Genomic DNA, 72,089 nt, shown 5'->3' on the forward strand with positions numbered 1-72,089 from the left:
GAGAGAAGCGATGAGAAGACGCTGCCTTACACTATGTCACATTTAACAGCGTGAGGTTCACTCTGTACTTCTATTATGCGCACTTTAATTCTGCGCTCAGACAGAAAATCACGGACAAAGTGTGACAGATGACCTGAAATTCAACCAAGAAAGACAAACAAGAGACAGCACCCTTGCTGCAGGCTGAGTGTTCTTATTGTGCTTCGTATTCTCTACTTGATAGCCTAGTCTATCGCGCGCTCCTGCGCCGCAGAGGCACTATTATTCTCACACTCGGCCACGATTGCGACGTAGTATGACCACCAGCTGGAATCGTCTCTGGCGGGTGGCCTTGAGTTTGCCGCGGTGGTGTGTCTTTTTTACGCCACGACATGTCTTGACGAGGTGCCGAAGACTCAGGCAGCCGACTTTGGCTGCCTCGTGGAGGTCGGCATCAGCCGCGCTGCGACTGGCTGTGGGAATTTGCCCCACACTCCAGTGGGCGCGACTGGCTATGTAGATGTGGTCGTTGCAGGTTTTGACACTCGGGCGCTGGCATTGGGCGCATTGGTGCAGGTACTGAATGTGGATGGCATTGTTTGTTGCGGGAAGGTTGTAACCATCGGTGTCTCTTTCGTCGCACTGTGCACGCAATCGGAGATTCAGGACAGACGTCTCTTTGGGAATAGCGAACATACGAGCAGGCGTTTACTGACTGCGCTGCCCAGAACAATGGCTGAAACTGGTCAGCGCTGGTCTCGTTATGGCTAGACATTACTACTTTCTGTAGAGGAATACTGTAAGCCGTGGTGTTACAGGCATTCATACACTCTCAGGCAAAATGACACGAAAAGGAAGTAACGGACCCCAATAGGCGTGCGCGATGAACGTATAGACCATTGAAGAGCAACCACAGAGGGAAGTGTGCCGTGCGAAACCACTTAGTCTCCAACCACGCTCCAAAGGAATGAACCGCCCGGGGATTGCAGGAAGCGCGAAAAGCGTTGCCAAGGTGACTAGCCGTCCCTCTTCTCCTCTGCTGCCTTAGTCTTTCCCCGTATTTCGCTGGCGATGGTCCGCGTTGCGTCGTGCTCGGAGTGCTCGACCACGACCTCCTGGATTCGACGATCTAGGAATTACGACGTGGTGCTTGTGCGTACAATTATATGAGCTTGGGCTGCTGTTTTTCCGTTTCGCTGCACCCATGAAGTCTGGAGCAAGTCTCCACACGTCACCACGTCGCGCTCTATATCTCTCGCTTCAAGGTAGTCACGACCAACACACGACAGCAACAGTTGGGAAGGCCAATATGGCGGCCGAGAAGACAGCAGGCCTATCGGATATATACTTCAGTCTGACTCAGGGAGGGCAGAAATCAGCGCTGGATTCTTAAAAGTAGGTTATCATTCTTTATTCTACTGTACTTGTCGCGTGTACGATACGGATTGCGCTTGCCGGCAACGGGCTCGGTCTTGTTATATATCGAAAGCACGAAATACATCGCGAAGGTCAGCTTCGCCGTCTGCAGTTCGCCTGTGCTTTGCGACCACCTGGAAATTGGCCGCCATTGCCGTCGGCCTCCCGTACACTCGTTTATCGAGTGCTCACCTGTCTTCGCCGCCGTGACGAGCTCCGGGATGCTCATATTGGGCTGAGACCTTGTCGCTTTGCTGGGAGTCGTCAAAAACACGTTTCGGGTTCTCCTAAAGAGCTTGGTTGTAGTATGTCGCGCGCTGTGTGTGCACCGGCACGGGCTGTCGGGGCTTCCGCTAGCGTCGGAACTCACTGAAAATTGGTCGCCATTACAGTTGGCTTTCCCTTCAGTCGGTCGCAAGCAGCTGGGCGCCATCCATTGGCCGCGGCGGCAGACTCGCGTTTGCGCGCTGCACTCGCTTGAGTTTGTGGAAAAGGGCCGCATTACCGTCTAATTCTTCAGCGATAGCTCCAAACCAGCTCGGCGCTGTTCGTGGCGGCGGCCAAACTTACGCTCGCTCTCCTGTGCGAAGTTCGCTGGCGGCCGACACTCCGCGTGCAGCACCGTGTGTGGTCTTACGTTCGCTTGCTCAAGCTGAACGACGTCGCTCGCTTAGGACTCACCAAATTGTTAGTGGCACTGTGGGTCGAGGAGTTCTGGCTGCAGCCGCCGCTTCTAAGCTGGTGTGCTACGGGGATCGAATTGAGTCTTGGACGATGTGTGACATCACGGTGAAATTATTAGCACGTCATATGTCATGTATTTTTTCTTTATACCTCGCAGGTATTTTTCATATGCATTTGTATTCATCCTCTGTCACGTGTGACTCACTATTTCACATACCTATTGTGCAAGCGTGGGCACACGCCGTGCTGAACACTGTGTGCACTGGCGTCTGCGATGACTGTAATCCATCTCTTTCTTCAGAGCAGCTTCAGAATGACTGTGCGAGATGCGAAAGTAAAGTTATTTGTGCGTCATATTTTAACGCTTTTTGTTATATCAACGTGCACGTACTTGTAAAATGCGTACATCTTCATCTTCTGTCACGTGTGTCAAATTACTTTTACTATAATATTGTACGTGCAGCCGTGGGAACACTACAGGCAGAAGGCTGCGTGCGCTGGCGTCTGCAATGCCTGTCATCTATCGCTTCCGTCTGAGGAGCTCCACAAGGAGTGAACAAGATTTGAGAACGAGACTTGACTTGAACACTTCACCATGAATTCACTTAAAATAATGAAGAATGTTCACGTGCATGGAGAAAAATAAAAGGTTTCGATGTCTCACTTTTGTATTTCGTTGCTTCTATGACTGGGAAAGAAGTTACACATAGGTGGCTAACTACTTTTTCGCGTGTTATTTTCTGCGCAATTTGTTGCTCACGGCACAGAAAAAAAGGGCGAAAAAAGTATTAGGCCTGGCGGAAAATTAACAAAAAACAACGTTCGAACTGTGGACAAAAAGTTCATCTGATTGGAGTATTTGAGTGAATCAACCGTATCGTCCGGCAAGGTGCAACTGTGAGGACTAGCGCTTGCCCGGTAAGGCGTAAATGTGGGGATTAACAGTTGCCCGATAAGGTGCAGATGTGAAGACGAAATGTTTGTCCTCTGAGATGAATTGTGGGACAAACGGTTACTCACTTAGGTGTAATTGTGAGGATTTAATGTTAGTCTCTTGAGCTCGTCTGCGGGGACTAAGTGTTAGACCCGGTGCCGTTAGTCCTGAGAAGAAATAATGGTTGTGGCAGCCCCATTAGTCCCCAGAAAGACGAACTACACACCCTTTTAACACCATTTTGCCTTAGAATGTAGAGAGGGAGGATGCATTGTGTCGTGGCTCATCCGGCAGGACAGAGGCCACGTATCCAGATGGGGCCGAGCTTGGAGGTGGCGTCACCAACTGATAAGGCTCGAGTGCGATCTTCTTATTTGTTTTCGGGCTGCAAGACTGCAATGAGGCATTGAGCTGGCGCCTCACGTGGGCTTATAGTGTGTGATTAGCACGTTGGCAAATGACTCAGTTACGCCGTGCCCTTCCTGTCTCATTCGGCGAGAGCTGTCGTGGTGGTAGGTGGCTGAGGTGCACTCAGGAGGTGGTGAGCCTCACATCTCCCATTCGCGGTGGGAAGTTGGTCGGCCGGAAGGAGATCGCAAGTGTCGGAAAGTCGACGGAAAGCCGCCGTAAGCCCTTCACACCAATGTGTCCAGGATAGCTGTTGCACACCTTCGTAACTGCACCATGCTTTGGTGGCACCACGAAGGCGATCGATGGCAATTATCTATTTCCAGGCTTGCAGCAAGGCATGGACGGTGCCCAGCGAGTTGACGTCCTCAATCCATCTCAAGACGTCGTCTTTGATGCCGCGGAACTCCGGTACCACCCATGAAGGTGTCGACGGTGAAGCGCGTGGCGAGAACCCTGAGTGTGCCTACTCCAAGCAGCCCAGTTGCTCCGAGAGCTCCGTGAAGGAACACAGGAAGCTTGCGATTGTTTTCGGGTAGACTAGCTTCAAGTTTTTGCGACGCGGCTGCAGCCAGCATGGACTTAAGCATGCACAAAGTTGTGGCTGGTGGCAGCAAGGAATTGGACGCCAGCAAGGCGTCAGTCGTGACGCGGAGTTAGGCAATGGCGCTCTGCAGCTTCGTGGTGCTGTCGGCTGATTCGGTTGGAGAGACAGAGCTGGAATCCGCGGAGGATGCAGTGACTCCAGTCATCATGATGGTAGAATGATGGAACTAGGACGAATGAATGGTGTCTCTTGGAGATCCAACATTGGACAGAATCAGGCCCATTGGAAGTACCAACGGTGTTCCCAGCAAGCGTACCCCGTGTAATCTCGTGTCGTGAGCTAGTACTGTGGCGTTAATAAAGTGATGCTGAGCTACCGAGCAGGCCTGGACGCCGTCCGAGGACGGTGCTTGAAGCGCCAAAAGGTTACCAGCTTTAGAGGAGGCATGTTGGCGTCCCTAGGTGAGAGGAGCCCGTGCGTCAGAATGGCACGAAGTATCGCGTCGGCGGACAAGTTTTCCAGAACTACAATGGAGGCCTGGACGCCGTGCGCTCGTGGTGAAATACAGTTGCAACGACGGTCACCTTGCGGGATCCTTAAGCGAGGAAACTTGATGGTGTTCTTCGGTCGGACGCGTGACCTCAAGCTTACAGTCGCGTCACCAATGCTTTTCGACGACTGCGCCATTGTCATGAAGAAAGACAAACATGATACAGCACCCCTGCTGCAGACAGGCTGTTCTCGAACTTCGTCTTTCTCCCCTTCTCGCCTACCCTCTAAGGCAATATTACCCGAAAAAGGAGTAATGGAGCCCGATAGGCGCACGCTATGAACGAATAGACATTTGAGGGGTAACCACAGAGAGTTGTGTGCCGCGTGCAAATCACTTAGTCTCCAAAGAAATGAACCGCCCGGGAGATGCGAGCCATGCGCAGATTTGTCAAGGGAATTAGCCTTCCTCCTCTCTCCCGGCTCAGTCTTCCCCCGAATTTCACTGTTGATGGTCGACGTTGCGTAGTACTCGAAGAGCTCGAAAATCTATGAATTACGCCGTCTGGTTTTTGTGTGTACGCTTGGGTGAGCGTGTGCTGCTGCTTTTACGTTTCCCCGCACCCACGAAGTCTGGAGCAGGCCTCGACACGTCACCACGCCAGGCTCTGTCAAGATGGTCATAATCAACTCACTACGCCACTGGTTAAAAATGAAGGCCAACATGGCGGCCACGAAAAGAACAGACCTATCGGATATATTATTTTAGTGTGACTCAGGGCAGGAATCAGCGCTGGATTCTTTCTTAAGTTGGCGATCATTCTCTATTCAGCCGCCCCGCCATGGTGGACTAGTGGCTAAGATACTGGGCTGCTGACCAGCAGGTTGCGGGATCGAATCCCGGCTGCGGCGGCTGCATTTCCGATGGAGACGGAAATGTTGTAGGCCCGTGTGCTCAGATTTGGGTGCACGTTAAGAACACCAGGTGGTAGTAATTCTCGGAGCCCTCCACTACGGCGTCTGTCATATTATTATGGTTGTTTTGGGACGTTAAACTCACAAATCAATCATCAATCAGGACATCCAAGAACCATACATAAACATACTGAAAAATATCAACAATGAACCCACAGCCACTATAGTTCTCCATAAAGAAAGTGACGGATTCCCAATAAGCATGAGTGTAAGGCAGTGAGAGAAGATCTTTCCAATGCTATCCACCACGTGTTTACAGGAGGTTTTCAGGGTTCCGGACTGGGAACAGTTAGAAATATGAGTTAATGGATAGAGTCTTAGTAACTTGCAATTTTCTGATGACATTACTTTGATGAGTAACTCAGGGGGCAAATTACGACTCATGATTACTGAATGAGACATGGAAAGCATAAAAGTAGGTCTAAATGTAATATGCACAAAACTAAAATAATGTGCAATAGCCTCTGCAGAAAACAGCACGTTGCGATAGGTGAAGAGGCACTGGAAGTTGTAAAGGAATAAGTCTACTTAGAAGAAGTAGTAACCGCAGAGCCGCACCACGAGAGTGAAATAACCACAAGATAAAGGATGGGGTGGATCACATTCAGCGAGCATTCTCAAATCATAAATGGTCTTTGCCACTCACCCTCAAAAAGAAGGTATATATTGGCTGCATCTTGCCAGTATTTATCTATGGAGCAGAAACCTGGAGGCTTACAAATATGGTTCAGCTCAAATTGAGGGCCACGCTGCGAGCGATGGAAAGAAAATGATAGTTGTAACCTTAACAAACAAGAAGAGAGCAGAGAGGATCAGAAAACAAACCGGACTTATAGATATCATAGTTGAAATCAAGAAGAAATGGACATGGGCCGGGCACATAGCACAGGCAGGATAACCACTGCATATGAGGTGTTCCCAGAAAAGGCAAGCGCACGAAGGGAAGACAGAAAGTAGGTGGGGCGATAAGATTAAAACTTTGCAGGACGTGGTGACGAAGAGCCTAACACCGGGATGATTGTTGGATTATGGGATTGGCCTTTGCCCAGGAGTGGTCGTTGTCAAGCTGATAATGGTAATGATGATTTTATTTGCGTATTTTTCAATTTTTTGGTCACGCACAAGATAACATTTTTTCACTCACCACCAACAACGTCAACACCGGCAACAAAGCCGGAATTTCCTGGAAATGAGCTTTATAACGCTCTCGCGCTAAAAAGGGGGAAGAACAGCAGGTTATGAGACGCAGCGAGCTGACTTAGGGCTCCTCTTTCTGCGCGGCGGGAGATCTGTGGGCGCTGCTTTTGCTCTTTGTAGCTTCTGAAGCCTCTCACGTGAGTAACGCGGACTGGCATATTAAGGAAGCCGAACACCTGTGCCGTAAAAACCAAGAGACATCTTCAGCGGGGTTAGCGCGCGTCACTTGTCATAACATGCCTGCATGGCTTCCGCATACGCAATATGTACGAAACTACGAAAGCTGTTCCCAAACTTAAACTTTTTCTTCGCTAGTGAGCCTGGCGGCAACGAAGTCCACGAAAGGGCAAGAAACGAGACGAACGAGCAGTCGCTATCCGACCACGAGACCAACCTTCGTGCATTATAAACAGATCACTTTATCTGATTGGTCGTAAACTCCTGATGCCTGGAATATTCAAGTCTACATACTGCGTAGTTAAACTGAAGACCATTCGGTGCTGGCACGGTTTTGCTTATATATCTATGAAGAAAGCAAGCTCGATGTAAACGAGTATTCCTAATAAGTGAAAACAGGTTTCCACGAAAGTCGGAAAGACCACATAAGTTATTTCACGAGAGTCAAGAAAATTGTCGTCCACTTCGTTGCCAAGGTACAGCCGAGAAACAATCTCACGCAAGTTTTTCTTTTAAGCGAATACATACCAATAATACCGCAAAGCACTTAGAATGTTAAACAGCACATTACTTTGTCTACAATTTATGTCTTTTTATTAACGCTATTATGTATAACAGTTTATTTCTGGTTATCAGCCTCTTCAAGTGCAGTAGGAAACGAGCAGCACATTACATCAGCACAAATTTTGACCTAAAAGATGAATTAATTTTGTACATAGTTGGCACACATACATAAAGGAATATGCTCCCCAAGATACCATTGTGACGTCTTTTACTAATTTAGTTGTTCATGACCTGCTTTCGAATATAAGTCCTACAAGTTTATTATATAAGTCCGCGTGTTTATAAGTTCCACGTGTTTTTTGTTTGTTTGTTTGTTTGTTTAGATCATGTGTGTAGACTTGTTAATCCACTTGTCCTGCGTGGCCTTTCGGGTGGCTGTTGGGTGCATAGAGTTCACAATTGTCGATTACTGGGCACACTGGCACAGTGATCATTCAGCGATCATGGGAATGCTGGGTGATACACGGATTTGTCCAGTCTTCGTTCTGATGGCTTCAAATACGCTCGTCAATTTTTTTATTGTAGTGTCGAACCACGATTGTTTCAGAAAAAAGAAAAAAATCTTTGTTAGGTTCGAGACGCCATTTTACGTGGTGAGCCTGAAAATGTAGAGGTGATGTTCTAGAAAGGCTGATCATTTTCTGAACTTGATCTCGCGATATAGCGAATGCAGGTCACACGGGGCTGAAAGAACGAAGTTTAGACAAATTCATGTATTACCCATCATTCCTACGCTGACTGAAGCACCGTGTGTTGCAGATCCTACAGACACTAGCGTCAGACTTCCCTCTAGTGCATCTATTGGAAACCCTGTGGTGGGGTGTTCTACTAGCAGTGAGCACTTTGCAACTGTACTTGCAGTTGTTGCTCTAAGAGCGTTTACACATGTCTTCAGATGCGCCACTGCTCTACCGCATGCTTTCACTTTTCTTCATGTTCCGTGCAGGCCTGGCGTTTCTTTATTAGCCCTCAGTCCATATTCCAGGTAAATGCAAAATACCATGTATTTTAATCTGGTTGATCTTCCTGTTTTTTCATTGGCTGTGTTTCGCTTTCTCTTGTAAGCACGATGATAGAACCCACAGTTGATAGAATTAGAATACGCGTCTTCACACTGTTTGATTTTTCACCATATTGCTCTCTTTTATTCAGATAATACCTTTCAAACTACCGATTAATTTCACTGAGACGCATTCCTTCTAAACTATGAAAATTTTTTTTTGTTTTCATTTTTTTGCATGGTTCTGATTTCAAATTATTGCTTTGCGCCACCACTACAAGCTATTCGCGAATCATAATTATGTTAAGCCAAACTGGTTGTTTGCTCCCAAACTTGATGTCATTTCTAATCCCTGTTTATAACAAATTGCGTTTTTAGAGCTTCTCAGAAGCACTCGACTATTGGGCATCCCATTAGCTGCTTCTCTGGAAAGTGCGCCTGTTGACCTTTGACCATGAAGTGCTCTCTTCGCCAGATGTATTCCTTATTAATCTCTCCTTATTTGTATCGCTCAATAACGCTAGTTTAAAGAAAACTGCCATCACATTTGGCGTCGCCCAACGGATGGTACTCGGCTCTTTACGCATTCGTTTTTGCATAAACAGAACACCATTGGGTGCTCCCTTCTTTGACGATGCTTACCTTGGAATAGCCTGCACTCACTTTACCTCTTGGTGCAATTGATGAATTGTGTACCGCACAGGTCATATAACTGAACATAACGAAGTGCCAAGGAATGCGCACGTTTGGACGATGATGTATGTCCTGTATGTACTAATTCGCAGTACTTGTCTAAAAAGTATAACTTCCTATTGGGCGAGCTTGTTACACAATTATTCCGGCAATCACGTTACGTAAAACTGCTCTTGGGGAATCTCGCATTTCATACGCATTAGAAAAGCAAACTAAATGTTCTCAATCGTTCGTCATAATTTCGCAAAAGCAACTTATTATTAAGATTTGTCATGGAAAAAACATTGATTTTCTCAAAGCTGGCATATGATGCGTTTTTCTAGGATCCATACCAAGAAAACAAAATTCATTCGCTAGAAGTAGCAGGATATTCATCAGTGGTTTCCCTTTTCCTGGTTATACAAGACAGCGTGAGCATCTTTCAAGAAATCAAGCGTTACCATATGATCACTTGCATGTCATCATTAGTTATTTCATTTGAGTATCTCTCACGGCATATTTCATCATCCTGAGATGGACAGCAAGGTTATTTTGCCACGCGTTAGATTGTTTCAAGCATCTTAGCTTACGTACAGAAAGTATGTATAAACACCTCCAGCAAAGCTGCTGCTTTTTTAGTATTGCTTTCCATGCACACCAGTGGGCTCGAATCACCTTTTTACTTCTTGTATCTTTTGTGTAAAGCCACTAGCAGTTCAAGAATGTGTTAGGTAAAATTTTATACTCAGTACATTTTTTGTATGTATATTCTATGTTTCATAAATTCTTTTTCTCATGTAATCACTTCTCTTGCTGATGGCTTGGGTCCTGATGGCACTTTATGTAATAAAAAATACGTGATCAAATGGGTTACTGGTAAACTGAGAATGCCCACCCCATTTGCTTAACCTATTTTCAGCACATTTTATTCTCATTCGCACGATCCGCCTTTCATGTGACTGTATAATATTGCAACGTTCCACCCTGCCCCGCCGCAGTGGTCTAGTGGCTGAGGTACTCGGCTGTTGACCCGCCGGTCGCGGGATCGAGTCCCGGCTGCGGCGGCTGCATTTCCGAAAAAAGCGAAAATGTTGTAGGTCCATGTGCTCAGATTTGGGTGCACGTTAAAGAACCCTAGGTGGTCGAAATTTCCGGAGCCCTCCATCACGGCGTCTGTCATAATCATATGGTTGGTTTGGGAAGTTAAACCCCACATATCAACGTTTCTTCCTCAAGTTTTCTTATCAACCCGTTACGCTGTACATAATTCTGAGCGTAAAACGCGCCTGCATTGTTCGAGAAGCGTCGGGACTGTAGTAGATCTTTTGAATAAGATTATGCCCACTTCGCAAAAGTTACAGAATATTCTGTAATATATGTGGCCGCTAGCAATAACGCTAAAATGTTCGACGGAATTTGTATAATTGTCTACAGAGATCACCAATTATCAGTTTTTGATCAACGGTCGATGCTCTGCTCACCGCTATCAATGTCTTGCTGTAATTTCACCTTCTTACGAGGCCTCAAGTTCGCCAAATTACTAGTATAATCTGAACTTCCAGTGTGCTCCATTCATCCGCGTCACGACCCCGAGACAATATTACAGAAAACTCCCACACAATGGCGCTAAGGACATTTGTATAGATGGTGATGTTAGAGAAAGAAAAGTGGACGGAGAGATAACTTTGAATTGGCAGGTATTTGGAGCTTCCAATAACGCGTGTGATGCTTATTTACCGACTGAGCTACCACAGCGACTCTTTCTCCGTCCTTTTTATAAGGTACATATGTGCATTATACGTGGAAGCATGAGCGGACGCGTCTAAGTTATCTTGTTGTGCACTTTTCTTTATTCACATTTGCATTACATTTACATCTCACTCCGTCAACTGCACCTCCCTTGTTTGTTTTATCTGTTAGTTCTGATTCACATTTTGTCCAAAAAAGAGAAGCGAGCACTTAAATCTTCTATTTCTTTCATTTATGTGTTATTTAAGACGCTTGCGGATGTAGTTTGAAACAGGTCGGTAATGTATCGTTTGCCGTGTAAATACAACGTGAAAAATAGGCAAATCCTGCGCACTGTGGAAATCAATGATATGCGAAGTACGACTGAAGAAGGTTAATATGTAACTTTACAATTAGCACGATGTTACGAGGCAGACGTAAATTATGCTGTACATGACTTCCAGTGCATGATTATGATTTGTGGACGTGTCATTCAACTTCGCTGTCTAATCACATCACATGATACTGAATTTGGTATATGTGGATGTAGCGAAATGACCATCAGCACACTATGAGCGTGTCATATAGTCATGTTTTACGTGACATGCTTCTCATGATTATTATTATTGGACATGTCATTTACCTTCGTCGTCTATTCGCGTCATGTGATACCAGATATCAATCGTCTAGAGAAACGGCCATGAGCACACTATGAGCTTAGCATGTAGTCATATTTTACGTGGCATTCATGTCATGAGGATCATGTTTGGACGTGTCATTTATCTTCATTGTCCATTGACGTCATGTAATACCAAAGTTGGTATATTTAAAGCTAGCGAAATGACCACGAACGCATCATGAGCGTGGTATGTTGTCATGTTTTATATGACACACATGTCAAGAGTATCATGTTTGCACCATATATATACCTTAGTCATCCATTGAAGTCAAGTAACACCAAATTCGGTACATTTGAAATGACGAATTCGGCTAGTGAAACGACCTTGAGCGCGGTATGAGCGTAGCATGTAGTCATGTTTTACATGACACGCTTGCCATGATTATCATGTTGTGACGGGTCATTTACCTTCGTCGTCCGTGCATGTCACGTAATACCAAGTTCGGTTTATTTGAAGATAGCGAAACGGCCATGAGCGCATCACTAGCATGACATGTAGTCATGTTCTGTCATGACACGTATCTCGTGATCGTCATGTTTGCACCAGTCGTATACCTTCGCCATCCACTCACGTGCCGTAATACCAAATTGGGTGCATGGGGAGCTAGCGAAATGACCCCGAGCGCACCATAAGCGTGGCGTCTAGTCATGAATTACTTGACATGTATGTCATGATTTCCACGTTAGTGTCTGCCTCTTATGTTCCCATGCAGTCATGTCATACCATACCAGTTTTAAATATGTCATGTGAACGAAAAGACAGCAAGTGCAGAATGACCATGAAATGTAAATTATGACTTTCATACTTGCACGTTACGACTTTCATGTTATGACTAGTCAGTTAAGTGTCATACAGCCATGCCCATACCCATTTGGGTATCGATAGCATTTTAGAAACGGCCAGGAGAGCTAAAGGTCATAGGCGGATAGATAGATAGATAGATCGATAGATAGATAGATAGATAGATAGTTAGATAGATAGATAGATATATAGATAGATAGATAGATAGATAGATAGATAGATAGATAGATAGATAGATAGATAGATAGATAGATAGATAGATAGATAGATAGATAGATAGATAGATAGATAGATAGATAGATAAAGACACGCTCAATGTCGCCGAAGTTCTCTAAGAAATGCTTCGTATTTAAAAACAAGTGAGTGAGATAGTCCTATAGTTCTCCTTTAAATTATTACACTAACTGGTCGTAATCACTGTCACAAACGACTGAAATTTTGCTCTCACCCGCTCGGCTCATCGTCCAAGGAAGGGCGCCTTTGTATTGGAAAGACGACATTCGGCGACTAACGACCCAGCAGTGCACCGCCGCGTCTTCCCTACACCTGTACCGAAAGGGCACACATGTGTTCCGAGGAGAAACAAATGACCTCGAGAGGGTATGGGAGCACACGTACGCCACAATAATCCTTTCACTTCTTCGGAATCGGCAGTTGACGAGCAACCAGCGAGAAGCGCGGTAGTCGGTATCGCGAGTCTCGCGTAGGCGGCGAGAATGGAGTTCCCGCACAACGTATCGAGACGGCTGCAATACTGGGCACCCTCGTCGTCTACTAAGCTGGCGAGATCTTCAGCGGCACTCCGTTGGCTACCCTACGTGTACCACGAGCTGGCCTGCTACGTATGAAACTTTTTATTGTGACTTTTTTTCAACTGTTACTTTATTACACCCAGCTTTTCAGTAATTGTAGTTGTGTGCACTGCGTCACACGTAGAAATACAAAAGCGCAAGCATCATCTTTTTCTCATAATTTGTTTTTGGATCTCCTTCAGTTTCATCATGTTGTGGATTGTATTTATTGCAAATGTGATTTATTTATATGCATTGTGCACAAAATAATTAAGATCACTGCGACAAGTGTACAACAGGCATTACAAAAGTTGGCAATGTCATGAAAAGAATTTCATTTGCTTGTATATGCAGGAAATTCAAGCTTCAGGATTGACGAACCCACGCGTTCTGTGTGGAAACTTTACAATACAACAGCGGTTATATTGCGTGGTGCCCGCGTACACTCCCCTTGGGGGTCAAAACAGGTGATTATCACAACAAATTCATGGTTTAAAAACACATTACAAAAAGCACTCACGTTACGACGCGTATTCAATCAAGATTACGTGGTGTCTGCATAGCAAGTTCGGAAACATTTCCCGCGCCTGAATACTCGAGGTTTACAGTATGCTACCTACTACCCAAAGTGTAACCATGTGCGAAAGCTTCACTTGCACAAGTCAGTTTGAATTTTTTCGATTACCGTATATTGCAGTAATCCACAGTTTATGCCTCACGAGTGACATCGTCAATAAAACGTATACACTAAGCGGTTGAATTATGCATAGGGATTGGATATTGCTATCGTGTTCAACTCTTAAAGGTGAAGCTTAAGGGTCCCCAGTTACGGTTCAATAGTGGAGAACACAGAGTTGACCTAGCGTGTTTGACAGTACAGCTGGAGATAACACCGTCGTAAATCCTGACTGCCAGAAAACGTAAAAAAGATTTGCGGAGCAAGGAAGCGCTAAAGAAAGAAGGGTGCATTCAAGAGTCACTTGGTCCTCATTCATTCATTTATTCATACTGCTAGCCCTCATGACGCTCGTTACAGCGTGTAAAGTACTAGTGTTTAAGTCAAAATTCGCTGCAAAAATCCAGGGTCACCTCGCAGGATTGATTACAAACAGCATCAAAAGTATACAAAAAAAGGTATACGAAAAAGTACAAAGAGCAGAATAAAGTGTATCGTGTTCAAAACACACAAATGCGTAGACAGCATCACGAGACAGTTTAAAGCAATAATGCAAATAAAAGCTATATGTAGCCACAAACCTATGTATAGAAAATCAGTTTTAGATTTCCTTCAAATGACGTTACAAGTAACGCTTGATTAGGGATTTCGGTAACACACTTCATTTGTCGATAGCGCTGAGAAAGTAACTGAATCTAAAGCAGTCATTACGAGAAGCAAGGGGCATTATGTATATACCATGTGTACTTTTTATTTTTTTTATTTTATGTAATGGGTGCAATAACGTAATTTTAACACACTTCGCATATTCAGAAGCACGTGTGGCACTAAATGCAAAGAAAACAGGGTTGATTCTTTTCTTAGGAATCGGTATAACACAAAAGTCCAATGTGTCCTGCTTTGTTCCGTGTCACGCATGAATCAATTGGTGCAAAGATATGCCTTCAGTCGTAATCGTCCTTGCTAGTAGGCTTGAGCTTGGTGGTAGTGCTCACCCGCATGTAAAACAAATATTTCGCTAGAATGGAGAGGGCATACAACAATTTTAACTGATCATCGGCCTGCAGTAAATCACGTCTGACCGGTCGAAAATTTCACAGTTTACATACATGTAGGTGCTTATACTAAATGGCCTGTAGCGAGAATATGCAGTGCGCATGCAAACCTTCCTGTCATGTAAAGTGATATTGCTTTGACGCAGCTCAGTTTGAGCGTCAAGAAAAGATACTATGCAGTCAAGAAACTGAAAAAAAAAACAGACGGCAGTTTGAGCGCTCACACGGTTGTCTGTTTTTCCCCTTCTTCACTGCACAGTTTCTTTCCTTCACGCTCAAACTGAGCTGCACTAAAGCAATATCATTTTATCATGCACGAGCTCACCCAGTCACCAGTATTTGTCGATTTCAAGTAAATATTGTGTTCACTCGCAATTTTCATTTCTTTTTTCGCATTAAAGATGGGAATGATAAAAAATATGCGAAACAATAGAACCTGGCTCGCGAGTGTGAAGTTTTATGGCCATACAAGGCACGCCGGTTACGAGGTCGTTTGTATAGTCCTATTGCATCCAAGATGATCCCTCGGTCAAGGGCTTGTCAATGAGAAGGCGCATCAGATACAGTAATGTTATCTATTATCAAGGCTACTTTTTAATTCAAGTTGTGACATCTACTTGTTGCCTGGACTTGCGACCATCGTTGTTGTCTCTAACAACTGCCCCGCCGCGGTGGTCTAGTGGCTAAGGTACACGGCTGCTGACCCGCAGGTCACGGGTTCCATCCTGGCTGCGGCGGCTGCATTTCCGATGGAAGCGCAAATGTTGTAGGCCCGTGTGCTCAGATTTGGATGCACGTTAAAGAACCCCAGGTGGTCGGAATTTCCGGAGCCCTCCACTTCGGCGTTTCTCGTTACCATATGGTGGTTTTGGCACGTTAAACGCCACATATCAATCAAATCTGTAACAACTGAAATGTCAACCTGCTTAGCATGTAGATAATGGTCTTACTTGCGGTATAAAAAAAGGAAAAAAGGCAAGATACGCTTCAAAATGCGATGAGAAGGCGGAATTGTAGAGCTTCGCGCACAGTCACGTGGACACTATCTCAACCTCATAGAGAGATTTTGCGACAGAAGGGCTCCTGAGTTTGTAATATTGTTATTCCCTTGAAAAACAGTGACCAGAAGAATTTACCAACATCCTACATCATATCGGCTCCTGTAGACGACGTGAAAGGAAACTTGACAGGTCGTGTGGCAGTGCTCTGATGACTCCGTTTTGACACGGTAATTAATGACTTCCATCAATCGTGAAAAACACAAATGGGTGATATACCGTTTGTCTGGTGGCAGTAACGGTCAATACTAGTGGTAGTAATGGTTATGACGTATAAGCTCTTTCATTCCTTGCTGCAGCAGGTGAGTAGCATAGTGTCTTGTACACCCAACCTTTACACACGTGAAACCTGTACCTGAGGTTTCATCCTGAATGATCAACTTTGACCGTGTTCGAATGCTGATACCTTGGCGATCCCTGAGCTTCAATACATGCTTACGTAGCGAAAATCCCGAAGTGTTCTCAGAGCCAGAAATACAACGGCAGGCGTCATGCAACTACAAAAGCGATGAGGTTGTATTCAGTTACTTCTAGAAGAACATGACACACACACACAAAAGCCTTTCTTGAATTAGAAAAAAAAACGTGCAAAGTGGCGTATCATTTATGTAACGCTGTTTCTCAACCCGTATTTTACTTCCTCACTATTGCTGACACACAAATGGTCAAATATGCTTTAGTACAGCATCTCGCATATGAAAACCCAGAACCATCATATATTTGGGAAACGCGATAGTGGAGGACTCCGGAAATTTTGACCTTCATGCGTTCTCTAACGAGTGCTAACATCGCACAGTACAAGGGCCTTTCATGGCGTCACCATTGGCTCGTAAGTTGCGAATATATTATGCTAAAAGCGTCTTGTGCATACGAGCCGAGCTTTGTAGTTTAGGCTGGCGCTAATTGATCACTAAAAGACAGGCAGCTGCTTCTTGATTAGACGTATGCCTATTTCACGCGGTGAATCGCTAGCACTCCGACCTGTTTTAAAACTTTGCATGTAACGATCTCTGTCAAAGCTCTTCAGCGCTTCGCGATCGACGTTGAAAATACGAGTTCTCTGCCCACACAGGAGCAAGGATAGCAGACGTTGCCTCAGGGTGAACACTTTTTGTGGGGTTCTAATGTGCTTGTAGTTGGGTCAGAACGTCGGCGGCTAAAATCTTCTTTTTGAACTTCTCCAAGAGCGTAGCATCGACGCAACGCAGCGAGCGCACTTACCTGCAACGAGCAGAAAAAAGCACAATGTCGTCGCCTGGCCGACCATGATGCGTTCAGTTCAGTAGCAGCGTCGCACCTGCCGCCTCGATGTCTTATTTCTCTGTAGCTGTGTTAAGCTGCGGTTCGGGAGCGACTCCGAGAGAAACTCAATAACCCGAACGTCTTGGTCGTCACGCAAGTGTTTTCCAAGTGCGCCTCTTTATGGCCGCTAAAGCAGGATGCCTGTCACGCTTTCTAAAGGACTCATCAGTGTCATCGCGCCTTCACACTTGCTGCGGGAGACGACCCAACGGAGTTGAGTAAAACTAAAGAGGTGTGGAGATAAGTACACAGTGTGAAAGCAGATTTTACGACTGCTGTGATTTCGTAAGCATTCGAATCAGTGCTTTAATGTTCCGCACCTTGACGTGTGCTATTTGTCATAGTTACGCACGCAAAGAAATAATAAGCATCTAACCTTCGTTTTCAGCCGCTACGACAGTGAACAACAGCTATATCTTGCTGCCTTCTATTGAAACATGACTCCGTGGACTCCACAAACATCTTTAAATGCTTGGTAGCTTTTGACTCTGCCACTTGAACGACATAGTCATTGGTGTCAATCATTTCCGTTAAGGTGTTAAGAGTAAAATATAAGAATAGAGTGAGATCTTTAAGGTTCGCGTTTCAGTGGTGAACTCGATATACTGTTCGTATTGTGCACTTTAACATTTTAGTGTATGCTTTTTTATCGTATGACATTACTCGAGAAGTTTAAATTGTCAATTACTATACAATGTAATCGATAAAGGGGAAAGTAGCTTCAGTGAAGCTTTCGCAAATGGCTACCTTGTGTGTAATAGGTAGCATGCTTTCAACCTTTAACATTGACGCGTGTGAAATGCTTTCGAAATTGTTCTGCACTGAATACGTGATTTTAAGGCTATACGCGAAGTCACATGTCTGCCTTTTGTAATGGCTGTCCGACTTTAAGCCACGAGATCGTTATGGTAATCACGTGTTCTGACGCCCGATGACAATGCATGCTAGTACCACGCAATATAACTGCGACATCACATGTTGTATTCGGCAGCCCGTATACAACACGCGTGTGCTTGTAAAGCATAAATGTTACTTTCAGTGCATTTTTCAAGCAGAGCAAGTTAGTTCCAGTGTATTTTGAAGCGTTAATTCAGCGTTACTTTCAATGCATTTCCAAGCAGAGGAAGTTAGTTTCAGTGTATTTGGAAGCAGACACGTGGTTGCGTTGTAACAAACCTCCTTGCTACGCAAGCGGCCCTAGTTCAATGCCCACTCAAACCCGAAAACTTTTGGTTGCGTGGTAACAAACCTCCTTGCTACGCAAGCAGCCCTAGTTCAATGTTCACTCAAACCTGAAAACTCTTATGATATATTTGATTTGCACCTTTCTTGATTTTTTTTACCGGAGAAGATGCTGAGTTTTCAATCACAGCCAACAAGACGGACGTGTACGCCGGAAATCCCACAAAACAATTTGATTAACGCTGTCGCATTAAGACATCTCCTTCGCTCATGTAATTGCGGCAGAAGAGAAAAGGAAGCTTACTGCCACTGCCCTCGCGCACAGTGCCAGACATTTTATAAACAGACAGACAGACAGACAGACAGACAGACAGACAGACAGACAGACAGACAGACAGACAGACAGACAGACAGACAGACAGACAGACACGACTCCGAATGCGTTATTTACCGGAGAAATCGGCACTTCTACCACTTAGGTTTTCATGATGCCCAAAAGCTTTTTTCGTGACATGCCCTATAAGCAAGTTGTGTCCGTCCTCCCCCCTACCAATACGGAGGGGATGAATAAACGAACGTTTTATTTCAGAAAAACACAAATATTGTGTCCATTTGTCCTGCCTAGGAGGTGTGACAAAAAAGCATGAGTGCCTGACTGAGTGTCACATCTTGAGTGTCCTGAGTGTCACATCAAGAGGACATAATTTTTATTCGCCAAGGGGGAATAGTTAAGGGAGTCCTAATTAGGTTGAGCGGATAAAACTTTGTCTCATGGTTATTGTGGCTTGTGCCCAGAACTAGGCGACCAGGAATCTATCGCTTGAGGAACACCTTTCGAGGTTCTCAGCAATGGCTCTGGCCCGCTTGACGGCCCAGTCCTTGAGATCCTCGCATGGGAGGGCAGCTCGCAACTGCTAAGCGATGCACTCCACTTCAGAGGGTTGATTGGTTCATTGGTCCCTAACCATTTCAGACGCCAACTAATAAGAACTGTCTGTAAAGGTGTGAGATCATTACAACAATACTTAAAGCCACTCAGTATTGTATTGCAACAAAAATAACGAGATAATTGTTGAATATATGCGTGTTATAGTAACGTAACTTGTTTTGATTACGTTGCAACTAAATATCTTTGTATCCTGAAGTCATTGATGCTTACTTTTGATTTAATTAGAATGCAATATCTGTATAAAAATACAGTGCAAATTCATTCTTGGAAGTGTCAATTGTGAGCAACAAAATATTTTTGCATTGCTTGAAGGAAACGGCAGGTAGAATACTGAGTAAAGTGTGACTCAGTGCTTTCAGAAAAGTGATCATATGCGTCAGCGCACCACAAAATGAGGTTAGACGAAGACAAATAACCATGCAAAAGGTTCAATTCGTTTATTGTACGATATATCTTGCTCTTTTTTAGCCCCTACTTGATGCAAATAACGAAAATTAGTGGTGCACACAAATGTGTACTTGGCGTCTAAAAGGGTTGAACTCCTGGGGCAGCTCACGACGCGTGATCGGCCGTGAAATGGATGATACCTTATCTTATAAGTAAAATCGTTTTGTGATCCCAATACGTTCTGATACTTATCTTCTGAAAAGGAATACATTATCGGACATTATAAAGCAGAATGAAAAATAGAATTAATGAAGGAAACGAAACAAAACAAAACACAACAAGATAATCGAGTTGAAAATAAAGTGAACTCATCTCTATGTTCACTCTTCGCTTCATTTTGTTTTCCTTCGCAAATCGCATACGGCTTTGCAAATGTTCCTCTGGCTAAAGTCCTTTTTGTTGATCCGATGAAAAAGACCACCAGAAGGGATGCATTGAAAGCCATAGTACAGTGAGGTTCTTTCAAGAGTGTTTTGCTTTGGTTTGCAAATAACCTACATGTTAAGAGACATTCACTGTCAATGAGTGGGAGCATTAGGGGGACGGTATTAGACCAGACTTGTGTAGGAAAATTTTAAGGGTTGAGGAGGACTGAGCATTGTAGGTTTTAATTGAGATTTCCATCCTTCAGAGGAGCACAATAATTTTTTCCGAGAGTACTTAGGTTCAGGGAACTGAGGTGTTGCCAAGCGAGATTTTCCAAAGTTATCTGACGTGGCAAAATTTTCAAGTCGTGCCACGGCGATAAATGTTAGCTTCGGCAATAAAAAAACTATTGTACCATTATTTGAGAGCACTTCAAGTGCATCTAAACATTCCTTGATGGTTCAACCTTTATGATCTGGTACCAGTACCTTAATTTGTAGAAAACAAAAGTGTTGTACAACAACTTCGACAGAGAACAGTGCTTCGAGATAGGTGATAATGCACTAGAAACTGTAAAAGACTATGTCTAACTAGAACAGGTAATAACCGCGGAGCCCAACCACAAGAATCAAGTAACTAGAAGAATAAGAATGAAGTGGAGCACGTTTGGCAAGAACTTTTAAGTCTTGTCAGGTAGATTGCTACTATCCCTCTAGAGGAAGGTATACAACAACTGCATCTTGCCTGTACTTAGCTACGCAGGAGAGACCAGGAGACTTACTACAAAGAGTGTTCAGTTCAAATTAGGGACCACGCAGCAAGAAATGAAAAGGAAAATAGTATGTGCAATCTTAAAACTCAAGAAAAGAGCAGAGTGGATCAGGGAACAAACGAAGGTTAAAGATATCATAGTTGAAATCAAGAAGAGTAAATGGAAATAGGCTGGGCATGTACTGCGTAGAGAGGATAATAGTGGGCAGTAAGTGTAAATAACTGGAGTTTTAGAGAAGGCAAGCGGGTTAAGAGGAGACAGGAAGTTAGATGGTCAGATGAGATGAAGTTTGTTGGTATGAAATGGCAGCAGCAAGCACAGAACCAAGATGACTGGAGGAATATGGGAGATGCCTTTGTCATGAAGTGAACGTAGCCAGGTTGACGATGACGATGATGATGATGATGATGACCCATACCACGCGAATGAGTCATAATTGTCTTGGGGCAAGGCGAAGGAACACTTTCAAAGCATTCGACATATTAGGTGCAGTTGATTAAAAACGCCCAGACAGGCAGTCCCTAAAAATGACAGCGTGTGTTATAGATGAACGCGATTGCTATAGTTCTAAGACCAATGCAAGCAGTTCCGCTTGATAATTAGGTGTAAAACCGGATAAACAAACTGAGATATACACATGAACACTGAAGATGCAATTCCCACTCCTGATTTTTTTTGCACAAGATGAAGTCTCAATTTGTGGGATGCTGGGTCAACGAAGGGCGGATCCGAACAGGAAAACAGAACTCTTAAATACGAAGCATTTCGTAGTGAACGTCAGTATATTTTAGCGTATCTATCTATCTATCTATCTATCTATCTATCTATCTATCTATCTATCTATCTATCTATCTATCTGTCTGTCTGTCTGTCTGTCTGTCTGTCTGTCTGTCTGTCTATCTATCTATCTATCTATCTATCTATCTATCTATCTATCCAGCTATTTAGCTAGCCAGCTAGCTAGCCGCCAACAACTTTTAACTCTCTTGGCCATTTTGATCATGGTATCGATACCAAACTTATTATGGCACAACATGACTGAATGAGAAACATAATTCACTAGTCATAACATGAAAATCATGCAATGTGTACCATGAATGTCATGATTTACATTTTATGGTCCTGTTGCTCTTGCGGTGATTTTGTTCGCATGACATGTTTCAGAACTGGTATGATATGACATGATTGCATGGCGAACACAAGCGACAGACCCTAACATGATAATCAGGACATGCGTGTCATGTAGCAGCATGCCTACATGCCACGCTCATGATGCGTTGGCAGCCGTTTCGTTAGCGTCACATATACCAAATTTGGTATTACGCTACGTTTATAGATAGCAAAGGCATGTGACTAGTGCAAACGTGATAATCATGAGATACGTATCATGTAACAACACGACTACACGCTACGCTCATGATGGAGTCGCGGCCGTTTCGCTAGCTTAACATATTCTAAATTCAATATTACGGGATGTCAATGGATGACGAAGGTATGTAACGGGTGCAAACATGATAATCATGAGATGCGTGTCATGTGAGAACATGACTACATGCCACAATCAAGGCGCCAATACACTTCGACATGACCCGGCGCGCGTTCGTTTCATCGCGTCACACCGGCGTTGCCACGCCAGGCACCGGTCCTGCTATGGATGGATGGTTGTATTGATATCACTCTACCCTTTAGATTGGACGATGGTCAACACCACCAAGCCGTAATACGTAGTGAACCAAAAACTAGATTTTTTACCTTTAAAAATGAGGTTGAGGACTAATAGTTTGCAGTGAAGTGTTTAGTTTTCTCTCGTGTCTCGACATTATCCACTAGTCAGATAACGTCCTTCTAGGTAATTCTTCCCGCTGAAAGTATATTTTGCAATCGCTCTCGCTAAACCGCAGTACTTTGAAAAATTCTGCACCATCATCCTGAACTATAGCGTGAAGCCCTTTACAGAACATTCGCAAATGTTCGGCAGTTTCCACCTCTTCTCCACATGCACTGCATACCATGTGTACGCCTGCATATTTTGCCCGATATATCTCGGTTCGAAATACTTCCGTCCTGACCTCCAACAGTAGAGAACTACCCCGAGTATTATCATAGATCCTGTCCTTGGCGATTTCCTGCTTAAAAGTTTGACAGATCTCTACTGCGGACTTCTTAGTCATGCCAATTCTCAACATATCGGTGTCAGCTTGCGTCACCTTCTTCTTAACCGATCATTCGTTTTGGTTTGGTCCCCTTCTGTTTTCTAAGTACTTACTAGTATTTTCTGGTTCGCTTCCTGCATTTTGTATCGACATTCTTGATGTACAAGTAGCTGAATACCTTCCTAGCCCAACGGTGCTCCCCCATTTCTCTCAATCGCTTCTCAAATTTATCTTGCTGCTAGCTTCCCTGCCCTCGAATGATGTCCACCCCGTATCACTTCTTACTACCTGATTTGGTGTATTCCCGTGAGCTCCTAAGGCAAGCCTACCTATTCCACGTTGCTTAATTTCTCATTTTGCTTGAACTTCTAATCTCATGCACAAGCCTGCATATCCGAACGTCAGACCAGGAACCATGACCTCTTTCCTTATTCTTCGCACAACATCATACCTATTGTTATTCCACAGTGCCCTGTTTTTTATCACTGTTGCATTCCTGTTACTTTTAGTCAACACGTATGTTTCGTGTTGCTTTAGGTACTTGGCCTCATTGCTTATCCATACGCCCAAATATTTGTAATTATCTTTTATCTCTAGCGTGACCTCCTGTATTCTAAGCTCACTACCTTCATTATCATTAAAAATCATGACTGTTTATTTTTTCTTACTGAATCCTAAATTTAACCTATCTCCCTCCTTAGCACAGATGTCCATCAATCTCTGAATCTTTCTTGTTGTCGGCCACTAGCACTATATCATCTGCGTAAATCAATGCTGGTGGTGCCTGTTCAATGAGTTTTCCTTGTTTCACAAAAGAGAGGTTGAAGTTAGGTCCACTTGCCTGTAACTTGGCCCCTAATCCTTATAGGTACATCATGAATAACAAGGGTGAAACAGGACACCCCTGCCTAAGCCTTCATTTTACCTCTGCAGGCTTGGATACCTTTGTTTCCCACTTTTTAATTACCTTGTTACCTTTATAGATATCCTTTAAAAGAGTAGTGATTACATCTTCCACGTCTAGTAAGTCTAGTATTCCCCACAATATTTCTTGAACCACGCTATCGCACGCTCCCTCGATATACAAAAATGCTAGCCACAGGGGCCTCTGCTCCTTTTCTGCTATTTCGATGCACTGCGTCAGTGGAAACAGATTGTCTTCCAACCTACTTTGTTTCCGAAACCCATTCTGCAGTTCCCCCAGCACCCCCTCATCATCTATCCATGCCTGTAGTCTTTCCTTTATATTCTGCATCGCCAGCCTGTAGACCACTGATGTTGCTGTCTTAGGACGGTAGTTGTTTATGTCAGCTTTGTCCCCCTTTCCTTTATAGATCATGCTCATCCTGCTAAGTTTGCAGCCATTGGGGATTTCATCATCGAATATTATTTTGCTCACTGCCTCTCTCAAAGTCTGCTTAGACTTCGGACCCAGTGTCTTTCTCAGCATATTTAGAATGCCATCTTGGCTCTTGATGAACATCTAGGAATTCTCTTCTCAGCCCTTCCCCATTACCGTTGTGAAAATGGAGCTATTACGCCACTTGATTCATCTTTGTCTATTGTGGTGCGTAAGGCACTTCCCTGTTGAAATCTTTGCTTTCACCCTTGTTCTTATATTTTCAATGGCTTCGTCCCCTTCTAGCCTAACACCTTGAGTTGTAGTTATCAAACTCTGCTGTAGGCTCGTCTCATTTCTGAGGGAGTTTAGATCGTTCCGGAATTTTGTAGCTGCTTTTCTATCCTTTTCAAGTACTTCTGCCAGCCAATGAGCCACCTTTCTTCTAATATTTTTATTGATCAGAAGAGATGCTTCTTTTTTGCAGCTAAGAAAGATGTCCCATTTTCTTTCAACATCCTCTGTTGGTTCACCCGACTGCTTAGCATGTCTGTGTTTCCTAGAGGCTTCCTGACGTTTTTTTATGGCTATCTTAACTTCCTCATCCCACCAACAGCTGGGTTTGTGTCTTCTTTTGAGGGGTGACTTGTCACGTGCCTTAGCAAGCTCTAGCTCAAACATTCTAATTATATTCGTGTATATACACACTGTTTTATTGTCTTTAGTGATTACTTGCTATAATTGTTTGTTAGCGATTTCTATTTGCCTTTCTGAATAAAAATTTCCTGTAGTTGCTCAACTTGGGTCCTTCCCACTTTCACGGCTCTTCCAAAATTTGGCTTGATACGTTTGTGATCACTACCCAGACGTGTGAAGCCACATTCGTCTATGTGCAATCTTTTGAGCCTATCAAGCAACCTCATTGCGCAAGCTATCATCGACTGCAGCTTTCCTACCTTCTATGTTATTTGCCCTTCACACTTCTCAGTACTGTTGCAAATGATGAAATCATGCCTTTCACATATATCTATGATCATTTTGCCTGTTGGGTTGGTATAACCATCTATATCTTATATGTGCGCATTCATATCTTCTAGTATAATTATCTCGCACTCTCCTCCTAATTCCTCAATGTATTTTGATATACACGGCACTATTGCCTGGTTTTTCCTCTCTGGCCTTTGCTCCCGTCGACAAGTACACCAAACCAAGGAGTGTCATTTGTCCTGCCACTTTCTCTCTTAAGCCGTAAATGATCCTTGCACTCCTGCTTGACCCTCTCCCAGTCTGTACTTTTATGAATTGATGCTCCAATACCACCCCCTTTTCTGCTGCCTTTTGTTCTCTTACAATATTTCCAACTCGGCTTGTTTGAAGGTTGTTACAAGTCCCCAAGATGTGTTTTTACAAAACCATATACCATCGGCCTCTCCTCCGTTAGCTGTTCTTCTATCTCTTCCCATTTCAGCTTGTTCCTGCCACTCTGCATGTTAATATACCCTATGTTTGAATTGGCTCGGCCATCGTGGCTACGCCTGTTTCTGCCATGGACTCTACCTATCTTAGATTCTGGTGCCACTTTGGAATTGTATCTGTCAATACCACCTGTCAAAGCGTCTGCAGGTTGTTTTCCTCGTTACTAGCTATCCTGCACCCCGAAGGGCTTGCTTTCCCCCCAAAAAAGCTACTGCGCGTCCTGCAAGTCGCGAACCCACCTCATGACCTACCCGCCCATCGAAGTGAAAACCACCCACCTATGCACCTCTCAGTTTTTTTCCACCACCTCAAAGCCTTTCTCTCGACTCATCCACCACATCTCTTGGTTTACGTTGACAATCACACTTTGGAGGTTGCCGTCAAGCAATGGTACCTCCAGTATCATGCATATCACTACCTGTACGAGAGCAGAAGTGGCACACATGTCATCGACCCCTTTCGCCAGTGTGGTCGCTAGTCCTGCTGCATCTTTATTTTAAGACATCTTTGTTTTGCAAACGCAGCGATATACTCGCAGGCGCGCGCCGCTCTGCCTTGCTTCGACGCATGCGCGTTTCAGCGCGCGCCGACGTACTCTGGTCGCGCCAGTCGCACCTGGCGTCAGGCTATAGAATGCTAAAGTTTTTCCAACGTAGCGTTGCTGTGCTCAGTGTGTGCGTGCGTCAACGTTACGTTGGAGTATATTGGACCCTACATGATGCGCTCGCAGCTGTTTCGCTAGCTCCACATATACCAAATTTGGTGTTACGTGATCTCAATAAATAGCGAAGTACCTACACTTGTACTAAATTTGAAATCACGTGATGTGAATAGATGACGAAGGTAAACGACACATTCAAACAGGATATTGATTACACGGCAGTCATGTACGGCATCAGTTACCTCCACCTCGTAACGTTGGGCTAATTTTGAAGTGACATATCAACCTTCCTCCTTTGTGCTTCGCATATCATAGATTTACACTGTACGTGGGATCTGCCATAATTCTTATTAACGTGGTAGCAACAGCAAGGCGAGCATGCCGATGCTGCACCCGAACGGTTAGAGAAAAATAACAAAACCGATCTTGGCAGCTTGGGTTTTATGGCCACCAGTTTCGAGGTAAGCCTCTGGGGAAACTGTCCCGACTGGCGCTGTCTCTTATCGGGAGCCTGCACAGCTTGGTGCGAAATGGTTGCCACGCTACCCTCCCCCACGGGGAAGTGCAGGGCCCTCGGGGTCTGTAAATGTCTGGGTGGCGACGAGACTACCAGACCGTGTCGTGAAAGGAGCGGGCTGCGATGTCGGCGGCTGTGAAAGTACGCTAGTTGAAGAAGTGGTGCTGCCTGGTTCGTTCACAGCGATGTATCCGAGTGGAAGGTAGTGAGTCTAGACACAGGCGTCGTCCCCGTTCAAGCATCAAGTGAAGTTTTTGCCATTGTGTTGGGCAACTAGGTAGGGTACGCTGTAGAGTGGCAGGAAAGGCCGGTGAACGATGTCGTCACGAAGGACAGTGGGCGTGCATGATGCTACTGAACATAAAAGGCGTGGGCTGCAGGTGACGGGCGTTAGGTGTGTCACAGGTCCCGTTTATTCGGGAGGTGATCGCCGGGCTAATTCCAAGGGCTCAAGTTTCGGCCCCCCGAACTGCACCATGAATGCGCGGACAATTTAAAAGTGTTCCTATTTAGCGCGCCAGCGGAAGCCAGCTGTGGCGCAAAGAACAATTCAGAGCCGCGAGTTGATAAACAAAACATAATTAAAATCTCAATTATGGCAGATCAAACGATACACAAATATGCACCTAAATACTAAAGAGTTTGATAACTTATTCAGTCCAAAGTCCTTGGAACAAAGTCTGAATGATGCTGTTCCAAGAATCACTCACTCAAAGTCCAGCGCTATTGTCGATCCGCTGCCCCCGAAGTTACTCTTCCAGGAAACCTCGCGTCTTTGATTGGCCGCTCTCCAAGCACCAAACTTCTTTGCCGGTAACACGTCGGCTTCCCTCATGTTCCGATTACAAGACGCGTCTTCGCTCTCAGTCGGTAGACTCACACTATTCTTCTGCTGGTAGCACCAGCCTTCACCCTTCAGGCGGAAGTCCTTTTCATTACCTACTTTGTCACTGAGGACAGAAGCCTTCGCCGGAACGGTGAAACGACCCTACGCACACTTGCGCAAAACTTTCATCTACCGCCTACGAATATGGGCGTAAACTGTCTTCATCTCCTGGTTTGCACTGAGGACAAAAACTTCGCCGACACGGTGGAAACACGCTACAAACATTGGCGCAAACTTTCTTCTTCTCCTGATCTTCCTTCTCCGCTGCTCGCTTAAATGCCTTTCACGCTAGATTCCACAAAATTCTAATCGTTTCGTCGGCGCGATGCCCAGCCAAGGCTGGGTAAAGAGCAAGACGTTTCGAGAGCCGTCTGCGACACGTGACGCAACTCTGCATCCCCACGCCTCTTTGCTTCCATATCTTTTCAGGGCTTGCACTTGGTGGCCGGAATTCGGCGGCGTGCTCTTTTTTGGCACTCGTTTTTGACAGGTGGCGATGGCGTGTTGGAGCCGGGCAACCAAGTCGGTGGGGTCTAACGTCGTAGTTTTGAATGGCTGAAATCTCAGAAATTTACCTGGAAGATGGAGATGGTTCCCCGTAAACGAGCTCTGCTGGTGTAGCGTGGATGTCCAGCTTGAAGGTGGCGCGAAGACCAAGAATGACAGCTGATATGGCCTCGAGCCAGGTTGAGACCAGATGACACATAATGGCTGCCTTGAACTGTCGGTGGAAACCATTGATCATTCTGTTGGTGCTGGGCTGGTAATTGGTGTTCCTCAAGTGTTCAAAGCTCCTAGTCAGTCCGATGAGCCTGAATTGGTACGTCTCCAGATGTTGTGTTCCAAGCAGCCCTGTGTCACGAGCGCTCCAAACCCGCGAAGGAACGGTTGCTGAAACTGCTTCCAGATGTTGACTCCTTCCCTTCCCCCGCTCGGCGGAAACGAGCCACCGTCGTTTCCCCCGGCAGTTCGGCCGCCGCTTCCATCCGAATAGGAATAAACTTGTTTTTAACCGTTCGAGGCTGTCTGAGCTTTTTAGACTACCGCGACCTACGCGTACGTCTATGGGCCGACGACAACACCGGACATAACAGAAGTCTAGCCAGTGAAGAAGACCGAGGCGACGTCTTCCTCGGTGATTCGCTCGAGGAGTCATGCTTCGTGCCACCGAGTGTAGTGGTTGATATCGGTGAGGCCGTATTGGGAGGGTCCAGCCAGAGAAAAGGGTCCTAAGATATCAAAATTGACGGGCTCGAAGCAACCAGAGGGCTGAGGGAATGTTCTGAATGGTGACGTAACGTACCTGTTGAGCTTAGAGCGTTGGCAGTGAATGCAGAAGCGCGCCCATGTGCGACAATTCTGCTGCATGGAGGGCCAGAACCAATAATCAGCCACGAGGTCTGTAGAGGCTCGCATGCCGGGATGGCAGTTGTCTAGCTGGCTGAAAAGACCACAGGGATGGGACCGGGGCATACAGAGCTTGCTTCGTCCTGTCGACGTGCGAAATCAATTAAACTAATAATCAAACTAACTTGATACTAAGTGAGTGGGGGAAGGTATATGTAGTCATAAGTCTTCTAGTCTTTCAGAACACTGATTTTGAAACCAACAGGCAACTTCCGAGAACCACGGATTGCTGGGTGAGTCGATAATTTATCTTAAGAGATTGCAAGAAGAAATTTGAAGTAGTAAAGGAAGACACCTAGACACAGCGCACACTAACAACTGCAAATTTATTCGAGAAAACAGACATATATATATATAAATATATATATATATATATATATATATATATATATATATATATATATATATATATATATATATATATATATATTGTGGTGAAGCCTTTGAATAGTGGGTCGTCCTCTCCAGCGCTTTCTAGTGGGTTAGTGGGTTGCCCTTTTTAGCAAGAACAAGAGCAGCTTGTGCAGAGAGTCGGTACCCGCATTGACTGTCACTGTCAAGCATCGTCGACAAGCGTTCGCCAACAAACGTCTCAACAATTTGGTGGATAGTGCTGTGCCCTTCTAACACCTTCGGTTAGCATTTGATGCCCCTGGAGCTTCGATCCCGCACCGTGCCTTCTACCATGCACCAAGACCCCGCACAGCAAACGCTTCCTCTTGCGCCGACGCCATGTTCCAGTGTTCCCCGCATCCGCGACCCTCCTGTCTTCACCGGCGCGGATGGCACCGACGTCGAGGACTGGCTTGCTATGTACGAACGCGTCAGCGTCCCCAATCATTGGGACGAGGCAGGTAAACTCGGCAACCTGGTTTTCTACCTCGCGGGTGTGGCCGGCATGTGTTACAACAACCACGCATCCAATTTCCCCACTTGGTCCGCTTTTAAAACCGCCGTTGTCGACGTGTTCGGCCGTCCTGCCGTTCGTAAGCTCCAAGCCGAACAGCGGTTACGTGAACGAGCACAGCAGACCGGTGAGTCCTTCACAAGCTACATAGAGGACATCCTTGACTTGTGCAAGAAAGTGGACGCGAGCATGTCAGAGGCCGACAGAATTACCCATATTCTAAAAGGCATCGCTGACGATGCCTTCACCATGCTCCTGGCCAAGAACCCTCGCACTGTGGCAGAGATCATTACACTTTGCCAAAGTTACGAGGAGCTGCGACGGCAGCGCTCGATGACCCGTCGACCACCCTCACGTGACGCTGATCTCTCGGCCTTGTGAACACTTCCTGACCACACCGCCTTGCTTGCTGAAATCAAGTCATTCGTGCGTGAGGAAGTTGCCCGCCAGGTCTTTTTACTGGCCTTTGCTTCCCCACAACGTGCTGAACAGTCGTCAAGCACACTTCTGCCTCCCCTCCGCCGAGCCATTCAGCAGGAAATCGCGGAGGTCGTTCCAGAATATCACCAGCCGCCTCCAGTATCTACCCCACTCAGTTACGCCCAAGTTGTAGCCAGGCCACCCCCACCGATTCCTGTGACTGGCCCTCTTGGTTACACCGAAACCATCGCCAGACCCCAGGCCTTCGGAGAAACTGTGCCGCCTACATATACCGACGTCATCCACGTGCCCCGTGTGCCGCCCACTATGCAGTTATATCAGCAGCCGGCTTGCCCATCGCGTTCTTCGACATGGATGGGACCCGCGAACCAATGGCGCACTGCGGACAATCGCACCATCTGCTTTGCTTGTGGTTGCGTGGGGCACGTAGCACGCTACTGCAATCGTGTGCAGCGACCGCAGGTCGCCTCCAATTTTCCCAGCCAATCGAGCCGCTTTTATGACCAACCCCCACCTACGTCACTGTCGTCCCGCCCCGCTCCATCTACCCGCCGCTCACATTCTCCGCGACGTCGCTCACTGTCGCCGATGCGGCCACGTCCACTAGAGGGTGACCACGAAAACTAGTCGTCGCAGTCTACGAGGCAAGGGCTGCGACGCTGTCGAACTGCGGAAGCCCTCAGGAAAGACCATCGAACGTGATAGACGTGCTTGTGGATGGTGTTCGTGCATCTGCCCTTGTAGATACTGGAGCCGCCGTATCCGTGATGGACGCAAAGCTTAGCCGATTACTGCACAAAGTGACCACGCCACTTTCCGGGCTCTCCCTCCGTACAGCCAGTGCCCAAAGCATTCACCCTACAGCGATGTGTACAGCCCGCCTCATGATTCAGGACGTGATGTATGCCGTCGAATTCATCATAATTCTTTCATGCTCTCACGACGTCATCCTAGGATGGAATTTTCTCTCCCGCCACGACGCCGTCATTCATTGCGCACCAGCAGAAATAGAGCTGACACCATTCTCTTCTTTGACGCCGGCCGAAAGTCCATCTACTGCAAGCAAATTACTCGTCAGGGACGACAAGCAAGTGCCTGCAAACTCGTCCGCGGCGGTGTCGATCTACTGTGCAAGTCTTTCAGACACCGCTGCACTCCTCTCACCATTTCATCGTGTTTTCACCAGAAAAGGTTTGCTGGTTCCTTTCGCGACCGTGCAAGTAAGTCGCGGCAGCACCACTATTTTTGTTCTGAACTCATCCCCGTACAGTGTCACGTTGGTGCAAGGGGAATGTCTCGGCAGCGTGGAACCCATCGAAGACGCACAAATCATGGATCAACCTGATGACACGCACTGCCGAAGTTCCAATACACTTAGTGCTGTTTCTACATCTGTTTCATCATCCGCTGATGTATTTGGTCCTTCCATTGCCGACAACCTTACGCCGGTCCAGCGCTCCCAGCTTCTGGCCCTGTTGGAAGAATTCCGCTCTTCTTTCGATGTCTCTCAACCTTCTCTCGGCCGCACATCCACTATTACGCATCGCATTGACACAGGCGCACAGCCACCACTACGGCAACGTCCATATCGCGTATCTCCCACAGAACGCCATGTAATCAACGAGCAAGTGGATGACATGCTACGCCGCGATGTTATTCGACCCTCTAACAGCCCCTGGGCATCGCCTGTCGTTCTCGTCGCGAAGAAGGATGGTTCTGTGTGGTTCTGTGTGGACTACCGCCGTCTCAACAAGATCACTCGTAAGGACGTGTACCCACTACCGCGTGTGGATGACGCGATTGACAGCCTGCAAGGAGCCGAATTCTTTTCATCTCTAGATTTGCGCTCAGGGTACTGGCAAGTACCTATGGCTGAGGACGCTCGACCGAAGACCGCTTTCGTCACTCCCGATGGCTTGTACGAATTCAACGTCATGCCGTTTGGGCTGTGCAATGCGCCTGCCACCTCTGAGCGCATGATGGATACCGTTCTGCGTGTCCTGAAATGGCACACGTGCCTCTGCTACCTCGATGACGTCGTCGTTTTCGCTCCGGACTTCTCCACGCACCTTCAACGCCTGCGGCATGTTTTAACGCGTCTGAGTGACGCCAGTCTGCAACTGAACCTAAAGAAGTGCCGATTTGCAGCTCGGCAGTTGACAATACTCGGCTACGTCGTGTCCAAGGACGGAATTCTCTCCGATCCAGCCAAGCTTCGGGCCGTGACCGAGTTCCCCAAGCCGACATTCATCAAGGAACTGCGCAGTTTCATAGGACTGTGTTTCTACTTTCGGCGCTTCATCCGAAACTTCGCGTCTATCGTATCGCCGCTGACAAAGCTCCTCGGTAGTAACGGGCCTCTCCATTCGTGGTCATCACAGTGTGACGACGCATTCACAACGCTCCGTCGTTTAGTGACTTCGCCTCCCATACTCCGCCACTATGACCTTACTGCCCCTACAGAGGTACACACGAACGCCAGTGGTGTCGGTCTCGGCGCTGTCCTTGCGCAGCGCAAACCAGGGTTCCCGGAATATGTCGTGTCGTATGCAAGCCGTACGCTTACAAAAGCCGAGACTAATTACACCGTCACTGAGAAAGAATGTCTGGCAATCGTCGGGGCCCTTGCCAAGTTCCGACCTTATTTATATGGTCGCCCATTTCATGTAGTCACCGACCATCACGCACTATGCTGGTTGTCATCATTGAAAGATCCCTCAGGCCGTCTCGCCCGGTAGGCACTTCGCCTGCAAGACTACGACATCCGCGTGTTGTACCGCAACGGAAGGCAACATGCTGACGCCGACGCCCTGTCGCGCTCTCCCTTGCCTGACGACAATGCCCACGACTCAGCGTCTCACCTTGCCGTTTCTTCCATTAGCATTCATGCCGTTGCTACTGAACAGCACAAGGATCAATGGATTGCCTCACTGATAGACTTGCTGACTGATCCATCCACTCCATCCACTCGCGCGTTGCGTCGTCAAGCCCACCATTTCGCCGTTCGCGACGACCTTCTCCACCGACGCAATTACAGCGGTGACGGCCGCCAGTGGCTACTAGTCATACCCCGCAGTCTGCGCTCTGACATATTGTCACAGGGTCGTGACGTGGCCGAAGACAGGAGACTTCTTGTTGGAATTTAACTGTTGATTTGGGCGAACCTGTGCCCGGTAAACAGAAAGTCCAATTACAGCAGCAGTCTCGCACAGATAGCAGTCTCAGACTGATAGCGGCGAACGGAGCATCGGCCTTCTATCAACAACTGACAAGCGGCGAAGCGCGTCGGCATTTATACTCCCGCCGTCGAATGTTCTAGCGCTATCGCTGGCGGCGGCGTGCGTTCCAGAACAATCTGTACCATTCGCACAGTGGGCGTGATCTTATCGAAATGATCTGCTACAGTCCGGAACCCTTTAAAAAACTGCAGGCGCGGTTTGCGCTGAGAATCGTGTGGTGTTTTGGGACGATAACAAAAAATTGGGAAATGGAACGTGGCATTGCCCCCCTCTGAAAAAGGCATCGTCTTGATGCTTTAACTAAAGATGAAGGTACAATAATAATGCAAGAAAGTACAATGAATAAATTACGATACAACAATAATACAAAAAACACTGTTTCAGTTTGTTAACGCGCATGAAACGGCTTGAGGCGTGCGACATGGACGACGTCAGGTCGCGATCGGCGTCGTTGAGAGTTTGTGATGCCGTCGCGGACAACCTCGTAATCAAGTGGGCCGAGACGTTGAACCACCCTGTACGGTCCGAAGTACCGTCGCAGAAGCTTTTCACTTAGTCCACGTCGGCGTATCGGCGTCCACACCCAAACACGTTCACCGGGGTGGTATTCCACGAAGCGTCGTCGAAGGTTGTAACGGTGGCTGTCGGTCGTCTGTTGATTCTTGATACGGAGCCGCGCAAGTTGTCGGGCTTCTTCGGCGCGATGAAGGTACTCGCTCACATCGAGGTTTTCTTCGTCGGTGACGATGGGTAACATGGCATCGAGCGTCGTTGCCGGGCTCCTTCCGTAGACCAATTTGTATGGAGATATCTGCGTCGTCTCCTGCACCGCCATGTTGTATGCGAAGGTCACATACGGAAGAATGGCATCCCACGTCTTGTGTTCGACATCGACGTACATTGACAGGATGTCAGCAATCGTCTTGTTAAGCCGCTCGGTGAGGCCGTTGGTCTGTGGGTGGTACGCTGTCGTCCGGCGGTGGTTTGTTTGGCTGTATGCCAAGATCGCTTGAGTTAAGTCGGCAGTGAATGCCGTTCCTCTGTCGGTGATAAGGACCTCCGGGGCGAGGTGACGTAGGACGATATTTTCGACGAAGAACTTAGCTACCTCGGATGCACTGCCTTTTGGCAGGGCTTTTGTCTCGGCGTAGCGGGTGAGGTAGTCGGTGGCTACCACGATCCACTTGTTTCCGAAAGCCGACGTCGGGAACGGCCCCAATAGGTCCATACCAATCTGCTGGAAAGGCCGGCAAGGTGGATCAATTGGCTGCAGAAGTCCCGCTGGCCTTGTCGGCGGTGTCTTGCGTCGTTGACAATCCCGGCATGTCCTCACATAACGAGTGACGTCGGTTGTAAGACGGGGCCAGTAGTACCTTTCTTGTATCCTCGCGAGCGTGCGAGAAACACCGAGGTGCCCTGCCATCGGATCGTCGTGCAGGGCCTGCAGGAGTTCTGGTCGCAGAGCTGAAGGCACCACAAGGAGATACTTAGCCTGAAGCGGTGAAAAGTTTTTCTTTTGTAGAAGACCGTTTCGTAGAAAAAACGACGCAAGTGCGCGCTTGAATACCTTCGGGACTTCGGCGGTCCTGCCTTCGAGGTATTGTAATAGGGCCTTAAGTTCCGGGTCGGCCCGCTGTGGTTCAGCGAAGTCGTCGGTAGTTATCGTTCCCAAGAAGTAGTCGTCATCCGGGTCATCGGGTAGCGGTTGGTCGACAGGCGCACGAGAGAGACAGTCGGCGTCGGAGTGTTTTTTTGCCGGACTTGTAAATGACAGTAATGTCATATTCTTGAATTCTCAGACTCCATCGTGCGAGGCGACCTGAAGGGTCCTTCAAAGTGGCTAGCCAACACAAGGCGTGGTGGTCGCTCACAACTTTGAAGGGCCTGCCGTAGAGGTATGGACGAAATTTCGACGTAGCCCAGATGATGGCGAGGCACTCCTTTTCTGTTGTGGAATAATTTGCTTCTGCTTTGGATAGCGATCGGCTGGCGTAACTAATAACCCTTTCAAGTCCGTCAGCCCTCTGCACAAGAACGGCGCCAAGACCTACGCTGCTTGCGTCAGTATGTATTTCTGTCTCGGCGAATTCGTCGAAATGGGCAAGTAATGGAGGCGTCTGGAGGCGATGTTTAAGCTCCTGGAAAGCGTGTTCCTGTGGCGTTTCCCACTTGAACTCCACGTCGGCCTTGGTAAGGTTAGTGAGAGGATCGGCGATGCGGGTGAAGTTTTTCACGAACCGCCTATAATAGGCGCACAGGCCCAGAAATCGGCGCACGGCTTTTTTGTCAGTGGGCGGCGGGAATTCGGCGATGGCGGCTGTTTTCCGTGGATCAGGACGAACTCCAGACTTGCTGATAACGTGCCCCAGAAACAAGAGCTCTTCATACGCAAATCTGCACTTTTCTGGCTTCAGTGTGAGTCCGGAAGTCTTGATGGCTTGAAGTACAGCTTTAAGGCGCCGAAGATGCTCGTCGAAACTCGAGCAAAACACGACGACGTCGTCCAAGTACACAAGGCAAGTCTGCCACTTCAATCCTGCCAGTACTGTATCCATAACGCGTTGAAAAGTTGCAGGCGCTGAGCAAAGGCCAAAGGGCATCACCTTAAACTCGAAGAGGCCGTCCGGTGTTATAAACGCCGTCATCTCTCGGTCTCTTTCGTCGACTTCGATTTGCCAATAGCCAGTCTTGAGGTTCGTTGACGAAAAGTACCTGGCGTTATGGAGCCGATCAAGTGCGTCGTCTATTCGTGGGAGAGGATACACGTCCTTTCTTGTGATTTTGTTCAGGCGGCAATAATCGACGCAGAAACGTAGGGTCCCATCCTTTTTCTTCACTAACACCACGGGGGATGCCCATGGGCTCTTGGACGGCTGGATAATATCATCCCGCAGCATTTCATCAACCTGTCTCTTGATGGCCTCACGTTCTCGCGTCGAAACCCTGTACGGACTCTGACGGAGTGGTCTGGCATTTTCTTCGGTTATGATGCGATGTTTCGTGATTGGGGTCTGCCGAATTTTCGATGACGACGAAAAGCAATCTTCGTATTGCAGGAGCAGGGCCTTGAGCTGTTCTTGCTTATCGTTTGGAAGTCTGGGATTAACGTCGAAAGCTATGGGAGGGGCTTGGTTCCTCTGAGCAGGTTCCGCAGAATCGGCAAGGGCGAAAGCACTGGTGGCTTCGACAATTTCTTCGATGTATGCGACCGTTGTTCCTTTGTTCACATGTTTGTACTCATTGCTGAAATTTGTGAGCATAACCGTTGCTTTGCCTCCCCGCAACTCTGCAATTCCTCTTGCGACGCAAATATTTCGGGTGACCAACAGATGCTGACTGCCTTCAACGACGCCTTCGAAGTCAGGTGATTCAGGAGCGCCGACTGAAATAATGACGCTTGAGCGAGGCGGAATGGTGACTTGTTCTTCCAGCACATTCAAGGCATGGTGTCCAGACGGCGTGCGCGGCGGTAGTGCTTCTTCTGTTGATAACGTTATCGACTTTGTTTTTAGGTTGATGACAGCACCATGGAGGCATAAGAAGTCTATGCCAAGGAAGACATCTCTCGAGCAACGCTGTAGGACTACGAAGTCTGTAAGATAAATACGGCCGTTAATGGTGACTCTCGCTGTGCAGATTCCTGCAGGCGTTACGAGATGACCTCCGGCTGTGCGGATTTAAGGGCCTTTCCAAGCTGTCCTAACTTTCTTTAACTTCGCGGCGAACGACCCACTGATGACAGAATAGTCGGCTCCAGTATCGACGAGAGCGGTCACACTGTGGCCGTCGATAAGAACGTCAAGGTCGCTAATTCGCCGTCTCGCATTACAGTTAGGGCGTGGCTTCGGGTCACGGCTGCGTCGGCTTGTTCCGCTGCCTCCATGTTGCGTCGTCAGGCCACCTTCGGTAAGTGAGCTTTCGCCGTCAGGGCTTTGCCTGGTTGGCGTTGTGTTCGGAAAGCTCCGTCGCGGCGTCGTCGTCGTCGGAGGATCTTCGGTAGTTCGTCGCACAGGAACCGCACCTCCACCGGTTGCTGCCCTTAGTTTCCCGGATACGGGCTAGGAGACCGGCCCCGCGTTGGGCCAGAGTACTGTCGGTGGTGCGGTTACGTGCGGCGGCTGGGCGACGGCGAACGCGAAGGGCTTCGTGGTGTCCACCGAGTTCCTGTCAGGTAGTCGGCGATGTCACGTGGTCGTTCTCCTGGCTGTGGGCGCGGTGCATTGACGGCGAAGCCACGCAATCCCATCTGTCGGTACTGGCAACGGCGGTATGTGTGTCCGGCCTCGCCGCAGTGGTAGCAGAGCGGGCGATGGTCAGGGGTGCGCCAGACGTCAGTCTTCCTCGGTGCACTGCGCTGGGCCGCTGGCGAACGGTATGACGTCGGTGGGGGTGGTGGCGGCGGTGGCGTCTGTCGACGGAAGTGCGATGGGGCGCCGTTTTGGCGTGGACGAGGAGGAGCGTTGTGGCGCAGTGCAGCGGCGTAGCTCATAGCTTCCGGCTCGGGCAGCGGTGCGTGGGGAATTTGAAGCGATTGCCGAACTTCTTCTCGCATAATGTCGGCGATCGAATCCACTTGAGGCTGCGCCGAAGGCAACAGCTTGCGCAGCTCTTCCCGCACGATCACTCGGATCGTTTCACGCAGGTCTCCGGAGTTACTGGCTTGAGCAGCAGCGCAGTCTGCAGTCAGGCGACGATTATACTGTCTGGTGCGCATGTCCAGGGTCTTTTCAATAGTGGTCGCTTCGGCTACAAATTCTTGGACGGTTTTCGGTGGGTTTCTCATCAGCCCCGCGAAGAGCTCCTGTTTGACCCCTCGCATGAGGAAACGAACTTTTTTCTCCTCAGGCATGTCTGGGTCAGCGTGACGGAATAGTCGGGTCATTTCTTCTGTGAAAATGGCGACATTTTCATTTGGTAGCTGAACCCGGGTCTTTAATAAAGCAGCGGCCCTCTCTTTTCGAGCGACGCTCGCGAACGTTTGCAGGAATGCGCCGCAGAAAACATCCCACGTTCGGAGCGTGGACTCCCGATTTTCGAGCCAGGTCCTTGCAGTGTCTTCTAAGTAGAAGAACACACGACGCAGCTTTTCGTCATGGTCCCAGTGGTTGAGGGCGGCCACACGGTCGTATGTCTCTAGCCAGGACTCCGGGTCTTCGAACGATGACCCATGGAAAATTGGTGGTTCCCTGGGTTGATGCATGACCATCGTGGGCTGGGACGCTGCGTTTGTCATTGTCGCCGCAGTCGCGGTCATGGCCTTGGTCTTCCGCGCCTTGTCTTGTAGAAGCCCATACACCGGTGGTAGCCCTTGCTGTCGGCGGCTTGTTCGCAGCTCCTGGTTGGCGTCGGTGTCTTCTGCGCGACGTTGGCTGGGTTCATGGCTTGACGGGGGCGTCCGGTACATGAACGAAGCAGCACCTCCACCAGATGTCACGGGGTCGTGACGTGGCCGAAGACAGGAGACTTCTTGTTGGAATTTAACTGTTTATTTGGGCGAACCTGTGCCCGGTAAACAGAAAGTCCAATTACAGCAGCAGTCTCGCACAGATAGCAGTCTCAGACTGATAGCGGCGAACGGAGCGTCGGCCTTCGATCAACAACTGACAAGCGGCGAAGCGCGTCGGCATTTACACTCCCGTCGTCGAATGTTCTAGCGCTATCGCTGGCGGCGGCGTGCGTTCCAGAACAATCTGTACCATTCGCACAGTGGGCGTGATCTTATCGAAATGATCTACTACAGTCCGAAACCCTCTAGAAAACTGCAGGCGCGGTTTGCGCTGAGAATCGTGTGGTGTTTTGGGACGATAACAAAAACTTGGGAAATGGAACGTGGCAATATGCGAATTCTTTCATACTGATCCGCAATGTGCGCACTCCGGCGTATCGAAGACTTACCAGCGCATTCGCCAACGGTACTTTTGGCGCGGCATGTACCGCTATGTGCAGAAATTCGTTCACTCCTGCATAGAATGTCAGCGCCGCAAAACTTCAACGCACCTGTCGCCGGTAGGTGTGCAACCCCTACCTTGCCCTGCCAGGCCGTTTGGGCGCGTTGGCATCGATTTGTATGGGCCACTTCCGCTAACGTCAGCCGGTAACCGCTGGGCCACTGTTGCTGTGGACCACCTCACGCGATACGCCGAAACTGCTGCTCTCCCCGCGGCTACAGCGAGCGATGTGGCCTCTTTCCTGCTCCAACGATTCATGCTGTGACACGGTCCACCTCAGGAACTGCTCAGTGATCGAGGCCGCGTCTTCCTGTCTGAAGTCGTCGAAGCCATTCTCAAAGCGTGCAACGTTGTTCACCGCAAAACTGCTGCTTACCACCCGCAGACGAATGGCCTCACTGAACGCTTCAACCGTACGATCGACGACATGCTCTCCAAGTACGTCGCTGCCGATCACACAAATTGGGATTCCATTCTACCCTTCGTCACATACGCATATAACACCGCCCCTAAGAGCACTTTTGGCTTTTCACCTTCCTTTTTATTATATGGAAGGCACCCGTCGCACACCATCGACACTATACTTCCGTACAAGCCAGATCCGTCAGAGTGGGCGCCTATTTCTGCTACAGCCAAGCTTGCTGAAGAGTGTCGAGAGCTTGCAAGGACGTTTACAGCGCATGATCAAGAGCGGCAAAAAGGCATTCGCGCTGACATCAGCACTACTGCGCCCATGTTCCTCCCTGGAGCGCTCGTCTGGCTCTCGATCCCTACACTTCAACTGGCCTATCTTCAAAACTATTGCCCAAATACGAAGGCCCCTACCGTGTCGTCGAACGCACTTCCCCTGTAAATTACTTGATCGAACCCATCGAACCATCTTCGGACATGCGCCGTCGAGGGCGCGACATTGTCAACGTGGAGCGCCTCAAAGCCTACCACGACCCGCTCATAGTAACCAGCTGCTAGGTCGCCAGGCGGCTCCCTCTTCGTACCGGGGTAGTTGTGGTGAAGCCTTCGAACAGTGGGTCGTCCTCTCCAGCGCCTTCTAGTGGGTTGCCCTTTTTAGCAAGAAGAAGAGCAGCTCGTGCAGAGAGTCGGTACCCGCAATGACTGTCACTGTGAAGCATTGTCGACAAGCGTTCGCCAATAAACGTCTCAACAATATATATATATATATATATATATATATATATATATATATATATATATTCATATATATATATTCATATATATATATATATATATTTAAAGTTATTAACCAAGCATGTAGAAGAAAACAACCTCATCTCTCTTTCTCAGCATGGGTTCAGAAGTGGGCTATCTACTGTCACTCAACTTGCAGAGGCTATACATGACTTCGGGCTGGCAATAAATGAACAATCACAAATCGATGTAATTTTTTTAGATTTCTCTAAGGCCTTCGACCGCGTGTCCCACTCTAAACTCATCACTAAACTCATAGACAAACTAGGCAATGGTCCAATAGTTGAATGGTTTAGTGATTACCTTTCAGACCGCTACCAGTTTGTGCACTATAATGGACAAAATTCTGACACTGTTAAAGTTCTTTCGGGCGTTCCGCAGGGATCTGTTCTCGCTCCGCTCTTGTTCCTGTTATTCATAGATGACATTGTTGAATCAGTAAACGTTAAAATTAGACTGTTTGCAGATGACTGCATGATTTACAGTGAAATCAAACACATTGACGATCAGGTTGCCCTTAACGATTCCCTAAACAACGTAGCCCAGTGGTGCCATGATTGGCAGATGGTTATTAATTCCGAAAAAACGGTCGTGATGAACATAAGCAGAAAGAAAAACAAACTATTATTTCCATACTCACTTAATGGTGTCACCCTTCGCACAGCAACTCAGTATAAATATTCAGGGCTTCTAATATCATCTGACCTCAAATGGACTGCGCATATACATCAGGTGACAAAAAAGGCAATAAACAAGTTGATTTTTCTAAAACGGACCCTACGCTACGCTACCACAGATACCAAGCGCTTATCTTACATTTCCTTTATAAGACCTATGCTAGAATATGCGAATATAGTGTGGTTTCCTTCAACAAATACTGACATAGCTTTGCTCGAGAGCGTACAGTGCAAGGCGGTAAGATTTATCTTTAACCGCTATAGGCGAACGGATTCCCCTTCCGAGCTTCTGCTCCGAGCAGAGCTACCTACGCTCCGCGATAGAGCAAAAATACATCGGTTGAAGTTCTTTTATCAACTGTTGCACGGCCACTTTAAAACTAATGCCTCCGTCTTCACTACTATAAAAGAAAAAGGGAAAGTGCGCGAAAAACACGACCTCATCTTCAAAGAATATTTCTGCAGTAACAATACCTTCAGGTTTTCATTTTTCCCTCGCGTAATAAGAGAATGGAATGCGCTTGATCCAGATACTGTAGCACAGCCAACACTTCAAAAATTTCTAGAAAGCGTTGAAAAACTCATGTCTGTGCTCCCAAGTTCCAGGTGTTAACCTAATTGCGTTCGGGAGAAAGCATCCTAACATTTTATTTTATTTTCTTCATCATTTGGTTCAAGGCAACTATGCCTGTATGATGTATACATTACTTATTATCATGATCGCGCGTTTCTTATGTACTCTTCTTGTATTGCCACTATATTGCCTTGCTTGTATAATGTTTGTATCCTTTCCACTCCTGTAATAACCCTCAAGGAGGGTTGACAGTATTTTGTAAATAAAATAAATAAAAATAAAATATATATATATATATATATATATATATATATATATATATATATATATATATATATATATATATGGTTACGAGAATACGTGCAGTAAATGAAAATGGCTAGATGAGCAGATAGATTGTAATAATGATGTGCTTCCAGAAATACTACCTCAGCGGGAATTGACATAACCGAATAACATACTAGCTTTGCTGATGAGATATTCCCCTTCAATTACCCGCACTACCATATGTTTGAATCTAGCTTTACCAACCATGCCACCAAATAATGGCGCGCAGCCGCACTCCCTACAATGCGATGATAGGTTAGAGCGAGGTTGTCCCCTCAGAGAAACTTTGTGATTGATAACTCTGTTATTAATACAACGCTCCATCTGTCCAAACTAAACCTTCCCACACGACAGTGGAATGCCCTACATCACAGTGACGGCTCAGTCGACCTCTTTGGCCCTGCGCTTGACCTGGCAAGTACCTTTGCCATGCGGCTCACCCTCCATCCTCCTCGCAACTGCCACATAAGCGCTTCCTAAATGGTTGCTGACCGAGAAGACAGCGTTTGCGCGGCAGTTGCGAGAAAAATGGACACTGTCAAAGGTACTTGCCAGGCCACTAAGTCAAGAGCTGTTATGGTGCTGCCTTTCCACTAAAGTATTACAAAAGGCAGGGAGAGTCGAGGAAACCTTGTATTAGCAGAGACCTTTACCGCAGAATCAGAGAGCGGCATATGCTATACCAAAACCGCATTAGCGTTATAAACATATTTATTATACATGCATATGAAAAAGTTCGCAGCAAACTAAACTTTGATTACAAAAGAGCCGGTATTTTATATTATCAGGCATAATTTGCAGAGCTCTCTTGCAATCCTAGGAAAGCGTGAGACTTGCTTCGTTCATTTAAAGGAAAAACAGAAGGTTGCCTTACTTCGCAACTAACAATCCACGGTGTTGTTAAGAGAAGCTAGTCTAGCGGGTAAACTCCATAATCTTTATTAACTTCAGGTGCAGCAGCTCAGACAAGTCGTGCAACAAATGAGTGCTAAAATATACATTTCCTTTTTCTCTGTGAACTCTCTTTTTCTGACTAGTTGTAGTCAATTAAAAATATTACCGTACCTAAAGTCATCGAATGAAAATACTGCGGCCCATTATGATGACATTAGATTAGAACCAATTGAACATGTCGCCGAATTATTGTTGTGACTCACTGCAACATATCTGCACTCCAGCTTTCGCGACAGCTACTTTTCCTATTGGTTTGAAGATAGCTAAGGTGGAAGACATCCACCAAGCTGGCTCTCACGACGACCTGAATAACTAACGGTCAATTTCTGTGCTACCTTTTTTCCAGAGCTTCAGAATACCCATTAAAAGCACGGCTAACGAAGTTTTTTGGTGACAATCAAATGCTCGGCAGAAAATTATTTCGTTTCCGTGAAAAGAAATCAACCCGAATGGCATTCTCCGATAATAAACAAAGAATACTTAGTAACCGTGATAACAAGCAGTATGCTCTCGAATATTTGCCAGACTTTTAAAAGTTGTTTGATTTCATTAAACATTTTATTTTATTTCACAAATTTCCTTACTTAGAGGTAGCGTGTAAAATTTGATACGCAGTAATTTATCAGACAGGATACATTTCACTAGCCTAAGTGGCAACTGTTCTCAATTTAAACCAATCAAATGTGGAGTTTCGGGAGGTTCTACTCTGGTTCTTTATTTTTTATTATTTGCATAAATGATATTTTGAACAGACCACAAACTCTTGACATAATTGTCCATGCAGACGATGAGACTATGTTTTTTTAGGTAAACATCTACTTGAACATCAAAATGCAGCAAACAGGCAGCTAACCAAACTGCCCACTGGTTGCATTTAAACCAACTTCGCTGAGTGTAAAAAAGCTAACTATATTATTTCCAAAAGCCATGATAAGCGTGTCTTGCCAATGGGCCCTTATCTGCAGCACGCACGGTGGAAGAAGGGTTGAGGAGAGCCATGCATATTGCACCAGCACGGGATCAGCGTCAGCATACAAAAAAAGCCACAGGGGGCGGAAAATTGGCTGGTAGATTTGAAGGGGTGCGGGACGAGCCCGGGGGTTTTCCGGTAGCAATCCAGCGATGGGATGTGGTGTCGGTCGTGGTAGGTGCAATAAGACATTCCTCCACGCGTACTACAGAGGGGAGGCCACACCGGCTTGGGGGCGTCGGCTAACGTGAGTCGATGACTGGTATCCAACGGCGAGTTGCGTGTGCGCTTGATTTCCTGCTGTTATGTTTCGCGCTGGCTTTCCTGCCATTGTTTCACCGTAGAGAAATATACTATGTAAAGAGTGGCCACTGGAGCCTTTTCGTGGTTCAGCAAGAAATGGTCCGACTGACCGCTAGACGGCGTACCCACCATCGCTTTTACTCCTTTGTTAAGACATGTAATGGCCTCCTCAGAAAACAATGAGTACCCAAGTTTGGCATCAATTTTTGGCAAAGAAGAAATTTCATTATTTTTCAATTTTTTATATCTGCTCTACATCAAGTCTCACTCGGGACATTTATTGCCTTACAACAGAAAACATCAAAGTATGACTTCAAAATGTTGCCTTTTTGCCTTTTTTGTTCAAAGAGGCACAATCATGTGGTTCAGATGCACTTCAGATGTATACCATTCGTAAAAGCATGGATGTGTAGCCTTGTGGTACAGGCACTTGCTTTCGGAAGTTGAGAGTACGGGTTCAAATACTAGCGTCGGAAAGAAAAAAAATGTTTTTTTATTTATGCTCAAGAAATAATCGGGTCTGACCAACCACTCAAGGCGCTGAAAGCAGCGCGATAGCTCGGCCGCAGGGCCCTACGGAGAGTGTTCGCTCTTTATGCAAGTAGTCTCTCTATAGTTTCGCTGCGTATGTTTCATTGACCATCAGTCTGCGGAGATTGTTTGTTCAGGGTTTTTGGTTTTCCTGTGTGCGCTAGTGCTGTGTTGTACAAGTCCGCAAAGCTGGTTGCGATTCTTCTAAGTCGTAAATTAAAGGCGGTTCTTTTGCTCTGCGTTGCTAGATCGTGACTTGCGAGTTTTGGCTGACTGACCGCCCTAAACGAAGGCGTGGCCTTCATCTGGCACCCAACGTGGTTTTCGCATGTAGTCGACCCTCCTTTTGTTCCTTCCAACGTGGTTTTCTCATAAAGTTGTTATTATTTTCTTGCGAGCTCGCATAAGGCACCCATCCAGTCTGCCCGTCTGAAATGCTATATGCTTTGCGCATAGTCCAATGCTCTTGCGTTCCGGTACAATTACAGATCGGGAAGGGGATAACCCTAAGTACGAAAGCTAATATTATGGCCGACTAGGTGCAACAGGACGCGTTCGCGCCAGATATGTGTCATATCATCGAGCAGCTGACCGCTCTGCTAGCTTGCCAATCTACACCAGACGACAGTTTTCGCTTACCGCTTACGAGGGGCACACAGACAAGAAGTCGGTCGCAGACTTTTTGCAAGATTTATACTAATATTATGACGTGCATGCCCTCACAAATGAAACTCTTCTGCTACGCGTTCTTCCCGTCCACCTGTATGGCTCTGCTGCACGTTGGCGTCGTAGCCAGTCTTTCCACAGCTGGTCTCACTTCGAGCAGCTATTTCGTGCCGAATTTCTTCCCCCCAACTACGTCATTCGCATGAAAGATGAACTTTGCAGGCATACACAGGCTGAAGATGAAAGCCTCTATAAATACATAGGGTCCTTACAAGGACTTTATGGTCACAGGATCTTTCAGCATCTGAAGCGAAAAGAGTCATTCGAGCAGTGAAGCAGTCACACCCACGCTTCCAGGCGTACTTGAGGGGTCGTTCATTTCCTTCGCTCGACGTCCAATTAGAAGCAGTGGGGGAATTCAGGCCGCAACCAACGCCTGTCTGCTCCGTCCGCCTTTGTGTTAACGACCCACGAACGTGGGACACCCTCACTCGGCGCCTTCCCTCAAGTTCAGCCCGTAGCGGCCACCACCCATTCTGATATAGGAGGCACAGGCAGGAACCCTCTGGTATGCTTCCAATGTGGAGGTTGGGGCAACTACAGGAGCCAGTGCCCAAGCAGACCACGTCCTGGCCGCCTGTGAATAGGGCAGGGCCGGTGATGGTTAGTGCACGCCAATCACCGGGCAAAATTTTACCGCCCTCCGGGGTACTCTTATTTTACGCAAGTTCTGTAAAACCTACTGCGGCTCCCCTGAGGGCTACGGATTGTATTCAAGAGCACCCAGGCGCGTCGCGGAGGCCTCGATGCTGGGTGTTTTGGTCTTCACATCATGCAGCCGACAAGAAGAACAGCCGTGACAAACCTTCGACAAAGCAACGCACGCCCAAACGGATAAAACCACGTTTGTTTACACTCAGACAACTACCAGAGGAACAACCAGCCAACGCTCGAGCAGTGTTCACTCTGCCCCATAACAGCCACAGTGTACTTAACAATACGGGGAGCAATCTTTCGTCCTTGTTCACTCTTCTCATTCACCATGTGGAAAAAGCACACCATTGGTGATGGTTTCCATGGCTGGAGTAAAAGTCTCGGCCTTTTTAGATGCTGGTTCAGTCGTTTCTGTTTTCGGGGATCCAATCAAGAACGCCTGTGAGAAGAAAGGCTTGGCCTTATGAAGGATAAACACTAATGTGCGCAAGGTCTCTGCTCAAGTTGTCTCTGTCAAACTTGCAGCTCGTTTTGCGGTTAAAATCGAAGGGCGAAAACTTCGACAACGTTTCCTACACCTACTTTTGGGACGTTGTTTTATAGCAAAGTCGACAATCCTGCTTGATATCCGTACGCGCATTTACAGCCATGGCATGAACGCAAAACTACTCACGTTTGTGCCTACTTCGTCAGAACCCTCGTCTGATCTGCTTGGAACAAATGCGAATCCGACTTTGGAAAGAACAGAGGACTTCTAGACCGTTATCAAATCCTTCAAAGCACCATCAGAGCTGAAAGCCAGAATTGAAACAGCCCTAAAGCCCTTTGCGGCAATGTTAACTGAGGCTCCTGGCAAGGTTAATGTATTGGAACACAGGATGGACAAGGGTGACGTCCGCCCTACGCATTTTCAATCCGCGTCCACAAGCGTAAACTCCTCGACATCGCATTCAACTAAATGCTCGCCACTGGGGCTGTATGAGCGTCCAACAGTCCTTGGGCGTTTCCAGTTGTTTTAGCTTCAAAGAAGGACAGCTCTTCGCGGCTGTGCGTTGACTACTGGCGCCTAAATTCAGTCATAGTTAAAGTCGTACCCATTTCAACCAATCGAGTTTTTTTGTACTCCATTGGGGCTGCCGAATTCTTCACTACCCTTGACTGTAGCAGAGGCTTTGTGCAAATTCTTTTAGCACAGTGCCATGATGAAAAAATGGTAATGACTTGTCACAGGGGATCGTTGGATTTTTCGAAGTTACCTTTTGGGTGTTGCAATTCACCGGCCACATTTCAGCATGTCATACACATTGTGCTTAGAGATGCGAAGTTCAGTTATGCAATTGCTTACATGGACGACGTTGTGGTGTTTTCGCAAAGTTTCGACGAGCACCTCGCTTACTCGACCACTGTATTACAATGAATGCAACACACAGGCATCATCATTAACCCGCGGAAAGTTTAGGTGGTCTTAAACAGAATCGACCCCTATGGTTTTATTGTCGAGGAAGGCACAATACGGCCAGATGAAGAAAAACTTCAGACCATCATGGAGTTTGCAGCACCAACGAGCGTTAAGAGCCCGCAACACTTTTTGGGTATGGTGGGCTTTTACCACCACTTCATTTCTCACCGCGCCGATCCTGCAAGACAACGTCACCAGCTCTTGCGCAAGGGCACGGATTAGTCTATGACTAACAAGGAGCAGGCAGCATTTCAAGCTCTGTTGAAGGCTATCGCTGATACAGCGCAGCTGCGCTTCCCCGACCTAAACTTACCCTTGACTGTGCAGACCGACGCAAGTAATTATGGTCTCGGAGCAGTTTTCCTCCAAGAATACCAAATTATGCTTCACCTCCTAGCATTTGTGAGCCACACGCTCTCGGGCGCAGAAAGGAATTACAGCGTAATAGAGAAAGAGTGTCTCGCAATCGTATTTGCACTGAAGAAATTTGACATGTATATGGATGGAGCTGCATTTACGATTCAAACCGATCGCCAGGCGCTGTCATGGCTTTTAAAACTCCAAAATTCATCCAGTCGTCTTGCGCAGCGCCTTCTTTCTGTTAAGAAGTTTAATTACAGAGTAGAATAAAAGAAAGGCACCGGCCACAAAGTGGCTGACGTGCTTTTCTGAGCGTCACTTTCCAAGGTTGGTAAACCAGCCGCCGAGGTCCCGGTCGTGACAGTGCCTGAAGATGCCTGGGAAACTTTAGTCTCACGACAGCCCCTCCTTGACGCTCAGAGAAGCGACAACCAGTGCAAACAGATATGCAGTGGCCTGGGTGCTTTCAGCCCTACAGAGAACACGCGGTCCGCAAACACCCGTGGCAGCTACTTGCAAGCCGATGACGGCCTGAAAACCCCGTTTCACATTTTCATTTCACGGACTTCATGCAAAACTTCCTTGACGTACTTTCATGACACACGCCTCGCTGTTCACAATGATGGCAAGATAACTTTTGAAAAGTTGTCTCGTGTCGCCACATGGCCGCACATGAGAAAGGACGTCATTCCTACCTACCAGACCGCAAAACTGAGGGGAGGCAAACCACTGGGCCTCGTGAATCTGTAGAAAGGAGGTGCCCATGGGAAATCGTTACCTGTGACATAATTGGCCTTTACCGGAGATCAACTAACGGGTGTAGGTATTTGTTAGTAGTCACTGACCATTTTTCGAAATTGGTAGAGCTGTTCCCGTTACGCCACCTTGATTCAAAAGTCATTTGAGATGGTCTGCTGTTAACGTTCCCTCACTTAGGTTTTAAAAACCAGCTAAAAACTGAAAATGACACTTATTTCCCAGGCAGAATATTTGCGGACACTTGCGAAGTCATTGGTGTACACCACGAAAGAACGACACCTACTTCCCTCAGGCCAACAACACGGAGCGCGTCAATAAAAACACTAATACGTTGTTGGTTGGTTTCACTGATCGGCACAGAGACTGGAATACCCGCGTACTGGCAATGGCACTCGCCACACGAACAACGGTGAATCGTCTAACTGGCTTTACTCTGGCAGCCATTCTCTTAGGTCGCGGGTTAAAGTTTTGCATCGAACAAGCGCTCACCCATGACTCCAAATCACCACGCTGTAGCTACATGACGTTCGCGCACAATCTTTCCAGACGTTTGAGCGAAACATTGCGGGAAGCCAGGGAGAATTCGGAACTAGCCCGCCTGGAACATTGCAATAAATATAACAAGGGCGGGCGACCTCTCGGGTTTGCGGTCGGCGATGAGGTGCTCCATCGCACGCATCCACTCAGTGACGCAGCAAAAGGGTTTGCTGCCTCCCTCGCATCACGATGGGATGGTTCCTACGGGACTTCAAAGCGAATTTCTTGGTTCAGATATCTTCTAAAAACAAACTCGGTGGTGGAGTAACAGGCCCTGTAAACATGTGTGACCTCAAAGCCTACTAAGAGTGCCCACTAGACGTGTAAACTCATTCCCTCACTACAGTCGACATTGCTGCCGTGCATATGAGGTGTTGTCGATCAGAATACGGTGCTTTTTTTGTCCTGCTGTAGAAATCTTGGCTTTCGCAGAACACCCGCAGCTGGTTCAGTTCCTACAAGCTTGCGGCAAAGTACAAGGCTGACACCCGTCATGGAACGCCAGGCAGCTGGAGAACATAGACACACGCTACGAGCACGTTCCACTCTGTGCAACCAGATGTACCATTCATAACCAGCAGGTTATGAATGTATGTGATGTCTGAATGTATGTGATGCGTGATGTGTGTGCAGGCTTCATTTGGTGCAACTCATCACAAAGACATGCGACGAGTGTGATGTGTTGTAGTGCCTGAAAATCTGCATCACCAGAAAAACGCGAATAATTATGAAGTGTTGTGGTGCTCGAGGAACTGTGAACACTAATCAGGGACTACTTCTTTGTTTACTCTTTTGTATTTATATAGCGTTCATGTCACCTTAGGCTAAATGTCACCTTAGGCCTTTTGTAGTCTGCGAACTAAGAAACTCAGTGAAGTGTCCAACAATCTTATGTGGGGGGGGGGGGGGGGGAGTGTCGGACAGATGGTCCCTTATCTGCAGCATGCACGGTGAAAGCATGGCGAGCAGAGCACATGCGCATTGCACATGCGCGGGGCAAGCGTCAGCATCCAAAAAAGTCACATGTGGCGAAAAAGTGGCTGGCAGATAAGAAGGGGTGTGGGCTGAGCCCGAGGGCTTTTCGGTGAAAGGCCAGAAATGGGATGCGGTGTCGGTCGGGCTAGGCGCGATGCGGCTTTTCTCCGAGCGTGCTACAGAGGGGAGGCCACGCTGGTTGCGGGCGTCGGCTAACGCGAGTCTATGGCTCGTATCCTACCGCGAGTTGCCTGTGAGTTTGATTTCCTGCGTTTCACGCTGACTTTCCTACCGTTGTTTCGCTGCGTACGTTCCATCGACCACCAGTCTGTGGGAATTGTTAGTCCCGGGTTTTCAGTTTTTCTGTGCACGCTAGTGCTGTGTTGTACCAGTCCGGAAGGCCGGTTGTGAATTTTTGAGTCGTAAATTAAAGGCGGTTCTTTTTCTTTGCGTTGCTGGCTCGTGTCCTGCGAATTTTGGCTGACGGACCCCCTTGAGCGGAGGCGGGGCCTTCAGGCCGGACGACCACAAAGCCTGTATCAAATTTAGAAACAGCGCTATTGAACGCGTTCCTAGTGTTAAATTTGTAGGTGTTCTTTTTTGAAGAAATTATGAGCTGCACACAGTATGTAAAGAAAAATCATGCAAATATGGGCAGGTCAATCTCAATACTATATAACGTTTGCGCCTTGGTACCTAGAAGGTTGAAACTGCAGTTTTATTATGCCCTTCATTTTTATCGTCTGCAATACTGTCTCCTAAACTGGGGTACCACTACTAATTTTGATAAATCATTATATTCAAAAAATATCTGTGTCTGATATTGAACATTTTAAACGAAAGGACCACACAGCGCCATCGTTTTCCAAGCTTAATATAAGTACATATCAGTTATTCAAGCTAAAGCTCGCTATCAATTCACACAGGAAAATTTCTCAATAACCCCAAAACCTGTCCCCATCATTGCCCTCTGTTCATTCTCAATGTCGCTTTTGGCACAATCGACTCATAATGCATATTTTTTGCACTCAATATGTTACGCGAGCTCTCGCCTACTACAATTTCTGAATTACAATCTCAAGAAATTGCCGATATGATTCAGGGTAATTGTGCGACATTCCGCCTCTGAAAAAAACTAGAAATTGTCTTTTCATTAGTTCATGACCCTTCCTTTATATTGTACCATACCCAGCCGTCTCTTCTTTTCTCACTCTTATTTGTTGTATACTGTCTTGCACAATTGATCATCAGGGCTAGTAGAAACATTTTATTTATTTTTTAAGTTAGAATGAATTTAGAGAGCTCAAATTTATGAAGAAAAGAGCACTGTCATCAACATTACAGCACCCACTGGAGTGTTGACAGGTACAGAGGCATCAGCTGCTTTAAATGAGTATTATGTTTCTAGCACGAAGTATCCTGATAAGGAAGAACATATGACCCCACCTATCGTGAACAGTACCCGTCTCTCCAACTCAATTATACTTAGGCCTGTTACAGATGCTGAAGTTACTCTACTACTGCTTAAAGTGAAAAACAATGTATCTGCTGGTCATGATGATGTTCAAGAGGCAACAAGTAAATATATTGCGGATATTATCGCACCCGTTTTAGTTCATATCATAAACACGATGTTCGCAAGTGGTATATTTTCCGATCTACTAAAAATGGCACGAGTGTGCCCAATCTACAAAGGAGGTGATAAACATCTTATGACAAATTACTGGTCCATTTCTGTTCTACCTGTATTATCAAAAGACTTTGAGAGTGCCTTGAACGTTAGACTAAAGAAATTCTTTTGTAAATACAATGTAATCAGTGATGTTCGAGGTTTAGCGCATCCAGGACGGGACAGAGAAGAAGACACAGAACACATACATGGCACTAACTTTCAACAATGCGGTTTAATCCGAGAAACAGCAATACTTATACCCAAACATGGCACGTCACAACCACGTGCTAGAATAAAAAAATTGTGATCTACTGCAACTCATGCGACATCCAAATAATGCAATTCTTTCAATGATAATGATACCGATGACTTGCTTATACAGGCGTCCCTAAACTTAGCAATGAAGTCGCTTCTATAATAAGCCTTGTCATTTGGTTATTCCTTATTCCGATCATGCTGGTGCGATTAAAGAGGGGTTGGCATCCACATTCTTTGCAGTGAATTACAAGAAAACCCTCAGGCTGTGCCTTAGCCACGTTATTCTTGTGTTCGTTCAGCCTATCATTGATGCATCTACCGGTTTGCCCTATATAGCATGCATCTCCTTGGATTAGCACCAAAGTTCGCCGTGGATGCCAGGCGAAACAAATGTGAGCTGTTATCTATTGTACGTCAAGTTTCTCAACGACCACCTAAGAACGAAGCTTCTAGAATGAATTGAGCGGGCGTGGATGTTTTAACGCGTTGTAAACCTTCTGGTTCTAAGCTTCCTGTCAATCGCACTGTCAGTTTTTTACGTGATAATTCGTTATGTGTCGTTGCCGCCGACAAGAAAGGAGGTTTTACCGTCCTTTCACACCAATCATTTGACAAAAAGGCATGTGACGCCATCAAAACAGTTTTCAGTGAACATTCTCGTGTTTCGCTTAATAAAGTTCGAGCAAAGGCTATTAAGTTATGCAAGCAGATGAACTTAACAGGCTCGCAAAAAAGCGCTAAAAAGACAAAGAAGCTTAGCCTTGACGTTGTTTTTTAGCGCGAAGAAACATAAATTCGACGTTGCGTTAAGGGTTATCATATCAGAAAGGCTTACTTGGCAAAAGTGCGTGGCATCGTTTTGAATAGATAAGCTTGACATTCTTCCCATCAACGACCCTTTTCTTGTTGTACACTCTGAACAGATACTAGAATTTGTTGGTCAGCATGCTGATTAAGAATACAAGCTTTCTCAGCTGATAGAAAGGACCTTTATTATTCACTGCCCCCCACCCAAGTAATGACGTGCATTCACGAATCCATTGAAAAATTTGGAACTATCAAATTTCAGAACGAAGTAGGTGTTTCAGCAGAGAGCTTCATTGAGCCTCTTAGTTTTTACCTGTCGTCTACATTTATTACTTGGAAGGGATCAGCGTATCTGCAGAATAATGGTGTGTATTGAATCCTGTCTCACTCCGGTTGTGAGCAATTTGTACTTAGCTAAGTTAGACAGTGACCTCAACGATGTACTACAAGGGTCGTGTGTTCTTAAAATTTTTCGTTTTGTAGACAATTTCATTTTATTTCTTGACAGCTCGACCGAACAGTTTGAGTAAGTGTGTTCCACCATCCAAGTCACTGTTCAAAAGAGCCTTGAACCCCTTGAAGTGTCCTTTGAAATGCGGTGTGACAATGTGATTCGACTTTTAGATGTCCGATTTGTTTTCAATGATGATCAGACATGCTGGCATTATCACCCTCGTGCTAACAAACCTATACTGCCATATATATAACTCGGCGCACTCCAAGCTCGTCAAGCGAGGTAATGTTAGGATATGCCTTACTAACACCTTGAAGAAGTCCTGCAAGCATTGTTTACCTTTAAGCATCAGAGACCAAACAAAACGTTTAGCTGACTCGGGGTGCCCACAACACGTTCTGACTTCTGTCGCGGAAAGCCTTCTGAAGCAAATCCGCTCCGGCGGAGCCGTGGAAACGTGCGCTACGCCGGCAAGGAAAGGATTATCTGTAATCCCATATATCCATGGTGTTTCACATAACCTGAAAAAATTAGCGGAACATTGCAATGTACGAGCAGTTTTCTCGGCACCCATCAAGCTAAACAGTCTTAGCCGAAAGACGAATCCGGAGCGCCCCGAAAAAGTTCTGTGCGAAAACAATCACCGTATTAGGTTTGCCGCGTGCATCACAGGAGTCATCTGCCGGATCCTATTGACATGTGATGCATGCTATATAGACCAAACCGGTAGATGCATCAATGATAGGTTGATCGAACACGAGAATAACGGGGCCAAGGCACAGCCTGAGGGTTTTCTTGCAATTCACTGCAAAGAATGCGGGTGCCAACCCCTCTTTATTCGCACCAGCATAATCGGAAGAAGCACTAACCAAATGACAAGGCTCATTATAGAAGCGAAATTCAATGCTATGTTTGGGGACGCCTGTATAAGCGAGCCATCGGTATCATTATCATTGAAAGAATTGGCCTATTTGAACGTCGCATAAGTTGCAGTAGATCACAATTTTCTGGTTCTAGCACGTGGTTGTGACGCGCCATGTTTGGGTATAAGTTTTGCTGTTTCTCGGATTAAACCGCATTTTTTAAAGTTAGCGCCGTGTATGTGTTCTGTGTCTTCTTCTCTGTCCCATCCTGGATGCGCTATACCTCGAACAACATGAATAACCAACAAGCCCGCCGTGCAACCGTAATCAGTGACATGCCGTACAGTTTTCAGAAAAGGAAATCTTGTGAAGGAGCTCTTCTTAATATTAAACATGAAAGTATATCAAATATAAAACTCAAACGTATACATTAGATCTATTTGTTGATCTCAGAAAAGCATTTGACTCGGTTTGCGAAACTTAATAATTGATAAACTTGAAAAGTATGGTATTCGGTGTAACGCCCTCAAACTATTGCGTAATTACCTAACAAAGCGATATCACTACGTCAGCATAAATAATGATGTTTCGTCTTAAACGGAAATCGCTACGAGTGTCCCACAAGGTTCAATACTTGGAACTTTGGTGTTCATCTTGTATACCTATGACTTGTGTGATATCCCGAAGTCCCTACAAATAGTAGTGTACGCAGACAATACTAATATTTTCTTTAAACCAGCCACTGTACCAGATATCGAGTCAAAGATGAACTACTATATGAAGCAACTCTCTTCATGATTACAACAGAACAAATTGCAAATGAGTACTTCTAAAACAAAATGTGTGATATTTGCCGCGAATAATAAACCATTAAACTGCAACGCGACTATTGTTTTTGATGACAGAGTAATCGAGAAGGTTAAATGTGAAAAATTTCAAGGAGTGTGGTGCAAACAGTGTCGGCGTCGAGCGCTCGCTGCGGCAACCAATTTAAACCTTACCGCGTCTTAGAATAAAGCAATGTCTACTGCCGCCTTGGAGGGCCCCGCCGCGGTGGTCTAGTGGCTAAGGTACTCGGCTGCTGACCCGCAAGTCGCGGGTTCGAATCCCGGCGGCAGTCGCTGCATTTCCGATGGAGGCGGAAATGTTGTAGGCCCGTGTGCTCAGATTTGGGTGCACGTTAAAGAACCCCAGGTGGTTGAAATTTCCGGAGCCCTCCACTACGGCGTCTCTCATAATCATATGCTGGTTTTGAGACGTTGAACCCCACATATCAATCATCCGACTTGGAGGCAACACGGTCGTGTCTTGGTAATGGCGTCATTTCCGAATCTTGCGGAAGTAGTAGTGTCGGCTGCGAGCGCTCTTTGCGGAGAAAGCACTAAACAACGGGGAACCTTCCGTCTCCATAGGAAAGCGTGCGATGTCGCAGGCATCTTTCTAGAGGAGGCGTTGTTTAAACACACGTGGATGGCGCATCGAGTGTGCGTGGTTGAAGCCGTCGTTGGTGTCCCGGAAGCCATCGCCATAAACAATTGCCTGATGCCAGCGCGAGGGCTTTTTTTTATTTTGATACGATGCCGGCCTGTAGCGTAGTAAACGCTACGAATGCACGGAAATTGTCGTCGCAGAGATATTTCGTGGCGATAAGTACCTCTAAATCACGTTACATTTAACGCATTCTACGAGAAAATGGTGCTCAACCGCGGTGTTCTAGTGGCAAGGTACTCGGCTGCTGACCCGCAGGTCGCGGGATCGAATCCCGGCTGCAGCGGCTACAATTCCGATGGAGCCGGAAATGTTGTAGGCATGTGTGCTCAGATTTGGGGCACGTTAAAGTACCCCAAACGGTCGAAAGTTTCGGAGCTCTCCACTGTGGCTTCTCTCATAATCATATGGTGGTATTGGGCCGTTAAACCCCGAATATCAATTAAATCAACGAGGAAATGGTGGTAGTTGATCGCATTTTTGAACGAGACATGCTGAAGGTGTTTTTTTATGTGAAACATTTCTTGCCGAACTTCGGCAACTTGGAGCGTATCTATCTATCTATCTATCTATCTATCTATCTATCTATCTATCTATCTATCTATCTATCTATCTATCTATCTATCTATCTATCTATCTATCTATCTATCTATCTAGCCACCTACGACTTTTAGGTGTCCTGGCTGTTTCGATAATGGATCTCTACTAAACTTGGTATGGCAAAACATGACTGTATGAAGAACGTATTTGACTAGTCTTAACATGAAAATCATTACATATATATCATGAATGCCATAATTTACTAGTCAAATATGTTTTTCATACAAGCATGTTATGCCATACCAAATTTGGTCTCAATACCATTATCGGAACGGTCAGGGCAGCTAAATGTCGTAGGCGGCAAGATAGATAAATACTCTCAATGTCGCCGAAGTTGTCGCCAATGTCGCCAATGTCACCGAAGAAATGCTTCGCATTTAAAAGCACCTATTCACGCTGCTGCTACTTATAAAATGTCATCTGGGTACCACTGCGCTGTCAACAACCAGCACAAGAGGAAGAGATTGGTGAGCACAGCACAACGTGGGAATCGTGCTGGTGCGGTGTTTTGCGATTGCACAGATTTTCGTTCACAACGAAAAACGCCGAGCTCCACCGCCTTAGGATAAAATCGCAATCAGCAGGAAATCTACGAGCCGTGTGAAGTGCACGAGTAAGTAAACTTATTGTGTTATTCAAGCGTGACTCCAGCTGTTTCACCTGACAGCAGCGATTTTCATGCAGTATGCATGTAGTATGAGGCACAAACCTGTTGCCGTACCCTTTCGCAGGCCGCTTGCCAATAATAGGATATACGTATTAAGACTCACGTGTGGATGCATGCACCGCGCATGTTCAGTACAACTATAATGCCTAGTTCACACTTGAAACATCCGCTTTCTACAGCGATCGAAATTCCCCTGCCACCGAAACGCAGCGCCGTTCGCACTGGACGCGCCCCGCGCCGCCGAATATGCCATCTACCACGGGGTGAACGCGCGATGGATGCGCTGTCACCCGGTTGTTGTCGCGGCTCACGAACGCTACTACGCTATCCGGTGGTGTATACTTTGACGATTCTCGTACGCAAAAAGCAAGAAAAGCCAGTACTGCTTACTTTGGTGGCAAGTGGCTGTCTTGTAATGCATGAAGAGCAGAAAAACCACTGACGCCAGCGGCGTTGGTGGGTTCGTTTTGCTCTGCAAGACCGCAACAAGCTCGGTCACGCCAACAGCAATCTCGGTCACCTCTTTCACGAAATGCGGAGGCGAAGAAGGCACAGAGTAGGTTAAACTTCCGTTGGTTTCAACATTCAGTTACGTGCACTACGGCATAACAAGTAAGTAGGGCTTGGCCGCCATTTTTCAAAATTCCTTGACTAGCGCTGCTATTGGTACGCGGTGGCCGATTCGGCGGCAGACGCCGCGAAAATCGGTCCGAGAACGATCGATGCGGAGAGGGCCCTTTCGGCGGATCTCGCCGCCGCCAAACCGGATTCGGAGCACTTTCGGCGGCCAGAATGCTCAGTGTGAACGCGACCTAACGGCCTACTATCTCGGTGCGTGAACGGCGCTGAAAGCATGACTTTCGACCCGGTCGAACGGCGACATGCCTTGACTGTCAATGGCCGAATCTACATGTGCTTACGGCCGGTGTCACCATAGCATTTAAACGTGTTGTTCTGGCTGGCACTTTTGCACCGCGCGTGTGTTCCGAGTGCCCAGCAGGACTGGCAAATACTACACATGTGGTGCAGAACTCATCATTTCACAAACAATGCCATAAACTCAAATCGACAAACACTAAATGAAAAGTCCACGTCCATTGGCTGACCTGCATATTTAAGAAGGTGTCCATAGGATGGCGCTACGTATAGAATCACTCCCTCACCCTGACATCCATTTCCTATTTCTTGCTGTGCTATGCTATAAACGATGAATTTTTCTCTCACCCCTTTCCCTCCTAACGCTCCCACCACTTCCTCACCCTTACTTTCATTTCAAATGTTTTGCTATGCTATGCTGTGAACGGTTTAGCTAGGAATTACCCTCTCACCCCTTTCCCTCCTAACTCTCTCATCACTCCGCCTCCCCTTCAGTTCTCTTTCCCTATCCATTTTTATATTACTATGTTACACTTGGATGTGTAGCTGGTCACACAAACTGGCACAACGAAAAGCTTAAAAAGCTTTGTTGTTTAAAACGGTGCAAAGTTTACTTGTGTTAATTTTTTGTGCAGCTGAGGGTTGGTCCACACATCCAGCAAGTAAAGACAGCGAGAAGTTGCAGCTTGGACGCCGCCACCACTGTAACTCTTGTAACTACAAGACTCGTAGCGTGGGTCATATGAAAATTCACGTTAGCGTTCACACGGGTGAGCGACCGTTTCAGTGTCACGTGGGTCCTCAGAGCTTCCCAAGGAAAGTCACTTTGGTAGGTCACGTACGTGCCCACAAAGGCGCGAGGCCACATAAGTGCCACCTCTGCCCTCAGAGCTTTTCACAGAAAGTCAATTTGGTACGTCACCTGCGCATCCACAAAGGCGAGCGATTACACAAGTGCCACCTGTGTTTCCGGAGCTTCTCTCGAAGGTCCACATTGAGAGAGCATCTGCACTTGCACACAGGAGAACGACCGTTGAAGTGCCCAGTATGTCCTCAGACGTTTGTGCGGAACAGCAACCTCAACAAGCTTTTGCGTAGGCACGGTCAGAAGTGAATGCTTATGTGGAATTCCTGGTGACTTCTCTCTTTGAAGGTAAATACTGCTACATCTGACTGGGTGCTTTACAGCACTTTGACAGTAATAAGTTTTTTATGAAAATTCTGGTGATAAGTCTATAAGTGACATCATAGAACAAAATCCTGACAGTGGCAACAGTATCTCAAAAGGGGCCACGGCTAAATGGAGCTTTGTCAGTGTACTTATATTCAGGCCATATATGAAAACTCTGGTGAGAAAAATGTAATGCTAAGTCCTTCATTTAGCTTGCCTTGTATTTGCACCATTGTTTCAGTTTGTAAAACCTTAGCAGTTATTGAATATATTGTTACTAGACCATGATCACTCTGGTACCACGAATGCAGGCACCTGTTTCATTAATGGGACAGATTTTCGTTTATAGACCCCTCTCAGTAAAATAACTTTCTACTGCATTACCTGTCTTCTGTTCTTTTATTATTTTTATATTTTCTTCCCTACATCTAGTTTTTGTCAAATGCTCGTGAAGGCATTTGTTCACTTGACATATTTCTTCCCTCATTAAGACAAGTACATATGTCCTCATCAGACGAGCGCTACACTAGTTTATTGAGGAAGAAAGCCACTTAAGAGGTAAATAAATCAGAAGTGCTTTTTCCATGCTTGAGGTTTTTTTTCTAACTTTTGCACTGGTTCACATTTGGCCTTGTTTTGTGAACAAACGCTTGCATTGTCTTGTGTTGCGTGGAGCGTCTTTTTTTTGCCCGCATTATGCGGTGGAGGTTCGCAACAAGTTTCAGCTTTTGCGAAATGTAGGTGCATCGACTAGCCTCAGCTTTGTAGTGTTGGCTGATCTATGGCTTGAGATTATATTAGTTCAATCAAGTCTCCTTGCGAGCTGTCCATGTAGGCAACGCTGTTGTATATACAGATCTGTAAATTTTTTACAGTTATGAAACTTTTCGATCCGCAGCCTTTTTTTTAATTTACTAATGACGACCTGTAAAATAAGCATGTAGGAGTTTTCAAAAGTTGTTGGGACTTGCAGACTGCGAGCTTTAAGGGCATACCTTTGTCCTCATCTTGACCACTCAGCAACAGAATTGCCCACTTGCCCACTTCGGCTGAACAGTGCTTATGGAAACAATTTACGATATCGCATCGATGAAGTCAACAGTCCATATTGCAGTAACTGTGGCTCCATAAAAACTCTAAAACGTATCTTGTTCTAGTGCCGAGCGTGCGCTTTATGAACACTGCATGCATAAGAACACTGCATGCTATGAACACTGCACCCGAAGAACTTTATCAGTTGATTGTGTCCTGCGCCCTTTTTCCAGCTTCATGCAACAGTCATGCGATGAAACTTTACTTTTATTCGGGTATTTAGACAACCTTCGTCAGGTAGACAGATTGTAAGGGCACGTTGAAAACTCGTAATAAGTCATGCTGTCAGCACATGTCCCCACCCAAGAGACAAACAAATGTCTGTACATTTACTTTTTTTTCTTTCCATTTCAATTCTCAATACTTTTTCTCTTCTGGCCTTTCAGTCCCCATTCCCCTTCACCACACAGATTAGCAAGTCAGCGACACACACACGCTGTCTAAATTCTCTGCTCTTCAATAAAGAGCTCTCTCTTTCTCTCCCAAAAATGCGAAGCGTGGAAGCTTCACAGGAGGAATGTCCACGTTGTTCACGCTCAATCACATCTCACGGGGCGAAAAAACACAACGAAATTTCAAGATCTTCTACTCACTGAGAGTATTACGTAAATGTGGTGTCCTACGGGATTTTTTGGCAGCGTATGCCTTTTTTTAGTCTCTGTGTACTTTCTTATAGATTTGGTGTATTTATGTACCTCGTTTGAGAAGGCATTCTGTAACTGCCTTCTATGCTTGCACTTCTAGCTTTTTTACCGTTTGTGTCTAGTTATTTCAGTTCTTAATTTCAATAAGTGTTGTAGATTGCATTTATTTTTTGTCGTTGTTAGTGTTATTTCTTACCAAATGTATACTAGCCAATTGCCAAGATTGCACTTTTTACCGTTACTTTCACTGTTATTTTTCCAATTTATTGTAATGTCCTTGTTGAGCGCCTTTAGGGGTATTCTGAAAAAAAAAGTCTTAAATATTTTGATGTGCAGAACTTTATGTATTCTGAAGTGATATTGCACTGTTAGTCATGATTACCCACAAAAAAATATATGGTATAGATTGCAAGTTTGAGAGGACCTTTTAAAATGTGTTTTCTTCTGAGTTCTGAGGATCTTTGTGCGTCAAGTCTCTGTAATATGGGTAATTGTTTGTAGCTTTTTCAGTACGTGATGAAGTAGTCTTGCAACGTTTCACTGTATAAGTACTTGTTTGCTGTGATCAATTGTTTAACAGTCTTATTGCTAAAGTATATTGTATCACATTATATGATTACCAAGAAGTATATTGCTAGGTAATATTTAATATTGTCGATTGTGCAAGATTTTCCAGGGCCCTAATAAAATTCCGTATTGTGTTCATGCATTGATATTTTGTGATAATTCATACCTGCATGAAACTTTTTGAACTGATTTTTTGTTGTTTGTGTTCAATACCCGAAGGCAAACTAAGTTGTGGCTTCAGTGCATAAATCCACTGTTGCCATATTAATTTGATTATTCTGACATACTTTAGTGTTCATATTTCTGAGAATAAAGTGGTTTTTTTATCTCTAAATTTGTCTAGCTGTGGCTTTTAGAGCAATCTAGGAATCCACTGTAGTGCTTGTGGACATAGAGTTCTGCTTGAAAATAGTGAATAAAATGTTTGTAGGAAAATAAATCTGGAGAAAGCTCAATCTAGCAACTTGCTTCCATCGAAACACGAGCAAGCTGCTCTGCTGCATGGCGAACGAATGATATGTTGTAGGCCAACGCTGATTAAGGGTGGTTGCTTCTAAAAATCCTCTTGGTGTGATGAATCTGTACTAGGTATCCGCAGATTCCTTTCACAACACGAGGCTCTTGTAAAGAACTCAAGTAGAAATGTATGAGCGTATTTTAATCTTGTAGCATTGTAGAAATGAAACTGTAATGGTCATGAGTGTATGTGCAAACCTAAACTGAGCATTATAGCTTCATAAGTAGTACACCCTCTATGGCAACCGGCAGTTAAAATGTTCTGTTATGCTTGAAGGTGCGAGTTTAATACCCAGGCATGACAGTCACACTTCGGTGGGGGAGGGGGGTGCTGTGTGACAGCATCGAGGCACCGCGGTCCAAGGTAGTGTGCCGTCCTTCACTGCGGCACTTCTCGCAACCTTATTGTGGTGTCAGCAGCAGGTAGAGATCTTGACACCATGGATGTGGTCATTATTTGCACTGCACTACTGCAGTGGCTAAGATATTGCCACGCAAGTTTGTTGTTTCCAAAAGTGATCACTTTTATATTAAGTTCATAAATTTGCTGCCTCGGGGACTGCGTGTAGACCTGTGCGCCGGTACCGAAATGGCCGAAGGCGGACTGCTGGTATTTTCATCTGCGGCGGGGGCGCGGGGCCCCCCGGATCGGCGACGGTGCGATGCGGGGGGGGGGGGGAGATGAGAAGGTGAAAATTGAAGAGTTAGTGGGGATAGGGTCAGGCCCCTGGAATTTTGAAAAAAGAATTCGTTCTCCCCGAAAGGGCAAAGCAATTAACACGATAGCGCCATGTCTCAATGTTTTTTTTTTACTTACAAATGCAGCTGTCTCAGTTTTTGCAACACAGCAGGCGTAAATACCTTGAAAAAAATGAGAGTTAACAAAATGCATTTTTACGCAAACATTTTTTCTAAATGCTCAGCATCGAGTTTGCAAAGCAGAGAGAGCAAATAGCGAGAGAAGGAGCGGGGAGGCACTGCACCTACCCTCTGTTAGACGCTCTCCACACACGAAAGAACTCCACCGAGGATGGATGGATGGATGGAAATGACTGTACCCTTTAGATCGGGTGGTGGCTGGCGCCACTAAGCCGTAATACTTAATGAACCAAAAACTAAATTATTTTTTTCTTAAAATAGGGAGGTTGACGCCTCGTACTTTGCAATGAAGGGTTTAATTTTAACTCGTGCCTTGATATTAGCCACCAATCAGATAACCTACTTCTTGTCAATTCTACCCGCTTAATGTCTATTTTGCCCTCTCTGTCCCTAAACCCTCAGTGCTTTGAAAAACTCTGCACCATCATCCTGAACTATAGGGTGAAGCCCTTTGGAGAACATTATCAAGTGTTTGGCAGTTTCCTCTTCTCCACACGCACTGCATACCGTGTCTACCCCTTCGTATTTAGCCAAACATGTCTTGGTTCGCAATACTCCCGTCCAGGCCTCAAACAGTAGAGAACTAACCCGAGTATTATCATAGATACTTTCCTTGGCGATTTCCTGCTTAAAAGTTCGATAGATCTCTAGTTCGGACTTCTTAATCATGCCAATTCTCCACATATCGCTGTCAGCTTGCGTCACCTTCTTCTTAACCGATCATTCGTTTTGGTTTGGTCCCCTGCTGTTTTCTAAGTATTTACCAGTCAATTTTCTGGTTCGCTTCCTGCATTTTGTATCGACATTCTTCATGTACAAGTAGCTGAATACCTTCCTAGCCCAACGCTTCTCCCCCATTTCTTTCAATCGCTTCTCAAATTTATCTTGCTGCTAGCTTCCCTGCCTTCAAATGATTTCCATCCCATATCACTTTGTACTCCCTGATTTGGTGTATTGCCGTGAGTTCCTAAGGCAAGCCTGCCTATTCCACGTTGCTTAATTTTTCATTTTGCTTGAACTTCTAATCTCATGCACAAGACTGCATTTCCGAACGTCAGACCAGGAACCATGATATCTTTCCTTATTCCTCTCACAACATCATACCTATTGTAATTCCACAGTGCCCTGTTTTTCATCACCGCTGCATTTTTGTTACTTTTAGTCAATACGTATATTTCGTGTTGCTTTAAGTACTTGGCCTCATTGCTTATCCATACGCCCAAATATTTGTAATTATCTTTTATCTCTAGCGTGACCTCCTGTATTCTAAGCTCACTACCTTCATTATCATTAAAAATCATGTCTGTTTATTTTTCTTTACTGAATCCTAAATTTAACCTATCTCCCTTCTTAGCGCAGATGTCCATCAATCTCTGCAAATCTTCCTAGTTGTCAATCATTAGCACTATATCATCTGCGTACATCAATGCTAGTAGTGTCTGTTCAATGATTTTTCTTTGCTTGACGAAAGAGAGGTTGAAGGCAAGTCACCTTCCCTCTCTTTTGGCCTCCAGTCTTTGAAGGTACATCTTGGATAACAAGGGTGACAGAAGACACCCCTGCCTAAGCCCCCGTTTCGCCTCTGCAGACTTGGATACCTGTTTTTCTTACTTTAAAACTTTCTTGTTACCTTTAGAGATATCTTTTAAAAGATTAGTGACTCCATCTTCCACACCTAGTGTGTCCAGTATTCCCCACAAGTCCTCTTGAACCACGCTATCGTACTCTCCCTTAATATTCAAGAATGCTAGCCATAGGGGCCTGTGTTCCTTTTTTTGCTATTTCGATGCACTGTGTCAGTGAGAACAGATTGTCTTCCAACCTACTGAATTTCCGAAACCCATTCTGCAGTTCCCCAGCACTGTCATCCTATATTCATGTCTGCATTTTTTTCCATTATAATCTGCATCACCAGCCTATAGACCACTGATGTCACTGTTATAGGACGGTAGTTGATTATGTCCGCTTTGTCCCCCTTTCCTTTATAGATCATGCTCGCCCTGCGAAGTTTGAATCCATGGGGGATTTCATCATCGATTATTATTTTGCTCACCGCTTCTCTCAAAGACTGCTTAGCCTTCAGACCTAATGTCTTTATCAGGATAATTGGTATGTCATCTGGGCCTGTTGATGTACTACTATAAGAACACTCTTCTCAGCCCTTTCCCACTCTCGTTGTGAAAATGGAGCCACTGCACCACTTGATTCATCCTTGTCTATTGTGGTGCCTAAAGCGCTTTTTTGTTGAAATTTTTCTGTCACCCTTGTTTTTATATATTCAATAGCTTCGTCCCCTTCTAGCCTAGCATCTTAAGCTGTAGTTATAAACTTCTGCTCTAGGCCCGTCTCATTTCTTAGGGAGTTTAGATGGTTCCAAAATTTCGCAGCGGCCTTTCTATCTTTATTATGTACGTCTGCTAGCCACTGGGCTCCTTTTCTTCTACTCTTTTCATTGATCAGAAGGGATGCTTCCTTTCTACAACTTAGAAAGATTTCCGATTTTCTTTCAACATCATCTGTTGGTTCACCCTGCTGCTTAGCATGTCTGTGTACCCTAGAGGCTTCCTGAGGTTTTGCTATGGCTTTCCTAACTTCTTCATCCCACCAACTTTTGTGTTTGTGTGTTCTTTTCCGGGGTGACTTGTCACGTACCTTACCAAGCTTTCGCTCATACAGTCTAATTAGATTTGTGTATGTCCACACTTTTATTATCCTCAGTGAATACTTTCTTAATTTGTTTAGTGCCAATTGATATTTACCTTTCTAATTGAAAATTTTTCTGTAGTTGCAACTCTTGTCTCTTTCCCAGTCTCACCGCTCTTCCAAAACTAAGCTTGATACGTTTGTGATAACTACCCAGACTTCTGGAGCCATCTTCATCTATGTGCATTCTTCTGAGCTTATCATATATACCAAGTGACATCAGTGCGTAATTTATTGTCGACTACAGCCTTCCTACCTCTCATGTTATTTGCCCTTCACACTTCTCGGTACTATTGCAAATGATCAAATCATGCCTTTCACGCATATCCATGATCATTTTGCCTGTTGAGTCGGTATACCCATCTCTATCTTCTATGTGCGCATTCATATCTCCTAGTATAATTATCTCGCACTCTCCTCCTAATTTCTCAACATCATTTAATATACACTCTACCATTGCCTGATTTTCTGTTCTGGTTTTTGCTCTCGTCCACAAGTACTCCAAACCAAGGAGTGTCCTTTGCCCTGCCACTTTTTCTTTTAGCCATAAATGTTCCTTGCACTCTTGCTTGACGTTTTGCCAGTTTGTACATTTATGAATCGATGCCCCAATACCACCCCCATTTCTTCTGCCTTCTGTTTTAATACAATATTCCCACGCGTAGTCCGGATTGTTAGGAGGTTGTTCCATATCCTTGAGATGTGTCTCTACAAAACCATATACCATTGGCCTCTCCTTTCTTAGCTGTTCCTCTATCTCTTCCCACTTCAGCTTGTTCTTGCCACCCTGCATGTTGATATACCCTTTGTATGAATTGGCTCGGCGCTCGTGGCCACGCCTATTTCTACCCCGGACTCTACCTATCTTACACACTGGTGCCACTTTGGAATCGTATCTGTTTATATTACTGTCGAAGAGTACTCCTTGGTTGTTTTCCTCGTTACTAGCTAGCCTGCACCCCGACGGGCCCGCGTGCCCCCCCCTCACAAAAAAAGCTAATGCGCGTCCTGCAAGTCGCTAACCCACCTCTTCACCTAGTCGCCCATCGAAGTGAATTCTGTCTCGTTGAAAACAACCCAACCTATGCACCTCTCTGTTTATTTCCACCACCTCAAAGCCTTTCTTTCGACTCATCTGCCTTATCTCTTGGTTTGCGTTGACAACCGCTCTTTGTAGGTTGTCGTCACGCACCGGCACCTCCGGTATTGTGCACACCCTACTGAAACGTTCCGTATGATGCGGAGGCCTCAAGTACGGAATTATTGGAATATGGAAGACGTATGATGCGGACTCCGCATAAGACATTTGATGCGGACTCCGCATAAGACGTAGGATGCGGACTCCGCATCCTATGGAAAGACGTATCATGCAGACATTACTGAAATGTGTGCATGTTACGTCTGAATCTAGTGCAAAGCAATATAATGTCTAAATTGAATAGACGTCCACATCTTGAGTACATGCAATACTGTGTACAAATCACAATATTTCTTAAATGTGCATGATGAGGGATTAAATCATCGGCATCTTTCTAATTGTCGTGATGAGGAAGCAAAATTTCCTTTTGAATAAAATACATTACAAAACTACTAAATTAACATGCTAGCGATCATAAATGGTGGTTACATTGCAACACAGTAATGCATTGTTCTATGCAAAACTTAAAGAACTTATAAAGTTATTATTATCAATAGAGAAGCATTATTATACACATCAGCCCTGCTAAAATCAATATATTTTTTATTTGTCTGTATGCTCCAGCTGTGAATCGTGACATTGCAGTGTTGATTGTACACAAATGAGGTGACTGCACCGTAATTTCACGAGCTCCACCTAAGCCACAGGATGGTGGCACAAAACACAATGTAACAGCAATTTTAGAACAAAATGTTCAAACATAAATAATAATCATAGCACTGTGAAAGTGTGGCGCTGTGTTTATCTCATGAACGCCTAGTGGAGATCGGCAAAACGCTGCTTGAGGCTCCGGCACCACTGTAAATTTGGAAGGTCACTGCCATAGAACCTATGTGTCCTTCATAGGCACCTGAAAATGAAAATAATTGGCACAAATAATGTCAGAGACACATGTTAGCACTTTAGTTCAGATGCACAAGAAATATAACACACAGAATGAAACTGAAAATGTAAGGCACACAATCCTTCATGTTATGCATATGTGAATAATAGAAGGAATGAGTGTATAAATTAGTTCTGCCACATCAAAGAAAACAGCATGCTTATCACAGTGAAAATAACTAGGTTGTCACGATTTTCAATGGTAGAGATAATCGATTATTTTGTCCTTATGAAATTATGATTTGAATGCTTTCTGCACAGTAAAACTTTAGGAACTGCAAGTGAAAGCTCTCAATGTACATTTATTATTGTGTGCATGTACATCTGCTGCATTTATGCTATACAGTTTGTGCACAAGATTGGCATCTTGAACAATTTTGAGAGTTAAACCTATGCAACTTATGAAGGTTAAAATCAAAATGAAAGCAAGCAGGACCAGGCAGGTGCCAATAAAAATCTGTGCAAGCCAGATAACTATAACCGAACTGCACACATATAGAGGAGCAAGAGTAACAGAAATTCGGCTGCTGACCCGCAGGTCGCGGTATCAAATCCCGGCTCCATTTCCGATAAAGGCAGAAATGCTGTAGGCACGTGTGCTCAAATTCGGGTGTACGTTAAAGAACCCCAAGTGGTCGAAGTTTCCAGTGCCCTCCACTACAGCGTCTCTCATATTCGTATAGTGGTTTTCGGATGTGAAACCACACATATAAATCAAGAATAACAGAAATAAACTGCCAACAGAAAAGTTGGGTGCATGTGCTATCTGTAAGTGCTTACACCTTACAACATACAGCATGCTCATTCCATTTTAAATACCGATATTGAAAAGAACTGCTCTATTAGGAATGTAAAAGGTAAGGTAGAACTGAACGACTCTACAAAAAGTGACCCTATTATGACATCACGTTTTCTTAAACCAAAATTGACTAAGACTCTGAAATATCAATATGCAAGAAAAATCTTCAAAAGAACAATCAAGTTTGAAGTCATAATTTTTAATATGGCTACTATGACTGTAACCAAGAAATCGACCTCAACATGGCTAATGTTAGTTTTTAAGGCCTATGTTCACTAGACAATGAAATATACCACAAAAAGCACAGTGTTTAGGCAAAGCACCACACAAAAAAGAAAGCCGTCCTTTTTGTTATTACCTATGTTAAGGCGTTTATTAGCCGGCAACGAGCGAGAATATGCAATGGCGACAGTCACAGCAAAGCACGGGCTCTCAGCGCGAGCGGCGTCCTTGTTGGGTAGCCCCACTAGAAGGTACGCAAGAGTTCGACCCATTTCATAGTTCGGAGGCTTCGCTACAATTACCCCGGGGTCGAAGAGGGAGCCGCCTGGCGACCTAACAGCTTGTTATTATTAGCGGGTCATAATAAGCCTTCAGGCGCTCCACGTTGACGATGTCTCGCCCAGGGCGGCGCATGTCCGAAGATTGTTCAACGGGTTCGATCAGATAGTTGACGGGTGAGGTGCGCTCGATGACACGGTAGGGGCCTTCGTATTTGGGACGTAGTTTGGAAGAGGGGCCAGCGGCAGAGGTTGGGGTCGAGAGCCATACAAGCGCACCAGGAAGGAACATGGTCTCAGAAGTGGTGGAGCCATCACGGATACTCTTCTGCCGCTCTTGATCTTGCGTCGTAAAAGTCTTGGCAAGCTCGCGACACTCTTCAGCAAGCCTGGCTGTCTCGGAAATAGGTGTACACTCAGATGGATCCGGCGTGTGCGGGAGTATCGTGTCCATGGTGTGCGACGGGTGCCTTCCGTACAGCAAGTAGAAAGGTGAAAAACCAGTCGTGCTCTGCGGGGCGGTGTTGTAGGCGTAGGTGACGAAGGGCAGTATATTATCCCAATTAGTGTGGTTGGTAGCGACGTACATAGAAAGCATGCCGCCGAGGGTGCGGTTAAAGCGTTCGGTGAGGCCATTCGTCTGTGGGTGGTAACCAGTAGTTTTGCGGTGGACAGAATGGCACTCCGTCAGAATGGCTTCGACGACTTCCGACAAGAAGACACGGCCTCGATCGCTGAGAAGCTCTTGGGGTGGTCCGTGGCGCAGTATAAATCGATGCAGCAGGAAGGACGCAACATCGCGCGCAGCAGCCGCAGGGAGAGCGGCGGTTTCGGCGTATCGCGTTAAATGGTCAACGGCAACGATGGCCCAGCGGTTACCAGCCGACGTCAGAGGAAGTGGTCCATACAAATCGATACCTACGCGCCCAAAGGGACGGTCAGGGCAAGGTAACGGTTGTAGACTGGCGTGCGACATGTGGGCTGACGGTTTACGGCGTTGGCAAGTGAGGCAAGAGCGAACGAACTGCTGCACATAGCGGTACATCCCGCGCCAGAAGTAGCGTTGTCGAATGCGATGGTAGGTTTTGAATACCCCAGAGTGCGCGCATTGCGGATCAGAATGGAATGATTCACATATCTCTGACCGCAGACTGCGGGGTATCACGAGTAACCACTGCCGGCCGTCGGCGTCGTAATTGCGTCGGTGTAGGAGGCCGTCACGAATGGCGAAATGGCGAGCTTGACGACGCAATGCACGCGTGGATGGCGTTGCGGATGGGTCAGAGAGCATGTCGATGAGCGGGCCGATCCAATTATCCTTTCGCTGTTCGGTAGCGATGATGTCAACATCAATGGCAGAAACAGCAGCCGAAGATACTGAGCAGAACACATCATCTTCAGGCAGAGGGGAGCGCGAGAGGGCGTCGGCGTCAGCATGCTGGCGTCCGTTGCGGTACAGCACGCGGATATCGTAGTCTTGTAAGCGAAGAGCCCAACGGGCGAGACGGCCTGAGGGATCCTTCAATGATGAAAGCCAGCATAGTGCATGATGGTCGGTGACGACATCGAATGGGCGACCATACAAATAAGGTCGAAACTTTGTAAGAGCCCAGACGATCGCCAGGCACTCTTTCGCCGTGACGGTGTAGTTTTTCTCGGCTCTCGTGAGCGTACGGCTTGCATATGCTACGACATATTCAGGGAATCCAGGTTTTCGCTGCGCCAGGACAGCGCCGAGGCCTACTCCGCTGGCGTCCGTGTGCACCTCCGTTGGGGCTGTAGGGTCGTAGTGGCGTAGAATGGGAGGCGACGTCAACAAATGGCGGAGCTTCGCGAACGCGTCGTCGCACTCGGATGACCACGAATTGAAGGGCCCGTTGCTTCCAAGGAGCTTCGTCAGCGGTGATATGATCGTGGCGAAATTTCGTATGAAGCGTCGGAAGTATGAGCACAGGCCCACGAAACTACGCAGTTCTTTGACAGATGCAGGTTTGGGGAATTCGGCCACGGCCTGAAGCTTGGCAGGATCAGGAAGAATGCCGTCTTTGGACACGACGTACCCCAGTATGGTGAGTTGCCGTGCTGCAAAGCGGCACTTTTTCAGATTTAGTTGTAAGCCGGCATTGCTCACACGTGCGAAAACTTCTTTCAGACGTTGGAGATGCGTGGAGAAATCCGGAGCAAAGACAAAGACATCGTCGAGGTAACACAAGCACGTGTACCATTTCAAGTTGCGCAGAATGGTGTCCATCATGCGCTCAAAGGTCGCAGGTGCATTACATGAACCAAACGGCATGACGTTAAACTCGTACAAGCCGTCTGGCGTGACGAAGGCGGTCTTTGGTCGAGCGTCGTCAGCCATGGGTACTTGCCAGTACCCCGAGCGCAGATCGAGAGAAGAAAAAAAATCGGCTCCATGAAGGCGGTCAATCGCGTCATCGATGCGTGGCAGTGGATAAACATCCTTGCGAGTGATCTTATTGAGCCGTCTGTAGTCTACACAGAACCGCACAGAACCGTCTTTCTTCGCAACAAGAACAACAGGAGACGCCCATGGACTGTCGGAGGGCCGAATAACGTCGCGTCGGAGCATATCGTCAACCTGATCATTAATTACT

At 46.2% G+C, this 72,089-nt stretch overlaps 1 long non-coding RNA gene across 1 annotated transcript; it reads left to right on the top strand.

The window, feature by feature from the left end:
- Positions 1–12,923: 12,923 nt before the first annotated feature.
- On the top strand, positions 12,924–60,338 carry LOC142769344 (uncharacterized). Its single transcript, XR_012885784.1, has 2 exons — positions 12,924–13,093; positions 59,156–60,338. It is a non-coding gene; the product is annotated as an uncharacterized LOC142769344 (long non-coding RNA).
- The last annotated feature ends 11,751 nt before the right edge of the window (positions 60,339–72,089 follow it).

This window comes from Rhipicephalus microplus, chromosome 8 (assembly GCF_043290135.1).
Source record: "Rhipicephalus microplus isolate Deutch F79 chromosome 8, USDA_Rmic, whole genome shotgun sequence".
Classification (NCBI taxonomy): Eukaryota; Metazoa; Arthropoda; class Arachnida; order Ixodida; family Ixodidae; genus Rhipicephalus; species Rhipicephalus microplus.